Below are 72,089 nucleotides of genomic sequence, written 5' to 3' on the forward strand. Positions count from 1 at the left end.
ATTTTAAAAAAAAAAGAAGAAAAAAGTCGTCGGCCTATGCTACTCTTTTAAGTAATTGAAGTACTATTGCCAAAATTATTTTCGCATGAAAAAATGCCTAAGATATAGGGTGCGTTTGGTACGAAGGAAAATCTTTTTCCATGAAAAATATTTTCCTAAAAAATATTTTTATGGAAAATGAGTGGTTTTATCACTTATTTTCTCTTGTTTGGTTGCTGAGTGGAAAATATTTTTTAGTATTTGGTTAGAGAGTAGAAAATATTTTTTTATGCTACTCTCCTCACCCCCTCACCCCTCTTCTCCTCCCCCCAAGTCTCTAAAAATTCACACAAACTCAAATGAACAAATGTGTTACTTTACATTTTACGCAAAACTAACGTTGAAATTTGTGCTCCATAACTAAAAAGAAATACTTTCTTTTGGTTGAAAAAGAAAGTACTTTTTCTACAATATGAAAATAAAGTACTCATTTTATTGAAATAAAAGAAAATACTTTTTCTACATCATGAAAAGAAAATACTAATTTTATTGAAATGAAAAGAAAATACTTTTTCTGTTAAATTAAAAAAAATACTTTTTCTACATAAAAAGAAAGTATTTTTTTTAAAAAGAAAAAAATATTTTTTTATATCATGAAAAAAATTACTCATATGTTGAAATGAAAAAAAAAATCTATCTATAATATGAAAAGAAAGTACTATTAATAATATTTTTATTTAGGGTAGGAGTGGGGTGGAGGGGGTAGGGTACGTGGGTAGGTGGGGTTAGGGTGGGGGTTGGGGTGGGAGTGGGTTGGTGGGGGTTGGTGGGGATGGGGAATAGGGTGAGAAGGTTGAGAAAGAGTTTTGGAAAATATTTTTCCTCTCTTGATAAGAAAAATATTTTTCTCCAATTTGAGGAAAATGGGTTCATGAGAAAAATATTTTCCAAAACATTTAGGCCAAACAAATATGAAAAAATTAAAAAATATTTTTCTCATACCAAACACACCCTTAATTAGTTTTGGAACTATAATTTATTTTCAAATGACAGTTAAGTAAAAGTGATTATTTGTAAAAGTTTCGGTGGAAACACATTTTAGAAGTCGAACGGTGTTAATGTGTAAACATAAAGAGAAAGGGCATCTTTCTTGATTGCGTAAAAGCGAGAGTTCTGGAGAGCGTGGAAGTATGAGCTGGATGTGGATAGGGTTAGTATGATTGAGTTTCTAAATATGTGATTATTATTCATAGTCTTATGAAGGCTCGACAGACTTGTGGATAGTTATGTGTTATCTAAAGCTGTTAACTTTTAGCAGGGGCGATCAATACTATTGGAAGACTAAAGCCAAACTTCCATAGGAGGCTCTTAACTCTTTTTCTAAAAAAAAGAAGCCTTCATATATGTATTATTTATTTGAAATTTAATTTTCTAGCTTTTTTAAAATGTAAAATTATGAATAATATTTTATAATCAATTTCTTATAATAATTCTTTTTTAATTGATAATATAGTTAATCTATTTAATCTCTCTTACACTATGGTTGATCTTAAATAAGATTTTATCCATTTTAATTTTTAAAAACTTCTTTTAAATTTTTAGTTTGTGATTGAGGGCTAAATTTCTAGTTTGTGATTGAGGGCGGCCAGAGGCAATAGTTACAGGAATTGTTATCATTATTCTATAAGCAATATAAGTATTTGGACAAGAATCAAGTATTTTTATCTGATTGAGTATATCGATTAGAGTACTATTATCTCTTCTTTTTGGGATTGTATCAAAGATACAACTTTTCTTTTTTCATTAAGTTTTAAATAACCGGATTCATACTTTAGACATCTTTAAATTTTAATAAATACTAAAAGGATTATATATATACACACACTTGTAAATATCAAGAAAAACAAAGGTTAGATGAAAACTAATACTAAAAACTTAGAATAGAAGAACCTAATTCATTAACTTGATGTGAAAATAAATATTTGTTGCTTTCAATATACTTCTTGCAGGCTTTAGCTTGATAGTGAAAAATGCAGAACAGTAGGATCTCTTAGAGTCACAATGGAAAACTATAATAGTAGTAACGTTTGGTGAGAACTGAAAAAGATTAAAAAAGAAAATTGAATATTATAAAAACCAAGAAAGGAAGTGGAAAGGTTACATAATATTTAATAAGAAAAAGACTAAAAATAAAAAGAATAATCACTTGATTCCTTCCATAAATTTTGCATTTACAAGATAGGAGCTCATTTTTAAGGAACAGAGATATCTTTCCTTTTCAGTTTTTACCAAAATATGTAATAGGAGCGAAAATACTTTAAAATTTTAATGGGTAAAAAGTGATGCCCCCTAAAGGTGGGGCCTAAAACTTGGGCTTTAGTGGCTTTACCCAAAAATCGGCCCTGACTTTTAAAGTGAGGGGGAACTTGCCATGGTTGGAAGGTATTGTGTGCAGGGGTGTTCATAAACACCCAAAAAATCGAATCAAATCGAAAATTGAACCAAACCGACTAAAAACACAGATACTTTTTAGGTTTGGTTTGGTTTTGGTTTTAAATTTTAAAACCCGATCAAATTTAGTTTAGTTTTGGTTTTAATAAAAAATAACCGAAAAAACCCGAAAAAACCCAACTATAAAAGTAGCTATATAAATTTATTATTACACCTATATATATGTATATTTTTATATAAAGTTTTTGAAATATTATGGTACATATTATTTTTATATAAAGTTTCTAAAATTTTATGATACATATTAGTCATTAGTATTTTTAGTCTAGTTATTTGCTATTATAATAATCTAATTCTTTTCATTTACATTCTAGTTTGATTGGTAGTTTTATTTTGCTAAGTATAAGAATTTATTTCATGCTAAAAATAATCGATTTTTAATTGAGTACTTAAATTATTCATCACTATTTGATTCAATTATCATCAATATCCTGGTAAATGATAGATTTCTCAAAGAGAAATTGGTTTGATAGTGTTACCTTGAAAATGTAGTCGTCGGAATATTTGTTTGGTAGTGTATGCTCATATTTAAGAAAATAACTGATAAATAACCAAAAATCCGACAAAAACCAAATCGATAAAAAATCGACTTTATTGGTTTGGTTTGGTTCCAATATTTGATGAACCGACTTACTTGGTTTGGTTTCTTTTTAAGGAAAAATTTATCCAAACTGAACCATGAACACCCCTAGTTGTGTGTGCTTCATCTCGGGTTATAACTATTTCTTGGTCCAAGCCTCCACGTGGAACCTGAAAATGCAATATTGATGCAGCTATCTTCCTTGCTTCAGAGTGCAATGGAGTAGCGGCTATTGTGCATGATTTTGCATGTCACTTTATAGTTGCAGCTTCTTTGATTTTTTAAGACTGTGTCAGTCCTACCATGCTGAAATTATAGATTTGCGTTTTGCTCTTGGATGGTTGTTTCAATAATTTGATGCCCGGGTATAGTTGAATGAGATGCCCACGAATTTGTGCTTTCTTGCTACTCCTCATATGTAGATTTTATAGAGGTCGGAGTGTTATTAGATGATAGTCATTTTTTGTTAAAAGAGAAATTCTAATGTTTCTTTAGTTTGGGTTTAAGTTTGGGTTAAGAGGCAAGAAAATTTAGTTGCTAATTTAAAAATTATACTAGTCCTTTCTATTGGTAGCATATTACTAATTTTATTGTAAACTTGTAGGTGTCTGATTAAGTTTAATAAAGTTGTTCGCTTGAGTTAAAAAAAGTATATTATTAGTCACTCCTAAAATTAATAGCCGATAATATATATAAAAAATTATAAAAGTTTTATAAATTTTTGGCTAGTGAATGAGACTAGCTTCGATCGACAGCCAATTTTGTATTTTGCCCTTAAAAAGAAGAAAAAATCTCACTTTATACCCATTAAGCCCAAACTATTTACTCTTTAATACCCAAACCAAAAGGATTTACTTTTTCTACCTATACGGCCTAAAGTATTTACCCGTCTACCCAATCCCCTTTCCCTTTTCAATTTCTCTAAACAAGCAGAGTCCTACATCCCAAACGTTCTTTTCCCCTTTCAAAAAAATCCCCATAACTTAGTCTTTTTAGTGGATGATGAAAATCCAGTACAAACCCATGCATATACCCAATATTATTTTAGAATTTTCTATATAAATTTTAAAAGATAAATTTTCATATTATTTTACATGAGTTTCACTCCAAAATCCTCTTTCTATATTAGTATATTCTTTTTTGTGTATTTATTTTTATTTCTGAGCCCATGTTGTTGTGGTTGTATATTAAGCTTCACAGATCAAAAAAATTGTGTGTTTGAAGACCCACCATTGTTAAGTTTGAAGCTCCTAAATTTGAAATTTTATTTTTTAGATCTGATATTTATTTCAAAGTGGATGCTGTAAAATATTACTTATAGTACTTTCAGGAAGTTTATAGTAAAATTTATTCGCATTTGGAGTTGATTTGAGATCGAATTGTTTAGCTGAAAATCGAAGAACATAGTTACCCAGCAGTATACCACTATAGTATACAATATGCTGTAGGAGTATATAGCTATATTGTGATAGTATACCGTTATAGTATATAATATATTGTAATGGTATACTGTAATAATGGAAGAAGAACACAGTTACCTAACAGTATACCGCTACGGTATATAATATACTGTAGGAGTATATAGCTATACTGCAACAGTATACTATTATAATATATAATATACTGTAATGGTATACTATAATAATATGCAATATACTACAACAATATGCTGTAATAGTATATAATATACCATAATAATATACTTCGACTGCTATTTGTTGAGTTATCTAGGTGTTATTATCCAAAGCTAAAGTCATGGTTATAGTAACATTATATTGTCACAGTATACAATATAATTTCATAGTATATTGTAATAAATAAGTTATTTTTTAATTCTTTTAATTTTTCCAACTATGTCTTTGCAAATATTTTCTTAAATGATTTTTTTATGGAGTTCCATGAAAATAATATTCATTGTATAAGTAGATGTCGGAAGACATAAAATAGTAATATAGCTATTTGGTATATTTATATGCAGTTTTGGTATATTATTGTGACAAGTATTTTACAATAACATTAAATACTAATATGTGATTTTATTATACTAATATACCATTTTATTATAATGATATATAATTTTGAATCCTATGTGCTAGAAATATTTACTGTAATACATATATTTTAAAAAAATAAAATAGAAAATAGAGAGAAGAGAAAACAAGTATAATGTATAAGTTGTTTTAATAATTGATTTAAAGAAGAAAAAAATAAAGATAAATAATATATTATACTATCAGTTATATTAAAGAAGGTGAATAAATATTAAATATATTACTTATCTTTTATTATTATATAAAAAAAGAATAAAGAAAAGGAGAAAAAAAGTGAATGTAATTAAATTATGTAGAAAAAAAGTAAAATAAAAAAAATGAGCTAAATTAATTTAGAAAAGGAAGAAGAAATAAAGAAAATAAACAAAAGGAAAGAAAAAAGTGAAAAAATAAAATAAAATAAAATAAAGGAGGCAAAATTGCGTATGGAATCAGATTATTTAAAAATAATAAAATAAAGAACAATATGATTTAAAAAAGGAACAGAAAAGGAGTAAAAAGAAAAAAATAAATAAAAAGGAGAAAAAAGTAAAGGATAAAAAATAGCCAATTACCCACAAAAGCTACAATGGGTAGGAAAAGTAACTAGTTTAATGGGTAGAAAAATAAATGGGTAAACAAAGGTAATTAGTTTGGGTTTTATGGGTAAATCTATAAAACTCGGGTGAAATTCAAAATAGCCAGATTTACAAGTGATAATTGAAAAATAATCACATTTTCAAAAGTAATCAAAAATTAGCCACTTTTCATGTAAAGATAAATCTGAATGAAAACACTGTTCAAAATTCGAAAAAATATTCCAGCATAATATACTGGAGTTCGAATTTTTTACATGTGAACTTCCAGCATAATATACTGGTCTAGCATAATATGCTGGAAGTTCATACACAGGTGCTCCAATCTCCAGTATATTATGTTTGAACTTTTCGTGTGCTGGAAGTTCATACACAGGTGCACCAATCTCCAGTATATTATACTGGAGTTTTCCGTGTTGCAGCAAAATAATGGCTATTTTTTAATGACTTTGTAAACGATGACTATTTTTCAATTACCAGTCCGAAAACTTAGTAGTCCGTGCTATTTTTACATAAAACTCGCTAAAAAGAAAGGGCATGTTAACTTGGAAGCCCAAATGTCCAATTGAGTTAGAGAAGGTCTAATGCAGGCCAAGGCCCACTCAACAGTTTATAAGAAGTAGAAGAAAGGGGCCTAGCCCAGTATTTATTTTATTTCATTCTATTTATGTTTATTTTCCAAAAGTATATATACAGACTTGATGTACACGATTTTCAGACTTCCGGATACTCTTCGATTCCCTCCCTTTTTTCCTTAAAGTTTTCTTCTTCGATTTCTTTTGATCTTGAAGGCTAAGCGTGCGTTGGTTGGTAAACTTGAAAGGAACATCACGAGCAAAGAGATATGGCTTCCTACAAACGTGTGAAGAAGTCTCAAAAAACTGCTACAGTTGAACATCAAATTGTGTATTCTCATAGTGCTGAAGTGATTGAAGGCACTAATAACCTTGGCCTTTGACATTGACAGTTCAATATCATGTCATTACAAAGTTGTTTGTGTTCGTCGTTACCTTATTGAGATATACTCTTCAGAGACAAAATCCTGGAAGATTTCACGAGCTCTGTTCCCAGAACCATATCATTGCTCATTGGTTTGTGGTAAGGGAGTTTTCTTCAATGGAGCAATCTTTTGGACATTAAGTCAGTTAGGTAGATCTTACTATTTTGATATTGATCGGGAAATTATCCACTCTTATCCTATGCCAAAAATGGATGTAAGATACTATTTTGGATGTCGATGGGCATTTGTAGATGGTTGGCTCTCCATACGAGAGACGACCTGAATTAATTGACATATTTGAACTCGGAAATACAGGATTATCAAGGTCTTTTCTTAGGGACTCAACTCATCTTCTCCATACAAGCTTGTAATCACCACTAGTAATAAGGCATAATTATGTACAGTCGACTAATCAAGGTTTGCTAATAGAAATTGGAAAGCAGATTTACTATAGAATAAGAATAGAACAATAGTTTCTTAACTTACAAGAATCAATATGAGTTTGAGGTTAGCAAATTAGCTCCAGATCTTGGAATCACTCGAAGATGATTACAACCCAAAAAGACAATTTTTTTAAAAAAAATCTAGATCTTCTGACTATGAATTTTCTTGTTATATCCTGGCACCTCCTTGAACGTTATATATCTTACAAATACAAACACGGGATGAACTATCTTGAAAACGAGCAGCTTTGCATAAATTACAAGTCAGCTACAAGAGGTCACACCGGAGACTGTAACATAAAACTTAATCGCCTGAAACATACTGTTTCTCTGCATAATATTTTTTCTCGTTTGCTTCTTTTTTGGTATTTCTTTTCTGCGCAAGTCAAGGAGCCATCCGTTATTCGCCAAAACACATTACCATTTTCACGTGATTATGCAAAACTAAATACATAACCAAGCAGAAAGATGTATCTAGCATGACTAAACTACAGTTCATTGTCACAAGTAATATTCTTTTCTAATTTGATTAGGTATCACAAGTAACAAACCTTCGTTTTAGTTGGAAAAAAATTTAAAAAGAAAGGGAATTCATAGGCTCATTTTTCAGTATTGTCATTTCTGTTCAATCAAAGGGTAGATCTGTGAATAGGTGAGAAACACCAGCTATAATGTTCTATTTTTCTGCAGTAATGGTTTATCTAAACTAGCAAAAAGAAAGGGCAGCCCGGTGCACTAAGCTCCCGCTATGTGCGGGATCCGGGGAAGGGCCGGACTACAAGGTCTATTGTACGCAGCCTTACACTGCATTTCTTCAAGAGGCTGTTTCCACGGCTCGAACCTGTGACCTCCTAGTCACATGACAGCAACTTTACCAGTTATACCAAGGCTCCCCTTCTAAACTAGCAAACTGATCACTAAATAAATAAAGATAGGTGCATATGCCCTGATAACCACAGAAAACTTAAAAGACAAATACACATGGAGTTAGTTGAACTTAAAGACGAATCTACTACTGAGGCCACCTTTTAATTAAGTTGATAGTAGAACAGTTAGTTGACTCCCTTCCGTCTTTTTCTCTCTCTGAGTGTATGTAATCATTAGGTGCATATTACTGACTAACTAACAAAATGGGTAATGCCACTTACCACATATATCTCGTGGTTGGCAATGATCCTTTGAGCAACCGAAGTGGTTGTAATATCTTTAGGACTATCAATTACTCGGAAGATTCCCATGTTTTTAGGTACTGCATAGGGATCATGTCTCTCCTGCATCAGCCAAAACATTTCCTCAAGAACATGCTTCTATATTTAATGCCTTAGCAGTTTGGAAAATATTCGTTCTATTTTTTTATCGATAGATGGAAAATGTTATTCATTGTGCAACTATCAAAATGTGCAGAGACTTACTCCTGTAGAAGTGTTCCTATCAGAAACTGTTCCATGTACAACCACAGAAATGTTGAAAGTTGTTACCTGCCCATGCCAAAAAAAAAGGGGAGAATAAATTAGTGACCAATAAGAAATGTAAAGTACTTTGTTCCTCCTTGCCGGTTAAAGAGCAGGGATGAGGGAAAAATGAACAATTTAATTTTAACAAAAGGACATGACTTGTTAAAACAGAAAGCTCATGTGCAAGAACGGCAAAGAGCTTCACCTCCTGAGGTTCTTATTTTATCTTGTTGCATTTTAAAGTGTTTTTGTTGAATGTTTCGAGCAGTATTAATAACCTACAAACTGTAGAGAAATCCGCGTTCAGCTATAGCAGAAATATGGTGATGAACCATATCTGCTGTGGTATGGTGAATCAAGGACTGAGCATTACACAGTTCTACAGGATTAATATGATTCTACAAAAATTGGAGAATTCACAACTAGTATACAGGTAAAGGGAGAGTATGAACTCCCAAGTCATATTGGGTCCACCAATATAACAGGCCACCACCCTTGCCTACATGAGAATGTAGGGATTTTTAACAACTACCCAAAGTTTCAATTGTTAAGCCTTGAACTATCAGTTTACGAAACCTTTTTCTCTTTTCTGACAATTTCTGACAAAATCTGAAGTGTGTAACAGTTCATACCATGGTGCAAAGACTTATCTGCCAAATGTATGGTTTGCCTTCCTAATAAATGCTTTTCTCCAGAGAGAACCGGATAACTTTTATCACCGAGCAAAGGGTCAAGTACACATAGCCAGGTGAGTCATAAGCAAAATTTCCCCATTTCCTTCTTTTTCATCAATACGAAATCAACAAAAACAGAAGAAACTTCCCTTTTTTAAAAAGCAGCAGTTTTGCTTATCTTTTGTATAAACAATAAATGCAATTAAGTAGATAAATCTAAAAGAAATAGAAATAAGAGAGAAAGAACACATCTAGGAGGTTGAAGCAAGCAATACCATATCCTGGGTCACTTCCCAAGGGGAACCAATAATGACCTCATCAACATAGCGGCAGGCAAGTACACTAAGACTTCGCTCGTGCAGATTCATCAGTGGATACTGATGTCCACGAAGTTCACTGCAAGAAATAAAAATTGTTAATTCTCTATAATTCCTACTCATAAAAATGTTGGTTAAATGAGATAACCACAGGTTCTGAAGGAGTGCTGTGAGAAATTTCGGAAGTCCTAACTAATAAGAAACCATGGTATCTAAACATGCAAGTATTAATACAGAGACAATCACACACTCAAAGTATCTTGAAAATAAGAATTTTCTTGTACTTCTAAATGTTAACCAAATAAGGTTTCATTAAAAATATAACCTCAGAGCCGTTCAATTGACAGTGCAGTTTGCCCATTGACAAATAAAATTAGGGTTGCCACTTTGAAGGAAGTTATTGGAAAGTATTAGAGTCAAACCAAGAACAGGCAAGTAGTAGAAACATGAACATACCTTACGGTCTGGTCAGTATAAACTCCAACTAAAAGAAAATCTCCAAGCTGTCTGGCACTTCTAAGAATCTGAGTGGGAGAAAAAGTAACTTATTCAAAAAACTGTATACTAATGCTGAACGAGAAGACACTCTTTTAATGAACTATGGAGCACAATAAAAAAGTGAATGACACTAAAGTCAGGTTACAGACGAGAATTTGAAGCTTAAGTATATCATCTATAAGAGGCAAAAGAAAAAGATCAATAGTTAAGTATACCAGTAAACATCTTCTACTATTATATAATGAGCTTTGACAGTTCAAAAGAGTTTATTGCAATTAATATAAAATGCTACTTGTAATTCTCAACATCATCAAGGATCCTGACTTATACAGCATCTTAACGCATGAACCTTAGCATTAGCATCCAAGTAGAAGAAAGAAACTTAACAGACAGTTCATAAATCATTCAGAGTAACAATATCTCAGACATATTTATAAAGGTGAAAGCCACACATATGATTGCACAATGTATACATAATAAAGCTTGACAATATCAAAAATCCAAAATTAGAGATTTACCTCAACATGGCCAGCATGAAAAAGATCGAATGCACCATCAATATACACAACTCTAGCATTTGGCCCAGGCCCCTAAGAATAAAAAAGTAGGAGAATATTTAATTGTAAAGCTCCAAAAAAAAGGAGAAACTCAAACAGAAATAATTGCAATGAGACAGAAAAGTGAGACTTAGTGTTTTCTGTAAATCACCATGAGCTAACAGGAAGTAACTTTATCACCACTTTTTGTTGTTTCAACGTCAAAAGTGAATTCATTTACTCAAGCATCGCCAGATCCGTATGATATCCCATATGAATGCGATTGAGGGTACATGGTTGGCTGTTACAATTATTAATACATGTTAATGGAACAAAATTTTCTTTTGCCCGAAGCATAAAGGAACTATTATCTCCCAGAAAACACCCTAGTCAATAGTACCCAAGTTAACCTTATGTTTTCTGATTAATCAACCCTATGAGCGAGGCCTTCATTCAACATAAAATTATGCTAGTGTATGTCTATTCAGATATCATCTGAGCCGACATTTACAGAAGCTTTATCCTTGATCACTGTGAAGTATAGATTCAGACGTAAAGGCTCCAACAAAATTCTAATTCTACAACTAGTCTTAAATTGACACTCATAATGTTCAAATTGGAATCAAATGGAAAAAGGAATAATAAACTTAATTTAGCATGATGCATAAATAATAAGTAGAGAGTACAGCTTGTGGTACCTTTCCATTTGAAAATTGCACAATTCGTCTAGATGTGGGCAGAAAATGAGATATCTGATCAATGTTCGCCATTTTTTCCTCGGCATATACACCATTCATATTATCATCTCCAGGGAGAGATGCTTTAGTGCTATCTTGAGAAATACTTTTAGCAGATGAAAGAATCCTTCCTACAAAACATGATCGGAAAATGTATGAGAAAAACAAAAACATTCTCATTCTCAACGCTCCTACGACATGGTTCCAGGAAACATTTCCTTTTCTTCATTTTTCTAGGATGTTTCCTGAACAGTCTTTGATTTATTTTCATTTGCTAGTCTTGGGAAAATCATTTGATTCTAAAAAGTATTCTGAAAAACCACTATACACAAGTCTTCTGATATTATCAGCTAGGCCTCTGTACATTGTATACATATGTAAGCACAAAGTAAAAAACTATGGGTGGGAGAGGAAAGAGTTTGCAATTAAACTATCTGAGGTGGGGGAGGGTCCATTGTATACAGAACACAATCTTGTAAAGGATCAATATGGCATATATCTGGAAAATTTTAGCTATATTAGCTTAATAGATTGGATGATGTGATTACGCATCAATACTTAAACTGAACTAGAATAGGAGAGATATAGTACCTACAATGTCTGTGCTGGAGACACCTTCAGTGCGTTTAATCTGCTTGTACCGACCAGCTTGTTTTGCTAGGGCATAAGCATCAGTTCCATCTGGAAGTAGACAGGGATCATCGCCGTGTATAATGTAATCAATCTTATGCTCATTAAACAAACGGTTCATAAAATCCTCAGTAATTGCATAAGGAGCATTGGCAATTACTTCATCCACCCACTTCAGCCCACTAACAAGGGCAAGTCTGCAAAAGATCTTAAAATTAGACGACATTTTAAGGTTGGGGAAAACTGAAACAGTTGAATTGATGAAATAAAATAGCATTACATAAGGAACACATAAATAAGTGGCACTAAATTCTTTGTCAAGTAATTGAAGTGAATGGTAAATTATACTTGAACTTCTATGAATTAAAAGACATTTACATCTTTACACACGGAGCCAATAGGCATAAATTGAAGGAAGAAACTTCTCTCCATAATCCACTTTATGTCAAAAAACCTGTTTAGGCTCATCAAGAATAGCAAGGTCAAGACTTCGATGGACAGTGCTGGTAACAGGTCATCCATCAACTTACGTCCTGAACTGGGCCACAGACCTCCAGCCTAGATATGGTGCTGGGATAAAATGCATAAGGGATGGGATCTCAAAGGGTATTTGCTACTCATTGAAGAGATTGTCTCAGTTTCTGCCTTTGCCAAAGGACCAATAGACAAGGCAAATTAGCCACCGAATCAATGCAGGAAACGACGATAGGGGGTGTTATTATGACATTATTTCACAATGTTTAGCTATCATTTTACTCAAGTGGAATCTTGAAAAATATTACGTATTTATAGTCAAGATCATTTATATGGATAGTTAATGAGGACTTGAATCAGTGCGTCTAGTTAATACATCTTAATCATGATAACAAATTGTTATCAGCAAGGCCATAGTATGTCATCCTACACTAAATGTGAGATTGCCCCCAACTCAGTACCAACTTTACTATGATTTCTCTTAAAAACTGCCATTGGCTCGTGTATTCTATAATTCTCAGTCTTGGTTCAGTCCATTGCCGCCAATCATATTGCATTTTATCAAAACAATTTCAGCAACTAAATTCGACCTTTCTGTAGAGTGGATTTGTTCTTCAGCTATCCTATTCAGGCAGGGTGGAGAAGAAAGAGGGAGACTAAAGCGCATGTTCTCTAGTCCACAGTGGATTAGACTTTAAACCTTCATGTTATATAAAGGTGAAGCTAACATTCCTAAGGTAGATACTGAAAGTACAGCTCTCTACGGCACCATTTGAACAAATAAGGCATCAGACAGAAATTTTATGCATTAAACTATTTTTTTGCTGTACAAGATAATTTGCAGATAAGAGAAACAAATATAAAAATCTAATCAATGAAAGATGCAGCAACTAATCAATACCTTTCTTCCATGCATAAAACAGGTGGACCCTTATTAGCTACAATTTCTTCATCACTAACAACTCCAACTACTAACTCGTCCCCCAACGCTTTAGCTTGTCTTATCGCATTTGCATGACCATAATGCATTAGGTCAAAACACCCATCCATATAAACACGAATACGTTTCTTCCCACGCTTCTTTTTACGGAGGATATTCAGGTTGGGTAAAAGGTGGGGTAGAGTAGGAACACTGATCCCTGTAAAATAGCTAGTAGACACCCCGAGCAAGGCTGCAGTTAGCATGACTCCACCAAAAAGCCTGGTGTAGTAACACAGCCTTTCCCCGATCCAGCTATTGCTTTCAAAATCCATTGGCCTCCTCCCTCTAACTTCTTTCCCAGGGTCCTCTGTGGACCTCTTCTGCAAAAGAGGAAGAGAGGCCCTGCAATAAAGAGCAACAACCATTTAATCAAAAAACGAAAAGTAAGTCGTAGAAATAATCTGCTCATAGTAATCCCTATCCAAAATCAGAAACATAACATTTCACAATAGTAGGTTATGCTGGTTAAAGGATCAAATTTGATGGAATGGTCAATTAAATAAGCATGTGAAAAAGGACCAAATATCAAATGTTGGGGGTTAAAGTACCCAAAAGATGCAAACTATATTGCTAAAACATCCAATTTGAACAGAAACAAGAAAATTGAATAAACAGACACTGCAAGCATGGGTGGAGCCAAGGGGGCAGAAGCGGGTTTATCTGAACCCCCTAAGCCGAAAAATAACACTATATATAGAGTCAAAATTATTTTGTTTGTATATATAGTAGATGTTGAATCTCCTTGACTTCTTCGTATGTTTAATTCTTTATATTTTAAACCCCTTACTGAAACTAGCTCCGAGCAAGCACCAAGCAAAGCATGAAACAAAACTAAGCTACATGAATTGCATTTGCTCAATATAATCCCTATTTCAATCTTTTTTCCCTATTTCAATCTGATTTCAGAAAACAATTTCTTAGCTACAATAGGTTATGCAGTAAAAAGGATCAAATTAGATGGAATGGCCAATTAATAAACATGTTTCGAAAGGACCAAATTACACAAGTAGGGTGAAGTATGCAAAAGATGTGAACTTTATTGGTAAAACAACCCAAAATTAAACAGAAACCAACAACATTGAATAAACAGACATAGCAACCAGAGGTGGATCTAGCCTTTTTAGCAGGTTCAACCGAATCCACTGCCTTTAAGATCGAATTTAAGTAATGTATATGAATAATAGACAGTATCTACACCTAATTCACTGCCTTTATATCTTAATTCTGCCTATGCAGCGAACACTAGCAAAAACATTCAATATGAGGCTCATAGCCTCATACAGAAATATCAACCAAGACCAAAAAAAAAAAAAGGTAATAAGATCTGGGTATTGCATGATAATCAAAATATGTCCTGAACAACAACTTATATTCCATTCAAAACAACATAATGCATCACACACAAATCACAGACACATGAAATCAAGATAATGAACCAAATTGTTGTAGCACAAACCATGCAAATTACAGAGCTAAATCCAGCTCAAGATTCATAGACTAATTCAAGAAAAACGACAAAGTTTGCAAAATAACAAGAAAAAAATTAATCTTTTAATAAAAAAATGGTGGGTCGAAATAAAGAAAGAACCTGAAGCTGGGAAAATAAGGGGAATTGAGAAATTCAAGAAAAGTGAGGAATTATATTACTCTTGCAATATGCGTGTAAAGGGGTTTGTTGGTATGGTGTAGTTTACGTTGAGGTTAACGCCACAGCAGAACAGAAATCTAAAATTCTGCAGAAGAAAAAGGGGGGAATTTGTCAGATAGAATCTTCACCTTTTCTATTTCTCCCTTTATTCTCCTTTAGATAGATGTTAATGGTAAAGGTGATTCACAAATATCAGCAATTTTTTAATCTTTTTTCTCCTTATATAGAGGGTGTTTGGCAAAGCTTATAAGCTGGTCAAACTGGCTTATAAATACTTTTTGGCTTATATACGCATTTGGTAAAATTAAAAATGCTTATAAGTTAAGTGCTTATAAGCCAAAAATAAGCCATAAGCCATAAGTTGGTCTCCCCCAACTTATCAAATTTTAGCTTATAAGCACTTTAGGTTTGACCAAAATATTTACTATTCTATCCCTAAAATACTTCTTTATAAAACAAAACTCTTCGTATAATTTTACTCTATCCCGATTCTTCATAAAACCTAAACAGTTGTTGCCTCTCCAGTCGTGCCATTGCTTCCTTTACGTGCTTCTTTCGTTCTTCTCTGCAACTATCAGACAAATTACAGGTAATTTTTTTATGTTTTAAACACTCTATCAAGATATGTTTACAAATCCTCCTACGTGTTTCTATCAAGACAAGATGTGACTATAAGATGAAAAGAATTGAAAGCTTAATGAATCCAGTTTTTGGTTTTGGGGTCTAAATCATAAGTTATTTTTGTCCCTTTCATCCCATATGTTTTAAACTTTACTAAGTATTTGTTGTTTGTCAAATTTATATTTCTCGGGCAGTATTTTTCTGCGTGTAATCAAAGTGACGGTACAAAACAGGCCAGCCTTTCGCTTTTACGCACGAGTTTTCTTGTCTTGTATATTTTTTTTTCTCATGACTTCTTATTTAGAGTTGAGTATATTATTAATGTTATAAGGAGGTAGGCTACACGTATCCCTTTCTTCATGCATTGATGAATACCAGCAAACACATTTTGGATGTAATACGAAAGATACCTAGTTATACATAAAGTTTCTTGTTTGTGAAATTTATTCACGGTCACAACTCATGAGGAGAAAGAAGGAGTCGAGTAGGAACATAAATTTATTGGAAGCTACAACCCTCTGTAGCTCAAATATAACAACACATGCTTTCTTTTGTTTTGTTAGTCACTAGAAGTTTAAGACAGTTGGTCTCATTATAATATTGAATATTATTTATACTTCAAAAGTATGTGACATACAAAAATAAGAAGGCGTTCTTTTGAACTTTGTTTATTTTGAGTTGTGCATAAATATTATTATATGTGTACGTTTATAGCTAAATCTTGTAATCTCTTCAGATTGTTAACATTCAATTATGGGAGAACGACATAATACTAAGTGGGACGAATATGCACATATTAAATTCATTGAATTGTGTGAGCAAGAAGTTAGAAAAGGAAATAGGCCAAATACTTACTTGTCTAAAGATGGATGGAAGAATATGGTAAATGAGTTCAATAAGAAGACGGGACTAGAATATACTAGAAAACAAATAAAAAATTATTGGGATCACATGAAAGCAGAGTGGACTTTTTTTAAGCAGTTGATGAGAGGTGAGACAGGTTTAGGATGGGATCCCACAAGAAAAATAATTATTGCAGATGATGATTGGTGGGAGCAAAAAATTAAGGTACATTGCTTGCCCTTTTCTATAATTATTTCATAACTCTATTAATTTTTAGTTTCATTTGTTTGCTTAGAGTAATTTTAAATTTTTTTTTACAGGAGAATTCTAAATACAAAAAATTTAGGAACAAAGATCTTTTCGCTGATATGGTTTCGTTACGATGCTTTATTTACTGATATCATTGCCACCGGAGAGAGAGCACGTGCAGCAAATCAAGAACAAGAGTCGAAAGTTGGGTTAGATCAAGATGATGATGGAACAAATGATGTTTATGATAATGACATAGAACAATGGAATGATGAAAGAAGCGATGAAAGTCATGACTTGCAGAATATGGATTCAATTACGTTTTCTGAGCCATCGCTTAGAAAGCGAAAGTCAATAGATGGCAGTGGCAATAGCAGTCAAGTGAAAAAGCGCAAGACAAAAAATAATTCATTATCACTAAAAGAGGAGATACACTCCCTTATTGAGTTCATATATAACAACAGTACATCTAGGTCTTCAGAGCCCACCATTGAGAAGTGCATGGATATTTTAGAAAATATTCCTGGTATTCTTGAAGGGAGTGATATTTTTAATTGTGCTGTGAACTTGTTGACACAGAAAGAGATGCGACATGCATTTTTGAAGTTGTCTACCGATGAAGCTAGGAAATCTTGATTGGAGTACAACCACCGACGATCCTTCGTGCCGAATAATCCATCTAATCCAATCTGAGAAGTTGTTGATGATGCCTTACCCATATTACATTAGCATTAGATGTTTTAACTTGTCCTTTAAAGTATGTACAGAAGGTTACATTTTCTTAATGTTTTATTTCCTGTTTATACATAATGGTGGTTTAATCATTTCTTGTTTAGACATTACGTGTTTTATTTTAATAGATGACTATACTATCTACTTTGAAGTTATCATTTGTCATTTTTAATTCGTAATAGTTTGTATGTCTGTTTCATTTCAGTTTAATGGAATGCTGGAACAATGACTTGTTAAATGACGAAAATGAAGAAGAGGAAACTCAAGAAAATAAGGAACGGATGGTACTATGTCGAATAACATGTAAGAGTATATTGATATATTATGAGAAATACATTTGTAAGGAACCGTATCGTATATCTAAACGCACTGGGAATATATTTATCCAAGAGATATTACATGAAAATGAGACTCGGTGTTATGAAAATTTTAGATTGAGGAAGTCAGTGTTTCTTGATTTAAGCAAAGATCTAACTGATAAATATGGTCTTAAACCCACGCGTGGGATGTCTGTCTATGAAGAGTTAGGGATGTTCTTGATGATTTGTGCACATGGTGCCGGAAATCGATTGGTACAAGAGATTTTTCAACATTCAGGAGAAACAATTCATAGGCATTTTCATAGTGTTCTAAAGGCCATTGGTAAGCTTGCAAGAGACATAATTCAACCACATCCAAGTTATAATGATGGTGCAGGAGATCACAAGCCATGTAATCAACGATATCTCCCTTTCTTTAAAGTAAGTGACATACTTAATAATTATATTATTATATTTTTACATTTTAACTCAAAAAATTACCTAGTGTAAACTTATATTTAGTTTTTGCATGTATATATTTTTAGGATTATATTGGAGCACTTGATGGCACACATGTGAAAGCAAGATTGCCTCAAGGTCAAGAGATACCATATATTGGGCGTAAAGGTTATCCTACTCAAAATATTCTTGTTGTTGTCGACTTTAATATGTGTTTTACATTTGCATGGGCTGGGTGGGAAGGAGCAGCTCATGATAACCGTATATTTGGTGAGGCACTTCGTAGACCTGAACTGAATTTTTCACATCCATCCCGGGACAAATATTATCTTGTTGATGCAGGATATTCACACATAAAGGGATATATGGCTCCATATAAAGGGGATAATGTGAGATACCATCTTGCAGAATTTCGTCGAGGTGCGACACGACAATTGCGAGCACCAAATGGACATAAAAAAATGTTCAATTATTTGCATTCTTCTTGCAGAAATATTGTAGAGCGAACATTTGGGGTATGGAAAGCAAGGTGGTCTATTTTGTGAGATATGCCTTTTTATCATATTGACACTCAAAGAGATATCGTATTGGCTACAATGGCGATTCACAATTATATTAGAAAGAAATGTAAGGTGGACAATGCATTCCAAGAAGCTGAGAATGAGAGATATGTGCCATGTGTTGATCCTGATATTGGAAGATCCACAAGAGTCAATGTTGCAGATGAAGAAAATATAGAAAATCAAGGAGATAATAATATTTGGATGGCAATTCGTGATCTGATTGCTCAAGATATTTATGATAGTTGAATGTTTTATTCTTATTTATTACAAACAATACATATTAAGTGCTTGTTTCTTCTCTACAAACACTGTGTGCATTATTTAAGGTTTTTTTCTTAATTTTTGTTAATTTATAATCCACCCCTTCTAATTTACGATTGTATACTTATCATAACATAAATTATATTTATAAAAAAGATATTATCTAATCATTTTTATAATTAAAATAATATGATAAATAGGTAGAATCTAAAATTTTGAAGAAAATAACGTTTTTAGTAGTGTAAATTGTTATAAGGTCATTTAAGTCATTTTAACATAAAAAGAGCTTATCAGCACTTTTTAATCAAACAGTTTCAGCTGCTTATTATTAGTTTAAGCACTTTTATCCAAACACGTAACTGCTTATTTTTTAAATCAGTTTCAGCACTTAAAAGTATTTTTCAACACCTAATGCTTATCAGCTACTCTAAATCAGCTAAGCCAAACGGGCTCTTAATATGTCTCAAATCTTTTTAATAGAAGTTTAATTTGGTGCTTTGGTTTGGCAAGGAAACAAAAAGAAAGGGTTTAGGAGTTAGGACTATAGCCAGATGTTAAGTGTATGAGTATGATTTGTCATTTGTCAACTGAAAATTTTGTTGCTCCTACTTGACAAGTCATACGTTAAATGTGAGGCAACAAAAAGGGAAAGAGAGTCATTTACTTAACCTGTTAAACAATTGCATGAAGTAGTTCATCGAAGAGAAAGAGTCGAGCCAGCTTTTTTTTAACGTTTTGAGTTATTGAATCTACTCCCTTTTGGTTGTTTGGTGTATAAAGTGCCAAATGTAAACGGCAATATCAAATACATTTAATTCTAAGCAAGTTAGGATTGATTATATACATATTTTTAATTTCATCTCATATTAATATTATACAAAAAATAAAATAAAGAGTACTAGTGTTAAATGTAAAATTTAAGGAAAAAATTCGGTATAAGTATTTTCGGAAATGGATTTCTATTCTTAGTTTTAATTTGTCACAGAAAACTTTCCCGCAAATGATTTATGTACCAAACTAATAAGAAATGACGTGCACTAGCATTTACATGAATGTGTATCATTTAATCAAGAATTAATTTAAATAAGAATATAAGAGAAGTTCATATAATAATTTTTTTAAGATTTATAGCAATGACTCGTGATCAAGGAAAGAAAATTAAAATAAATTTGAATTTATGATAACATTGTATACGGTCGAAATAGATTTCGGCCTTCGTACGATTGATCAAGGTCGAAAAATAATGGATCGAAGAAAGACTTCGTAATATCGAAATGGATCTCGAAGATGGTACAAACAAGCTTCGGATTCCAGGTATAGGTCAAACACCGAGTTTGAAGTCATCATCGAGCTCGGGTCTGGCTCGAACTATGAGAGATGATTTCGAGCTTAAAAGGCAGAGGCCAACCGGGACCGAGTCCGAATCATCACTTGATCCCGAGTTCGTATCGAGCTCTAGAAGCACTACCGACCGGCACTGAAGCCGATCGAGCTCGAGCCCACAGACAAGAGCCCTTGCAAACACACTAAAAGAGAATCTCGGCGGGAATAAGGAAAAACTGATTTATCATGGAGTTTTCACTATGTATTTTTAATTATATCTAAAGTAGGATCCTCCACTATAAAGAGGATGACTACATTTCTGTATAGGGCAGTTTTTTGCCTACATTGTATTTCAAGCACCATATTCTCCTATATTCAAGAATTTTTCTTTTAAGCTTCATTAATTGATCCATTGTGCTTAGTCCTAAAAATCATCTTCTTTCCTACCTTGTTTATTTCGCATTCTTTACAATTCATATTTGATATTTCTATTTATCCATACGGTTTGTATCAAGTTATATCATATATCCTTAGAACTACGTATAAATTCAACTCTATCTATTTTTCGGGTAAACAGTTTGGTGCCCAGCGTGGGGCTAAGGATTACATTGGTTATTTGATACGAATCTGCAAAAACACACCGTTGTGTTTTGCGCTTGTTTCCGAAAATATCTTGAATTTCGGATTAGCAACGACTAACTACCAATCAAATGGCCTCACCTATCGACAACGAAGCCGGTCTTCAAGATGAGAACAATAACTTGACACCCAGTACCGAAAGACTACTTGTCAACGTCGTTGGAGCTTGAATCGAAGTGCCGATAGATATCAATTCGCATGTGGCCATTGAGGCGAACCTACATTCTGAACCCGAAAATAGCATTCATGGTGGCACTCGGTCTGCAGCTCGAGATAGAGGAAAACGACGTCAGCTTGCGTATGATTTTCGAAATGTTGCAAGCTTAATAGGCAGCAATAGCTCAGTTGCAGAGCCAAACCCAGCTACAGAGCAGGCCGGAGCCCAATCCACCTCAAGAAATTGCCCACATAACGGAGCCAGCCATAGTGAGGTCAAATGAGCAAGAATCGGGGACTACTCCCGAAATTGCTAAATTACTCTAGGAGCTCACAAAGCGAGTCGAAGCCAACGATAAAAAAGTAGAAACATATAACTCCAGGGTCGATCAGATCCCGGGAGCTCCACCAATGATAAAAGGGTTGGATTCCAAAAAATTCGTGCAAAAACTTTTTCACTCGAGCGCAGCCCCAAAACCAATCCCCAAAAATATTCGTATGCCCAAAATTCCCAAATATAACGGAACGACCGACCCCAACGAGCACGTCACTTCTTACACGTGTGCCATCAAGGGCAATGATTTAGAAGATGATGAAATCGAATCTGTCTTGTTAAAAAAATTCAGAGAGACCCTCTCGAAGGGAGCAATGATTTGGTATCACAACCTACCACCAAATTCTATCTACTCGCTCCCCATGTTAGCAGATTCTTTTGTGAAAGCACACGCCGACACCATAAAAGTCACAACAAGGAAATCAGACCTCTTCAAGGTAAGACAAAAGGATAACGAGATGCTGAGGGAGTTCGTATCTTGTTTTCAAATGGAACGAATGGATCTGCCACCAGTCACAGACGATTGGGTTGTTCAGGCTTTCACTCAAGGTTTGAATGAACGAAGTTCGACGGCTTCACAGAGGTTGAAGCAAAACCTGATCATATACCCAGCCATCACGTAGGCCGACGTACACAATCAGTACCAATCAAAAATTAGGGTCGAATATGATCATTTGGGGTCGGAACCCGCTTCTCGAAAGGATATTAATCAAGAACAAGGTCTGATCAGGGATCGATACCGATCGTATAATGAAAACCACATAATCGGTGAATCGAGACATAGCACCATATGAAATAACAAAAGAAGTGATCGAGGTCAAGGATCCTGGGGGCTAATGAACAGAGGTAGGATCGAACGGCCTATCGGGCTAATGAACAGAGGTAGGTTCGAAAGGCCTGTCGGAGTACAACTTCAGCATCGATGCATCCGTCATCGTGTCGACTATCGAATGCATCAAAGACACTAAATGGCCTCGACCCATGCAGACTGATCCTCCCTAGAGGAATCCCAATCAAATGTGCAAATATCATGGCACCCATGGCCACGGAACGGAAGATTGCAGGCAACTAAGAGAGGAGGTAGCCCGGTTATTCAACAAAGGACACCTTCGAGAATTTATAAGCGATAGGGCGAAGAACCATTTTAAAAATAGGGAATTCGGCAAGAAAAATGAACAAGAAGAACCACAGCACGTCATTCACATGATCATTGGCGGCATCGATACCCCTCAGGGACCAGTGCTTAAACGCACTAAGACATCGATTGTGAGAGAAAATTGTTCTCGAACTCAAAATTACACACCCATAGGAACTTTGTCCTCCAATGATGAAGATGCAGAAGGAGTCATACAACCTCATAACGATGCACTGGTAATATCCGTACTTATAAATAAAATTAAAGTTAAGCGTGTGTTAATTGATCCAGGTAGCTCGGCCAACATCATTAGATTGAAGGTCGTAGAACAGCTCGGTTTACAGGACCAAGTCGTACCTATAACCCTGGTTCTAAACGGATTCAATATGGCATGTGAAACCACCAAAGGCGAGATAGTTCTACCGACAAACGTGGTCGGGACCATCTAGGAAACGAAGTTCCACGTAATCGAAGGTGACATGAGGTACAACGCCCTTTTTGGAAGGCCATAGATCCACAACATGAGAGTTGTACCTTCGACCCTACAGCAGGTTCTTAAATTCCCAACATCGAGAGGAGTCAAAAATAGTGTACGTAGAACAACCGGCCGCAAGAGAAATGTTTGCCGTCAAGGAAGCGAATCCAATATCCTCGCCTTCGCCAGTAAAGGGATCAGGATCAAAAGGGGAACGAGATACCAAATAGCAATCACAAACATCGTCTTTAACCCGACCAGATAATCAGAAGATCGAAGAAGATGATGATCAAAGGATCCCTCGATCCTTCATGATTCCTGATGATTCTGACGCTACCAAATCAACGATTGAGGAATTGGCGCAAGTCACACTAATCGAGCATTGGCCCAAACGGAAGGTATACCTGGGAACGGGGTTGACCCCCGAACTCAGGAAAAAACTTATTCAATTTCTTATCGATAACATTGATTGCTTTGCCTGGTCCCATTTAGATATAACAGGGATCCCATCGGACATAACGATGCATCGGCTAAGCTTGGACCCTAGGTTCAGATCGGTGAAGCAAAAGAGAAGACCCCAGTCCGAGGTAAAGCACACATTCATAAAGGACGAGGTAACCAAACTTCTTAAGATAGGGTCCATTCGGGAGGTGAAATATCCCGAATGGTTAGCCAATGTAGTTGTAGTGCCTAAAAAAGGGAACAAACTTAGAATGTATGTGGATTATAAGGATTTGAACAAAGCGTGCCCCAAAGATTCCTTTCCGCTGCCCAACATCGATCGCGATGCCATGACCAGCCACGAAATCCTTACTTTTCTCGATGCCTATTCTAGATATAATCAAATCCGGATGAACCTAGTAATCACAAACATCGTCTTTAACCCGACCATATAATGAAAAGATTGAAGAAGACGATGATCAAATGATCCCTCGATCCTTCATGATTCCCGATGATTCCGACGCTACCAAATCAACGATTGAGGAATTGGAGCAAGTCACACTAATCGAGCACTGGCCCAAACGGAAGGTATACCTAGGAACGGGGTTGACCCCCGAACTCGGAAAAAAACTTATTCAATTTCTTATCGATAACATTGATTGCTTTGCCCGGTCCTATTTAGATATAACAGGGATCCCACCGGACATAACGACGCATCGGCTAAGCTTGGACCCTAGGTTCAGATCAGTGAAGCAAAAGAGAAGACCCAAGTCCGAGGTAAAGCACGCATTCATAAAGGACGAGGTAACCAAACTTCTCAAGATAGAGTCCATTCGGGAGGTGAAATATCCCGAATGGTTAGCCAATATAGTTGTAGTGCCTAAAAAAGGGAACAAACTTAGAATGTGTGTGGATTATAAGGATTTGAACAAAGCATGCCCCAAAGATTCCTTTCCGCTGCCCAACATCGATCGCATGATCGATGCCACGAGATCCTTACTTTTCTCGATGCCTATTCCGGATATAATCAAATCCAGATTACCATGAAAAGACTTCATTTGTCACAAAATATGGAACATATTGTTATAATGTGATGCCCTTCGGGCTAAAAAATACAGGAACTACTTACCAACGCCTAGTAAATAAAATGTTCGAGGAACAAATAGGTAAATCAATGGAAGTTTATATTGACGACATGCTAGTTAAGTCCCTGCGTGCAGAGGACCATTTGACCCATTTGTAGGAAACATTCGAGATATTAAGAAAATACTACATGAAGCTCAACCCCGAGAAATGTGCTTTCGGGGTCGGTTCGGGCAAGTTCCTCGGTTTCATGGTGTCAAATCAGGGGATCGAGATTAACCCCGATAAAATCAAGACCATCGAAGACATCACCATAATGGACAACGTGAAATCCATACAGAGGCTAACAAGACGGATTGCAGCCTTAGACCGATTCATTTCGAGATCGTCAGGTCGAAGTCACAAATTTTTCTCTCTACTCAAAAAGAAGAACAATTTCGCTTGGACCCCGGAATGCCAACATGCATTAGAGGAATTAAAACGATATCTATCGAGTCCACCACTACTTCATACTCCAAAAATAGATGAAAAACATTGCTTATACTTGGCAGTATTGGAAATCACGGTAAGCGGTGTCCTAGTTCGAGAAGAGCAAGGTATGCAATTTCCCGTTTATTATATAAATCGAACCTTAGGAGAAGCAGAATCTAGATATCCACACCTAGAAAAATTGGCACTTGCACTGATAAGCGTCTCTATAAAGTTAAGACTGTACTTTCAATGTCACCCCATATGCGTATTAACCACTTACCCGCTTCGTAATATTTTGCATAAGCCCGAACTATCAGGCCGATTAGCCAAATGGGCAGTCGAACTCAGTAGGTACGATATCGAATATCAACCCCGTACGGCCATCAAGTCTCAAAATTTAGCAGACTTCGTGGCCAATTTCATGCCGACCCTCGTACCCGAAGTCGAAAAAGAACTCTTATTGAAATCGGGTACGTCATTGGGGGTATGGACCCTTTTTACGAACGGGGCTTCGAACGTGAAGGGATCCGGGTTAGGCATCATTTTAAAGCCACCCACGGGTAACACTATTAGGCAATCTATCAAAACTACCAGGTTGACTAAAAAGGAGGCCGAGTATGAGGCCATGATTGCAGGTCTCGAGCTAGCTAAAAGCTTGGGAGCAGAAGTCATTAAAGCCAAGTGTGACTCTTTGCTGGTGGTAAATCAAGTAAACAAAACCTTCGAAGTTCGAGAAAATAGAATGAAAAGGTACTTGGACAAACTGCGGGTCACTTTGCACCATTTCAAAGAATGGACTTTACAACATATTCTATGAGAGCAAAACAGTGAGGCTGATGCACTCGCAAATTTGGGATCATCGATCGAGGAAAGCGAGATAAGCTCGGGGACTGTCGTTCAACTCTCGAGATCCATAATCGAAGAAGGTCATGCCGAGATAAATTCTACGAGCTTAACATGGGATTGGAGGAATAAGTATATTGAATACATAAAGAATGGAAAGCTCCCATCGGACCCTAAAAATTCGAGGGCCCTACGGACCAAAGCTGCTCGATTCACATTAGCTACAGATGGAACGCTATACCGGAGGACATTCGATGGACCATTGGCAGTATGCTTAGGTCCAGGAGACACCGATTACATCCTACGTGAGGTGCACGAGGGCACCTATGGAAATCACTCTGGAGCCGATTCATTAGTCTAAAAAATAATCAGGACAGGATATTATTGGATCGATATGGGCAAAGATGCAAAGGAGTTTGTTCGAAAATGTGACAAATGTCAAAGATTTGCACCAATAATCCATCAGCCCGGAGAGCAACTTCACTCAGTCCTATCCCCATGGCCATTCATGAAATGAGGAATGGATATCGCCGGCCCTCTGCCATTGGCCCCAGGTAAAGCTAAGTTCATTTTATTTATGACTAACTATTTCTCTAAATGGGTTGAAGCACATGCGTTCGTGAAAGTAAGAGAGAAAGAGGTTATAGACTTTATCTGGGATCATATCGTATGTCGATTCGGGATACCCACTGAAATAGTCTGTGACAATGGGAAACAGTTTGTCAGCAGCAAAGTGACGAAATTCTTCGAAGACCACAAAATAAAAAGGATATTATCAACACCGTATCACCCTAGTGGGAACGGACAGGCCGAATCAACGAACAAAACTATCATTCAAAACCTAAAGAAGAGGCTGAACGACGCTAAAGGAAAATGGAGAGAAATCCTACCTGAAGTCCTTTGGGCATATCGAACAACATCAAAATCTAGTACATGGGCAACCCCGTTCTCCTTAGTATATGGCTTTGAAGCCTTGATACCAGTCGAAGTCGGGGAACCTAGTGCCAACTTTCGATATACAACAGAAGAGTCAAATAATGAGGCTATAAACACTAGCCTCGAATTATCGGATGAAAAACGAGAAGCTGCTCTCGTCCAATTGGCCTCCCAAAAGCAACGAATCGAAAGATACTATAATCGAATAACCAAGCTTCACCATTTTAAACCCGGGGACTTAGTGCTAAGGAAAGTCACCATTAGTACCCAAAATCCAAACAAAGGAAAACTAGGACCGAATTGGGAAGGACAGTATCAGATTCTCGAAAATATCGGAAAGGGGTCATACAAGCTCGGTATTATAAACGGCAAATAACTATCAAGCAATTGGAATGTGTCACACCTAAAACGATACTACTGTTAAGGTACGACCCTCCCATATTCATTTACATTTCGAAACTAACCCCTGCAGGAGTCCCGATCAGGAGCTAGGATGGAACCTTCAATACGAGGCCCTAGGTCTGAAAGCACGTGTTGCACTCTTTGTCCCTTAGACCAGTTTTATCCCAAATGGGTTTTTTGAAAAGGTTTTTAATGAGGCAACCAATGATCGTGTTGTACTTGGAAACAATTCGACAGTATCCGAGGCCTCTTTACAATTGACCTCGAATACTGGGGGGGCATTAGCTCTCAAATATATCAAGTTTTCATGCAAACAAGTTATTTCGTAACAACAGGGTTCCAATAGGAAAAGTTGTAAGAGCCAAAGTGTAAAAACGAACCATGCTCATGTAGTTGGCCCGAGCCCTGATGCAAAACATGAACACATGTGTAATGACTTGCAAAGAAAGTTCTCCTCTTTACCGATATCGTATATCCAAGAAAAATTCCTCTATTTCGAGATTTATTATGCAAACATGATTAAGATAAATCTCCACCTACGGGCTACATTACTTCGAGTTCGAAACATTCACTCGACTAATAAGCCTACATGCTATCCCTATTTCGAGTTCGAGCAAGCACTCACTTGACCATTACGCATACGGGCTACATTATTTTGAGTTCGAAACATTCACTTGACTAATAAGCCTACGGGCTATCCTTATTTCGTGTTCGAGAAAGCACTCACTCGACCATTATGCCTACGGGCTACATTACTTCGAGTTCGAAACATTCACTAGACTAATAAGCCTACGGGCTATTCTTACTTCGAGTTTGAATCACTCACTCGACTACTAAGCCTAAGGGCTACATCATACTGCAAGTTCGAACAATCACTCACTCAAGTACTAAGCCTATGGGATACCTTATTCCAAGCTTGAGTAAACGCACACTCACGAGGTCCAAATTCAATCAAATTGCCTAAATCCTTATGAAAACATTCATAAGGCATGAATAAAATCTTCACAAGGTAGGAAACAAAACAGAAGCAAGTCGGTAAAACAAAAAGATATTGTATATACAAGATTGTTTACATGATTGATTACAACATAGAAACTAAGGGCTAAGTTTTTTGGCTAACTCCGGAAGCGGTCTTCTCCACTGGGCTCCCCCATTCTCGGACCCACTCTTACTCCCATCATCATCATTATTATCATCATCATCGTCATCGGAAACCAAAGCTTCAGCATCAACTTCGAGTTCTTTGGCCCTTTTTATCTCTTTAGCGAGGTCAAAACCTCAAGCATGGATCTCCTCGAGGGTCTCCCTCCGAGATCGGCACTTAGCAAGTTCAGCAACCCAATGTGCTCGAGTATCGGCGGTCTCGGCTGCCTCTCTTGCTTGGACCTGGGCAGCTTCAGCATCAGCCCGATAGACGGCCACGAGGGCATCCGCATCGGCTTTTGCTTCTTTTGCGTCAGATTCGGCCTTGGCAAGTTCGGAGGCCAACCGAGCCTCGAGCTCCTTTATTCTTCTTGCTTGAACCAAGCCTTTCTCCTTCATACTTTGAAGTTGGTTTTCGGCCGATGATAATTGAGTTCGAGCAGCTTCTTTCTCTGCAACAAAGTGGTCCATACCTTCTTTCCACTTTAAGGACTCCGCTTTTATCACATCGACCTCCTCACGGAGTTTCCCGATCATCTCAATTTTTTGTTGCAGCCGTGAGACCGAAAAATTAGCCATCGTTCCGGTATCGAGCCCATAGGCTTTTAAAAGTATCATTACCTGCTCGGACAGACCGGTCTAATCTTGGTGAGCCTTGGCCAACTCAACTCGGAGGTCTTTTATTTCCTCTTCCCTTTGCCCTAAGAGGATTTTAAGGGAGTTCCTCTCCTCAGTAACCCATTGAAGATCGGCCTCATATCGACGTAGCTCGGCTCGGGACCGAGAACATGCTTCTCGATAAACTGATGCGGTCTGCAAAGAAAGAAGAAACGAAGTTAGAAAAGAAAATCAAACATTAGAGTAATACTAACAAAATAATTTAAGGCTTACCTGATTCAAAGCCTGTTGCACCCCGTGAAAAAGGTCCGATGCATCACTAGTACCGGTAACGTCCTCGACACCGGTAAACAGGTCATAAAAAGGATCCTCTCCATCATGAGGCCTATCTAGTTTGAGGACCCCCAAAGCTTGGGCTTCCCGAATCGCCCCTGCGGAAAAAGCAGGGAAGGTGGGCGAGTCTTCGATTGCTACTGCCCTAAGTGAATCACTTGGAGCATTTCCTTCAGTTCGAAGAGATTCGAGGAGAGCCCATTCATACATATCCCCCATCTGTTGGATTCGATGGGAAGCATCTTCGATCTCCAACAACTCTGGGACTCTGCCCGAATCCTTCTCCGATATATCCTCAGTTCAAGGTGGAACCTTATGAACCACCATCGATCCAGCTGCATGTGGAACGTCGGTGGTCTTCTTCGTTCGGGCCGTCAGCGCAAACCCATCATTTTCTTCTTCTTCTTTGTCTTCCTCCCTTAGACGCATAACTAATTCTACGGTCAAATGAATGGTATTCTTGTTCTGCTTACGAGCCGTCCTTTTCTTCGATTTTGGATCTTCGGGAATGGAGGCTCTTTTCCTCTTATTATCTTTCACCAGCTTTGGGACAGAGGCCGAAGCCTCTTCCTCGATGGACGAGGGCCTCAAAACCGCATCTTTGCCCACACCTACATATGGAAAATTTTATTAAAGTATACGGAAAGCGTCTCATTCGTACTACCAAAAGGTGCGAGAAAGGGCCTTACCGTGATTTTTTGCTTCCCATCGGCCCTTTGAAAATCACGCCATGAGTGCTCGGAGTATGTGGAGGTCGAAGCCAAAGCTCGTACCAAGTTCTTGAGATTGGGAACTGCTCCGGGCATCCAGGGAATCGCTGCATTACAGAAAGATGAGTATCGGTGAGAAAAGAAATGAAAGGGCAAAATAGAAGGAAGTAACAGTAGAATCACACTTACGTTTCATATCCACTCCTCGAAAAAAGGCATCTTTTCAGTCGGAATCAAGTCTGAAGTCCTTACTTGAACGAACCTGCCCATCCAGCCTCGATCCCTGTCCTCGTCAATGCTCGAGAACAGAGCCTTGGTAGCCCGATGCTGAAGTTTTATTAACCCTCCTCGAAAAGGGCGAGGACGGTACAATCGGATGAGATGGTCGAGGGTAAACGACATCCCCTCGATTTTGTTCACACAGTATCGAATCAAAATAACGATCTGCCAAAAAGAAGGATGGACCTGACCTAAGGTTATTTGGTAGTGACGGTAAAAGTCAATAATAACAGAATTGAGGGGACCTAACGTGAAAGGGTAAGTATACACACTTAAAAACCCTTTCACGTAAGTGGTGATATCTTCGTCAGAAGAAGGGATTATTATTTCTTTACCCTCCCAATTGCAATCTTTTTTCAGCTGTTTGAGGTGCCTTTCGGTTATCGAACACGTGTACATCGATACTGGCTCACATCGGCCGGGAACCAACGAGCCTTTATCAACCTTAAAATCAGAGGTAAGAACCCACGCCCCAGGAACGCACTCCTCAGGCCGTGGCTCTACCAGTGTTTAGTCGGCGGCAAACTGTGAAGATGAAGCTTTCTCTTTCTGAGGAATGGTTTGTGTTGTTTTTGCTATTTTCGAATTTAAAGGTCAAGAATAGAAGAAAGTGACAAAGATTTGGTAATTTTGAGGAAGGGCTTTTGCAAAGAGGAATCATAGATTTGCAAATAAACTCAGAGGGTACGAAAAAGAACTTGAAAAATTTAGAAGATTGAAGATATAAAAGTGATAAATGGTAAAAGAAAGGGTTATTTATAGATTAAAGCAATGGCGTTTCAATGTCAGCGGTGACCGACCACCGTCTGACATACATTAAATGCCTTAAAAAACTAAATCGACGGGACATCTATCATGTGCGTTATGATTGAGACCAATGTGAACGTTAGCTTATAATCCAATCGAGCCGTGGAGGAATCATATTGTTTCTCACCACATTCTTCCCGAGAAACGAGGGGACTATCTGTATACAATCAAAATAGATTTCGGCCTTCGTACGATTGATCAAGGTCGAAATATAATGGATCGAAGAAAGACTTCGTAATATCGAGATGGGTCCCGAAGATGATACAAACAAGCTTCGGATTCCAGGTATAGGTCAAACACCGAGTTCGAAGTCATTGTCGAGCTCGGGTCCGAATCGAACTGAGATGAGAAGACTTCAAGCTTAAGGGGCAGAGGCCAACCGGGACCGAGTCCGAATCATCACCTGATCCCGAGTCCATATCGAGCTCTAGAAGCACTACCGACCAACACCGAGGCCGATCGAGTTCGAGTTCACAGACAAGAGTCGTTGCAAACACACTAAAGGAGAGAATCTCGGCGGAAATTAGGAAAAAGCTTATTTATCACGGAGTCTTCACTATGTATTTTTAATTATATCTAAAGTAGGATCCTCCACTATAAAGAGGATGACTACATTTCTGTACATGGCAGTTTTTTGCTTACATTGTAATTCAAGCACCATAATCTCCTATATTCAAGAATTTTTCTTTTAAGCTTCATTAATTGATCTATTGTGCTGAGTCCTAAAAATCATCTTCTTTCCTACCTTGTTTATTTCGCATTATTTACAATTCATATTTGATATTTCTATTTATCCCTATGGTTTGTATCAAGTTATATCATATATCCTTAGAACTACGTACAAATTCAACTAAATCCGTTTTTCAGGTAAACAAACATCCTACATATAATTCTTTTTCTTAAAAAATATTATGCATAAAAACACCACTTTTAATTGTTAATATTAACTTCGATAGTTAAATTAAGTGTTGCATATATAGATGTGAGGTCCTTTACAATTTGTTGTGCTTATATTATATAAATATTCTCTTACGAAAAAGAATGTTATCGAGAAAAACTGTTGAGAAAATATCAAAAATTTCTATTCATGACATTTATATTCTTTAGTGGATCATATCAAAGCTCAAACAGTTGCTTGAAAAACTACTGGAGTTGTTTAAATAATTCAATAATTTTAGTTTAAATATTTTTTGACATACTCTTCTCAAAGTGTATAAGGATCAAAAACCTTCTTTCTCAATGTTTTTGGGACAACATTTCTCGACTAAGTAACCGCACTCATTTTCTTACATGTATCTTACCCAACTTCCTATTTTATCGTAAGATATTGTCAATGGGAATAATGATGTATTCTCCTTTTCTGGAAGGGTGAGGAGAGGGGACGGGTCAATGTTAACCAGATACCAAAGTACAGCAACAACAATTCAGTATAATATTATTAGTGGGTCTGAGAAGGGTAGTGTGTATGCAGACCTTATCCCTATCATGGGATAGAGAGGCTGTTTTCGATAAATCATCGGCTCCCTCCCTCCAAGAACTTTCTGCCTTGCTCTTGGAGTAACTCGAACTCACAACCTATTGATTGAAGAAAAATAACCGAATACCAAAGTGAGAGAAATAATTCCAGTAGACTTTTCTTCTTTATTCTTCCAATCTTCTAGAGGTTTTTTACATCATCTAGATTGCATGTGAGATAAATCATTTAACTTATATATTTTTCTCTCACACCCATGACCCAACAAACAAGAAGAAAATATGGATTCAGCGAAAGCAAAAAATATTAAATGATTTTTTCCCCTTATGTCCAAACTTTAATGAATAAAACTATACAACATTTATATTGGTGAAAGCTAGCAAGTATGATGTGATATTAGTCAACTTGTAAGTGCGATTATATTGACCCGAACACCAAAATCATATCTATATTATATTAAAAGCACGAGGGCTCTTAGCGAAATATCGTTCGTCTTTTTTATCCTCTAAATATAAAGTTCACACTAGAAAAAACAGTCATTTAATTATTTTTCTAATAATTAAAAATATTTATTTAATAGATTTCTTCATATTTAGGAATACTCATTTAATTATTCTCCTACTATTTAGGACTTTAATTTTTCTATTCCTTTTAGATCTACAAGTCGTGCCTTTTCAAATCCATGTAGATTTAGTAGTATTAAATTTTATGAACTTTCAATTACCACTAGGCAAATTTCCGAAACTTTGTACTCCTTATATGTTTAAGATGATCTTTTAATAAAATTGCCGTCACTTTCAAACTCCATTTAGTTTTAAATTTAGGATGGTTTTTTCACTTTCTACCTCCACTTAAATTTAGCGGTATTAAACTTCAAATACTATTTATCCTAAGAAAGTAACCACTTTGTAACTCCTTTTAGTTTTAGGAGGTCTTTTAAATAAAATTTTGACTCAATTAAATTTCAAGCACTTTCATTTTATACTAGGAAATATTCGATCACTTTGTACTCATTTTAGGTTTAGATTAATTTTTTATAAGTTATTAGGTAAAAAAATAAGCACTTTGAACTCCTTTTTGTTTTAGGAATTTTTATTTTTATTTTAAAATTCTTTATTTATTTTAACTATATATAATTTTACCTTACATAAATCTTTTCCTGTTTCAATTATATATATGTAATGCTTATATAAAAGAAACTTTATTATTCTACTATTTTTATCATCAAAACTTACACAGTTTTACTTTAGAAAGTGTCAAAAATTTTGCACTGAATAGTCATTTAATTATTTTTTGAATATTTAGGACCTTAATTGTTTCTTAAATATTTAGGACGTCAAAATTAATTAAATTTATGTATTAATTTTTTTCCTATACTGATTATGTACTATACCTTATTTGTAAAAGAAAATCACGTTTTTAGATTTAGAAGCTTAAAACCCATATATTACAAATTCAAATTAGGACTTCTAATGCACGTAGGCCATATGCCTTGAAATCATACTTTTAGCTTCGAACATCATTTTTAGGTTCAAAGGTCTTAATTATTATAGTTTTAAAATTTTCAAAGCGGCACAAAATATATTTTCACCTTTCAATCAAATGTTATTCCTCTGATATTTTTGTATAATAAAACAAGTATTTGAACAAACTAAAGGAAAAACTACTAGAATAGATCAAATTCCTAAACATGATTAACACAATTATCATCTAAAACTTATAATTTTTTGTTAATTCTTATATTATAATGTAAACACATCTTTTGAATAATATTTATGTTATTTAAAAAAAATTATTCTCATTAATACAAGGTAATGTCCAGCGAACGTACAATAAGATGCAACACACGTACTTTCTATCTATTGATACCATATTAAAAGCAAGAAGCTCCTTAGCAAAATTTTATTCGCATTTTTATCCTTTAAAATAGCTTTCATATTAGTCAAAGCTATAATTTAATTAATTCTATTATCTAAAATTTTAAAATTAAATAAAATTTGAAGTATTAAATTTTTTTCTTCTTATTATTTTAACTATATAGAAACTCCTAATATTTAGAACTATACATCGCCAATAAATTTTCTTTCGCATATTTGACATAAAACTTTACTCTCCAGAATATTGTTACTACATATTTTTAACATTAAATGTACGTACAATATTTTACTCCTATGATTAATATTTTTTTAGTAATTTACATGTATTTTTTCCCACAATAATATACATGCATATTTACTTTTAATATTCTTTGCTAAAATATGTGACATTTTAGTAAATGCATCATAGCAAACTTAACCAAATTATTCATCGTTGTAAGTCCAATTATTGCAACTCTAACTATCGCATTAACTTAATAAATAAATGTTTGCATCTACTTTAATATCCATTATAATTTTACATAACTTGTTCTTTTACATAAATTTTAATTGATCGACGCGATAAACACGTGCAACACACGTACCCAAAAGCTAGTATATATAAAATACAGATACAAGTGATAGAAAGAAAACAAATTAACGAATGCACAAGTCCACGAGCATGAGACATGTCATGGGCTGCTTTCCATCATCGACCCATGATCCCTTGGACGCACCCCGTGGCGTCCTGGCAAGCCTCCCAACGCCTAGTGCCATGGTCGGCCCCGTGGTCTCGACAGCTCCAAGTGACAAGCGCGCATGCGCCTCTGTCGCCCCACCGATAATCATTGTCAGCACTCAGCGGCTGGCGAATTTTAGCAGTGCCGCACGCACAGACCATCATGTTGCCAATAACGCCACGCGCACAAATCCAATGCCAAGCGCCTGCGCCCAGCCGCATGCAGATCCAAATAGTACCGCGCGCGCCAGCAGCCCAACGCGCGCAGACCTTAATGCTCAAGACAAAGTTGCTGCCATCAGACTTGCTTCTATCGTGTAGAATACTAAGTCCTTTTCGTTGTAATTATAGAGTAGTTTTACATCATTTTCTTTCAGTGTGCTTTTACAACTTTCATAGGCCAACTCATGTAACTTTGGTTTATTTCTTTTAAGCATTATTAAGGGGGACCAAAGCATTCAAACATTCAAGCAAGCAATCATTTCTCTGTACTGGTGTCTCTCCCTCCTGACACCGCATAGCATTTTGTAATAACTTTCATCATCATCAATACAATCATCAGCTTTCATCATTAATTGCTCATTTCTGCTGCTCAATTGCTCACGACATTGGTTTTTCCGTACGACACTAACAACCTAGTCTTGCGTGCGGAGGGGACCTCAGTTGGCGGACATCAACTGCACTGACATCGATTCCTTAGCCTTACGTCGCCCTTCCAAGGAACTTCAGGAAGGCGCCGCGTAACAGTTTGTATCAGATCCTAGACTCGACATCGGACGAGGGAACTCATTGCTATCACTACCATTTTTCTGACCATGGTGAATTATGGATATCGCATCGCGACCATTCAAGAGACGGTTGACGTATTACGTCCCATCGTGGATACAGTGCTTGATCTAAAGACCAGCCTAGTTCAAAGGTTGGATGACCTGGACTGCAGAATGCGGTAGGCCAAAATTGATATTGCAAACATCATTCGCGACTTTGAGGAAGACCGTCAAATGGCAGCCGTCGAGGCAGCCAAAATTCATGGCAAATTCGAGGACCTTCAACAGGAGCGTGCCGAGGATTTAGCCCATCGGGATCTAGAGGCAGACAGTCTGACTGCCATGCAGCAAACCATAGACAACTTGATAGGCCAACTCAATGTTGTCAATGCTTCCCTTCAAAGCTTGCTCAAAGGAGGTGAATACCAAATCAGGGGTGCCATGAACATTGCCACAAAAGCTGAAAATTTCGGAGCCAAAGCCATACAACGGAGCTCGGGACGCTAAAGAAGTGGAAAATTTCATCTTCAACAATCAACAATACTTCGATACCGTAAGACAGTTGGAAGAAGCCAAAAAGATAGCAACTGCTGCCATGTATCTTCAGGGTGATGCAAAACTCTGGTGGCAAGTGAAATACGAAGCTATCAGGGCGGGTGAAAATACTCTCCAGATATGGGCAGAACTGAAGGCAGCCATACGCCTGCAGTTCTTCCCCGAAAACGTGGAATACAATGCACGAAGAAAGTTGCGTGAACTCTGTCACACCAGGTCAGTGCGGGATTACGTGCGAGAATTCTCCGCACTCATGCTAAACATACGGGATATGGTGGAAAAAGATAAACTATTCGCATTCATAGAAGGTTTGAAACCTCATACTCGCATGGAGCTGCAAAGACAAAGGGTAGATACCCTGCCCAAGGCTATTCAAGCTGCAGAGTGCCTTGGGGATTATCATTTGGAAACTCAGAAGGATAGGCCCCAACCGTCTGTCTGAGGGGGATATAACGGGAGCCATCCTAGCAACGGTGGCCCTAACAGAAACAGAGGAGATCGAGGTGCATCCAAATCTAAGACTCCTTCCTCAAGTAGCAACAGTGACGCACCAGTCAACAACAATCAGGGGAGAAAGCCCCCTTCAGAATGTCGTCATTGCGGCGGGGAATATTGGAACAATCAATGCCCAAATACACAGATCAATGCTCAACAAACTGTTGAAGATGAGTCAGATCCTGACGACTCAGACGGCGCAGAGCAAGTAGGTGCCTTCAATGCATTTGTTGGCTTCATTTGTAATACCTTAGCGGGAACCAGTGTTGGTAACACTAAGAAGAACGCATGCCCAATCACCAAGAAAGAGAAAGAAAAGGCGGATGAAAGGCCTCCCACCACACAAAAGAGGACCTTAATATTCGTCGACATGAAAGTAAACGACAAACCTATTCGGGCATTGATAGACATGGGTGCTACCCACAACTACTTGGCCTCAACTCAGGTGCAGCGCCTCGGTCTAGCGGTGAAAAAGAGTAGGGGTTGTGTCAAGGCTATCAACTCTATATCTCAGCCACTGAGTGGAATAGCCAAAGAAGTTCTAATGAAGCGTGGCCCATACAAGGGAATGTTCAACCTACGCATAACTATCATCGATGACTTCGAACTGATAATGGGATTGGAATTCCTCAGGAAAACCAACACCATCCTGGTTCCATATGCTAACATGCTCCTAATGATGGGAGATAACGAGGCCAAACCAAGCACCATACCGTGCATACCCATAAAGATGGCCGCTAAAAATATCTCGGCCATGCAGTCAAAGAAGGAAATCAAAAGACCTGAACCTACGGTTCAGGCTGCCCCCAGCATCATCAATCAAACATCATATCATCGGCGTCCAACAACTCACGGCGCCCCTCAGTGTGTGAAGACTTGTCAAGTATGCCAAAAGGACAAGTCGAATCGCTCAGCACAAGTGGGACTCTTGGAGCCGCTACCTATCCCACAGAGACCTTGGGAAAGCATTTCCCTGAATTTCCTAATAGGATTACCCACGGTCGGTGATCTTGCAACCATCTTGGTGGTAGTAGACCGATTTTCCAAGTATGCTACATTCAGAGTAGCCCCACAGAACATATCGGCAGAAGATACATCTAGACTCTTCTTCTCTCATATTGTCAAATAATGGGGAATGCCCAAAGACATCATTAGTGACTGTGACTCATGCTTCACTAGCAAATTTTGGACCCATCTCTTCAGTTTCCTCAGATCCAAATTGAGTCATAACTCAAACTTCCATCAACAAGCAAATGGCCAGATAGACCGGTTCAACAACATGCTGGAGGAATATCTCCGCCAATTTGTAACCGGGTCACAAACAAATTGGGTGAAGCTTCTGGATGCTGCTCAACTGTGTTTCAATTCACAAAAGTGCTTCAGCACAAACAAACGCGCTTTTGAAATTGTTACCGGACAACAACCGCTAGTCCCACAAACAGCTAATGCACCAAACATGCCATCATCGCCTCGTGCTGCTAGTTTCTCGAAAGAATGGGAGCAAACTTTGGAGATACTGCGGAGCTATCTTGTCCAAGCCAAAGACAGGGCAACGAGGTATGCCGAACAAAACCTTCGCTTTGCCCAACATCAAGCAGGGGACAAAGTGATGGTAAGACCCCCGAGGTAGAACTTGTTTTCAAAGAGGACCCATGACCCTCGCCTATTGCAACGATACATTAGACTCTTTTCCAATGAAAGGCGCATAGAGAAATCCACATACCAGTTGAACACACCAGCCTGGTGGAAAATCCATCCAGTATTCCATGTCAGCTGCCTCAGACCGATGAGAACAGACCTCCCAGCCAACAAGAGCCTGACCAATCATCATTCTGCAGGTAAGGCTCCGAGGACGTCGCTAACTCAAGTGAGGGAGATGTCATGGCATGCTTTCCATCATCGACCCATGACCCATTGGATGCACCCCGTGGCGTCCTGGCAAGCCTCCTAATGCCTAGCACCACGGTCGGCCCCGTGGTCCCGGAAGCGCCAAGTGACAAGCGTGCATGCGCCTCTGTCTCCCCACCGATAATCATTGCCAGCTCCCAGCGGCAGGCGAATTTTAACAATGCCGCGCGCACATACAATGTCGCGCACACAGACCATCATGTTGCCAACAGCGCTGCAGGCATAGATCCAATGCCAAGCGTCTACGCCCAGCCGCAGGCAGATCCAAATAGTGTCGCGCGCACCAGCAGCACAACGCGCGTAGACCCTGATGCTCAAGACAAAGTTGCTGCCATCAGACTTGCTTCTATCGTGTAGAAGACTAAGTCCTTTTCATTGTAATTATAGAATAGTTTTACATAATTTTCTTTCAGTGTTCTCTTACAGCTTTCATATGTCAACTCATGTAACTTTAGTTATAATTTTTTAAGCATTATTAAGGGGGACCAAAGTATTTAAACATTCAAGCAAGCAATCATTTCTCTGTACTGGTGTCTCTCCCCCCGATACCGCATAGCATTTTATAATAGCTTTCATCATCATCAATAAAATCATCAACTTTCATCATCAATTGCTCATTTCCGCTGCTCAATTGCTCACGACATTGGTTATCCCGTATGACACTGACAATCTAGTCTCGCTTACGGAGGGGACCTCAGTTGGAGGACAACAAACACACTGACATCGATTAGTTAGCCTTACGTCACTCTTCCAAGGAACATCAAGAAGGCGTCGCGTAACAGACATAGTGCAGAAACGACAACCACGTTGGAGTCCCTTGCATTGTGTTATTTTGTAATTTGTTAATCGTCGTGGGGTACAGACAAACTAATGAAGTACAGGGTGGCCTGCACACAAAAAAGAACTGAGCACTAAATGTATGTGCGAATGTCATCATATTCAAACTCTCTTGGACCAGGGACAAAATTAATTGATGTTCACAAATAAAGTATCATTCGTGTAATTATCATATTCATTTCCATTTTGTCGACATGGTATCACTAATAATAATAAGGAAAAATATATAAGATACCCGTGAATTATGTCCGATAATTATCTTACACACTCAACCATTTCAGAGTGTACCTAAGACATATTATTTTTTTTTACAGCTGGCACGCGCGTGTTTTACACTTAAAAGAGGCGATTGAATGTAAATTTTTTGGCTCTGAACTATTATTATTATTATTTTAAAATTCACTACGCAAGGTGCCTAGGGCTAGTTTTTATATATAATAACAAAAAAAAGAAACAATTTATCATGGTGTCTTACTACGAGCAAGACAATAATTCATGTCAATTACATAGCACCTATAAGTTTTGGGTACGTGATACCCAAAACTATCATTACATTTTGATCTAAAAAATATATAAAAGTGCAAACTACCGTATAAACCATGTATAAAAATTAGCCTTTTGGATGTAGACTGTCTCGTTATCTCACATTTTGAAGTGTCAAAAAGTAGCTTAGCGTGCATTGGTTCCTGTCCTTTCCTCGTTCCCAGTCCAGCCAGTGCCATAAAATTGTCCTCCAACGCGCATTCCATTACTTGTGCATATTGATTACTCCAGCATTCTTCCCATTATTCCATAAAGTGTTCCATGATATGTGTGTTCGTCCATATATATAATATTCTTTCATATAAATCTGATGGAGGGGATTTTTTGTTCCTTTGCATTCTCCTTGAAATGAAGAGTTGATATTCCTTTTAATTCAAAGATCTCATAACACTTGGGAATTGAATACATACCTGCCTTTTCCTTTGCATGAGTTGAACGAGCAGTTTTATCACTAATGACCACTGTCTCGTATATGGTGATATGAAACACCCTCTCTTGAGATTGTAATATTCTTTGTAGTGTGTTTCCATTCCAGTTCCCCAGTATTTCATTCCAATAGCTCCTGCATTTTTATCCCATTTTGTATCCAATGTGCCCGAACTGTATCGCCAAAAGAGCCATAGTGAGTGTACTATTCAGCAGTGTTCAACTACACTGTATTTGCATCCAATTTTGTGTGATGTCCCTTTGAATCTTGTTGAGACCTTTGCATGATGTGGCTTATGAGATGTTATACTAGAGTGATGCACTGAGATTTTATTCCATAATGCATCCATTTTGCCAAGAATTCTTCGCCAAAACTAGTACCTTGAATGGCCTATCCTTAGCCTTTTTCAGTTGTCTTTCCTTCCCATGCTTGTGCTTTCCATCACTCCTCCTTCAAGGGAATGAGCACTTAGTGCTAATACCACCCATAGAATAGAATTCGTAGTAACCGGCAAGGCATGAGTACAATAACATTTCCTGCAAAAAAGAAAACAAGGTTAGTATAAAATATGATCACCATATTCTCTTCCCTAAGGATTTGAATATGATGATCCAGTGATGGCCCCAACACCCTACTAGCACTTTCCTCCTTCCTCCTCAATTCTTTGCCACCTTCACCCTCAGGTAAGGACATTGTGTTTTATCTACATTAACAATCCTTCTTCTTTGTATATCCAACTCCCAAAATCCATGGCACTCAAAACTGCCCACATCAAAAGCATAGTTAGCAAGATGATCAACCAGTTTGTTCCCCTCACTATTAATGCGTGACACCTTATTACTACACCCATCCAATAGCCTCTTAATCTCCTCCACATGATCCACAATACACCAAGGTGGCTTCCATGTACCCTCTACTATATTTTTAAGCAACATTGAATCAGTTTGGAGCCAAACCTGATGATGTTGATGCAAACTACTATACCTCAATGCTTCCAGGATTGCCAAAGTTTCTGCCTCTATATTTGAAGCCTCATCAATCTCCCTTCCTGCAGGATATATGACATCTCTCCATACTCATCCCTTCGACAAAATCCTATAGCACTCTTTCCAGGATTTCCTCTAGATGCTCCATCAGTATTAATTTTGATCCACCCTTCCATAGGAAACTCCCAAATCACTTTTTCGTATTTCAAGCGTAGAGTATAGTTTTCCATCATTGTGATCAAATCCTGCCACTTATGAGGTATATTATGTAACCCTGGCTTTCTTACATATACAAGAGCTTGTACAGTGGATGAAATTTGGTCAATTACTCTACTAATTGTAACTGTCTCCCTAATTAAACTATTGCTTCTCTTCCATAATTCCCAAACAATACATGAAGGCAAAGCTTGCATAATAGGTTTCAGTCCATGACAAACCTGGGCAGTCCAACATTTAGTGATTTCTTGGTGCATTTTCACTCCTTCCATAGCTATCCCTTCCCTCGATAGGAAGTACTTCCACACACATTTAGCAATATCAGACTTAAAGAACAAATGTTGCAAAGTTTCTTCCTTAGATTGAGCACGTCACCAACATTTTAAGGGCATGAAGTATCCCAGTCTTCTCATGAAATCATCCAGATGTAATTTTGCTTTCCAAACCTTCCATATGAAGAAAGAGATTTTAAAAGGTAAGCCTTTCACCCATATCATCTTATATGCCATTCTTGGTTCATCTCTCCTTTTCAAATAGTCCCAGGCAGTTTTAACACTAAACTGTCCTTGAGTTTCCAGCATCCAATATGGCACATCTAAGGCTTCTTGCATAGCAGAAGGCTTCAACTTATCCACAATATGAACTGCATATTCCTCAGGCAGAATTTCCAGCAATCTATCAACATTCTATGCACCTTCCTCCACCACATCATATACATTATGGATTGTTTCATCTATCCCAAGGTCTTGAGGAACAAGGAAGTATAAAGCTCCTAATCCGTCCAGTTATCAAACCAAAAGAGAGAAGATCCCATCTTTGGATGCCAAGTAATTTGATGTTCAATTAAATCTCTGCATTCCAACATTTTCCTCCATATATGTGATACTTTCCTTCATGGAACAATCACTGCATTAAGCCTCTTGCAATATTTCTGGCTCATAAATGAACTCCAAAGAGTTGGCTTTGTTCGAAAATTCTACTACAATTTGCAAAATGGAGCTTTAGATACATCATGTAGGGATCTAAATCCAATTCCACCCTCCTCACATGGCATGCATAAGGTATTCCAAGATGCCCAATGCCGACTACTACCGCCAATAGAACTGCTCCAAAAGAATTGTGCAAACATCTTATGCAACTTGCTTATAACATAGTTAGAAAGATTAACAACTTAAATAAGATGTATGGGCATGCTTTGAAGGACGTGTGAGATCAACACTATTTTGCCACCTATAGATAACAATTTACCCTTCCATGCTTGTAATTTATCCAATATCTTAGTCATCAATCTTTGATAGTAATCCATCTTTCTCCTAGCATAAAAGATGGGGAATCCTAAGTAAGTGAATAGAAACTCCAGCATTCTCATTCCAGTAATTCTTTCCATCTTTGTGATCACCTCCAAACTTGTAGAATGGTGCATGTAGATAGCTGATTTACTCTTGTTTACCAACTAGCCTGATACAACTTCATATGCTCCCAATACCTCCATCACTAAATGCAAAGAAGTAGCATATGAGGAGGAAAATATAATGCTGTCATTCGCATATGCTAAGTGATTGATTGATCTTAGGACTCCACTTAGGCAATCCAAACCCACAAAAATATAGGTTCAAATGCAAAGAATTTAAGCCTCTTGACAAAGCCTCCGCAACTAGAATGAATATAGTAGGTGACACTGGATCCCCTTGCTCTACTCCTCTAGTAGATTTGAAAAAACCATGAGGTTGTCCATTGATGAGCATTGAATACCAATTGTTAGACACAATTCCATACACCAACCCTATGAATCTCTCACAAAATCCCATCTTCTTTAACACCTTAGTCAAAAATAACCAAGAAAGCCTATCATAAGCTTTAGTCATGTCAAGCTTCGTTACTACATTAGGTCCATCTTTTGTCCATAACCTTATGTCAGTAATAATTTCCTGTGTGAGAAGCACATTCTCAACTATGCTCCTCCCTTTCACAAACTCTGCCTGTTCCTCAGAAATAATATTAGGAAGCAACCCTACTAACCTCTCATGAATCACCCTTGAGATGATTTTGTTGGTGAAGTTGCTAAGGCTTATGGGCCTCATGTCTGATAATGTTGTCACCTTCTTCTTCTTTGGTAGTAGAACCAGGTTAGTATGGGTAACACATTTGGGCAGCTCCTGACCATTAAGAAAAGATCTCACCATATCAACTATGTCATCTCCAATTATGTCCCAACAATAATGACAAAATCAGCTTGTAAAACCATCTGGCCCCACTGCAGTCTCTCCATTTAGTCCAAACACAACTTGTTTGACCTCTTCTTTTGTGGGCTGTCTGATCAAATCTAAGTTTTGCTCCATATTCACCACCGTAGGCACATGATCAATTATTCCAAATGCAGTAGGAACAACTGTTTCACTGAACTGATTTGAAAAAATGAACAGCTTCCTCAGCCATCTCCTCCTCATCTTCTATCCAACTACCAAGCCTGTTTTGAATCCTCTTGAGCTGCAATCTCTTCATTCTACCATTGACTTATGCGTGAAAGAACTTGGTGTTCCTATCACTATCCTTAAACCATTGCATTCCTGATTTTTGTTTCCAAAATTCCTCCTCCAAAGCAAGGTATCTAATCAATTCTGCATGTACTTTTCTTAGCCTTTCTCGATTCAGTTGTGTAGGGTGTTCTTCAAATTGGGCTTTATGTACCATAACAACTTTCTCAAGACTTGCTATCTTTTGAAATATATCTCCATAGGTAGCTTTACTCCAAGTTGGCAATTTCTTCTTCAACTTCTTCAGCTTGTAATTGAAGAGGATAAAAGGATTGGCACTAAAATCAGCATGCCAATTTTCACGCACCACATCTTTAAATGATTCATGTTTAACCCAAAAATTAAGAAATCTGAATGATTTCTTCACTGGAGCAGCATCAATATTACATTTTAACAACATTGGACTATGATCAGAACCAATCTTAGATAAGTGAGTAACCTCCAATCCTGGGAATGTTTGTTGGTATTCCATGTTAGCAACACAACGATCAAGTCTTTTAAAGATACAGTCTTCTTCTGCACGTCCATTCCACCATGTGTAAATGCTACCCTTGAAGCCAAGATCAGTTAAATTGCAAGTGTTAATACAATGCCTGAAGTCATCAACCTCATCTAAGGACACTGGTAAGCCACCAAATGTTTCCTCCTCATCCCATATTACGTTAAAATCACCACCAACAAGACATGGGACAGTCATATCTCTAGCCATCGCATACAATGAATCCCACAATTCTATCCTCTCAATGGCATCACACTTTGCATACACCATTGTAAGAATGAGCTCCACATGAGTTTCAGTGTGAAATAACCTCAAAGTTAGCTGTTGCACCATATCATATAATATAGTGACTTCAAAAACTTCATCGATGAATGCCCATATCTTATTTGATACATTTGCAATTGCTTGTGCAAAACCTATCTTCATTCTATATCTTTCCAACTTTCGAGCTTGTTGCATTGGTTCCATAAAACCTATAAACTCAAAATGATATTGTCTATGCATTGTAACAGGTCTCTCAAAGGCTTGTTTAGTATTCACTGACCTAGCATTCCACATAATTTCATCCATTATAAATTATTTGATTTAGTTAGGGTTCTTCTCGTTTGCACCCTCGTTGATGGAACACTGGAGGTATCCTTAACTGGTTTCTTTCTTCCTTTAGCTACAAATTTGACCTTATCAATATGTCTTGGAGACAGATCACCTTGTCGAGCTATATGCAAAAAATTCTAGGCAATAGATTCCTCATCAAGATCCTTTCATGCTCCATCAATTCTATCTTCTTCACCCCTGTTCCCCACTGCAGGCAACATACTATTTTTTATAGGTTTAGGTATCATTGAGATGATCATTTGTCCCTCCTTAACCTTCTGCTGCTTTAACTGAATGTTTGCCAATGTAATAGTGTTACCTATTTTGTATGGCATATCTTCTCTAGCTTTTGGTTGTTGAAGGCTGTAAATTAGAGCAGCTTCTAATCTAGCATCATTAACATCTTCTATGTGCTCAGCAACTTCCCTTATTCCTCCTGGATCAATCTCCTGAACCTCAGCTCCTTTAGGGTTTACTGATGCTTCATTAGGGCTTACTGTAGCTGCATGTTTAGGGCTTGAATTTTACTGCCCCTTGGCTTCACCTTCTCCTTTGTTTTCCAGATTTTTTTCATTGTTCTTAGTAGCATTAGTGTTTGATATTAATGCCTTCCCATTAACACTTTGATCTGCATCCTCTTGCTCCTCACATGTTGATTCTTCCTCTCCTTGTGCACTATTAGGTATTTCTCCTTCCTCAAAATCTTCCTCTATTTGATCAGCCCATAATCTTCCACCACTCCACTGAACCTTCTCATTTATCATTGGAAATTCAGCTGTATTATTTGTCTCAATAGATTGAGAGGGAACCTATTGGCATAATTTTTTGGTAGCAACTAGGTTACCCCCAAAAGCTCTATTGACCCATTATGCTGTGGATTCCTTTTGTACATTATATGCACTCCTACTCCTTTGTTCACTAGGATTAAATACATGTGCAATAGGGTTTAGTTTTCTAGCTGACTTAGGAGTTTGATTCCCACCCTTAGTAACAAAAATTTTATCCACCTGAATTACTTCCTGAACTTTATCAATCACTGCCAGTTGTTTATTCTGTACCTCCCCAGTATCAACACCTTCCAGAGCTTCAAATTTGTTTGATCTTTGTACCTGCTTATCACCAACATTATCAACTGGAACCAACTCCTTTCCAGGTTTGGACTTATTGTCTTACTTAGCATCGGTTGTCCCTAACTTCCTTCCATTGCTCACTAACATTACCCATAAACCTTCCACTTGTAAGAATCATCAATGTACCTTTCTCCTTGCCTTTTTCTTGCTCTCTTATCATTACCAGCCTGCTTGTCATCTCCCTTGTTCTTCATTAATTTTAAATGCAGTTGCCAATAATCTATCTCATCATGGCCTTGTAATTTAAACTCATTTCAATACTTAGGTAGCTAATAATAGTTAACCTCCACCCATTCTGTCCGTACTTTCCCAGTGACTTCATTCTCAATATCCATACGAATTTTCTTAGGCAAATCAGCTAAGAGAACAATGAGCACTTTAACTCACGCACAACTATGTCTAGTTTTATTAATAGTCACCGTGTCCAGATGCAAAGGCTTTCCAACAACTAAAAATAGACACTCCTTGACAAAGAATGTAGGCAACAAATTTGAAAAAGAAATCCACGCGATTACCTTAGGAGTTTCTTCTCCAGCTTTGAACTTTGCGTCATAGATTAATGTCCTCAACTAATATTCATATCCATCTTTAGCTTTGACATAATACACACTTTTGGATGTACAATCTATAAAATCTTGCCATAAAATCAATCTAACCAAGACATGCATGTCTCTAAAAAATACCACGTTACATTCACCTTTAATCCCACATTGAGCAGGGATATTTCGACGTAATTCCTGGAGTTCAGGCCATCCATATGAGACCATACATATAACAGCGTACTGGAAGCCTTCTATTACGTTCATCCTCTCCACCTAAGCTTCTGAAAACTTCACCAATGGCTGACCATTCACAACTGTTGCACATCGACGTGGTATAGGATCCACCATACTGCTCGAATTCGCACGTACTGGAGAGTTCATCACGACTGGCTTCAGGATATTTGAGTAATCTAAGGGCTTGGGCTGGTGCGTATTGGTGTTAGGATTAGTATGGGAGACCTAGGGAGGCAGATCAACTGATGGAAGGGGCTGGCCGCCAGCCGGAGAGGCCATGGCAGTGCTCGCGATAGAGGAACACTTAAGTCGTCTCCTTTTCGCTTGTCGCTTGGAGCTAGGGTTCTTTTTTTGAACTGAACAGAACTATTATCTTAATGCCACATGTCCAACCTTTTTTATTTTCTTATTTTTCATTGTTTTCTTCTTACCTTTTTACTAGACCTGCTAAATGGGTCAACCCGATTTGAACCCAAACCCGTTGACTCTTGGCCCGTGGGTCCTTTACTAGATCGACCCGGTTCACTTTCTTATAAGGTCTGGTCTGGATTTGACCCATTAATTTCTACATGTACTTGAAGCAAGTTAGAATAAATGTCATGACCTAAAAATACAAACCGTCATGATGGCACCTAACCTAACCCGCTAGGTAAGCCAATTAACAAAATAACATAATAAAATAACACTGATGTGAATCAAAGATGAGATAACTGAATTTTATACAACTTCCCAAGGATTGGTGGTACAAATCATGAGTTTTGAAGATTTAGAATTTACAAAGATGGTATGAATTAAGTACATCATCTGTTTGGACTATACAGGAACAGAATAAAACTCTAAAGTTACCAAGATCAAGAGGCGGCTATGACCGGAACACAAGTACATCTTCAGATCCAGCTTCTGTCGTGCACAATAATATCTACACGCAACTTGCAGAAGTGTAGTATGAGTACAACCGACCCCATGTACTTAATAAGTAACAAACCTAACCTTAAGTTGAAAGTAGTGACGAGCTGGGACAAGGGTCAGAGTCCAACTCTAATAACCAGCAACAGTTATAACAATAATAATAAAATGTTACATGAAAATAACTCAGAGGTAAGATGCTCAACTGGTTCACAGTTACGAAAAGATAGGCATGATTTTCAAGTATAACAGTAAATCCCAAATCTTCCATCGAAAGCACCAAAAGCATATGAATAAGTTTGAAAAATCATGATTTTTCCCAAAAACCTTTCAACAATAAATAAGATGTTTCATTTTCAGATAGCATGAGGAAAATACATCTTTATGCCTACATTGACATATACACGTGAAATCATGAATGTCACCAAAGCCTGGTAGCAGAAGGAAATGCATCTATATGCATGTATCTCAAGTACGCATGTCAAATGCAATGCATCTCAATGATTAACTCATGTACTCACCCTCTCAGAGTACTCCATCTCACCATCTCATATTCTCACTCATCATGATCTCAGCACACTCAGTCACTCAGTACTGTACAGGGCAGATCCAACCCACATTTAAATAAACCAAGGCAGATCCAGCCCAAAGATTCAAATAAACCATGGCAGATCCAGCCCAATGCAAATGAACCAGGGCAGATCTAGCCCAATGCAAATGATTTCTAGCAATTGCGCCTACTATGTGTGGGCAGACTCTAGAGGGGCCCATCCAGCCCAAGCGCTATAATAAGCTAAATCCTGGCATGAATCAATAAAGCCTGCTGCGGCTTGTAGCCCGATCCCATAAATATCAATCATAACATGCCCTCAGCCTCACTCAGTCATCAATATCTCCAATTTCTTGGGCTCACAACACTCATGCTAAGCAGTCCAAATCAATGATATGAGATGTGACAATATAAAATAATATAAACTGAGATATGATATGTAATGATGAATACGACTGAGTACATAACTACAATTAAGCAAATAACTTATCAGCAAAGAATGACCATTGTGGGTCCCAGTGGTATCAACATATAGCCTAAACATGATTTCTAACATGAATCACAGCTCAAGTGCCCTAACACATAGAGTACAGTAAAATGTTCAGATAAAATAGATACACAGTTCCATGGAATCGACTAAATCACAATTTACATGGTACACGCCCACACGCCCGTCACCTAGAATGTGCGTCACCTTAATATCAATCACATAACACTTAATTTGGGGTTTCATACCCTCAACACCAAGTTTAGAAGTGTTACTTACCTCGAACAAGCCAAATTCAATACCGAGCAAGCCGGACGATGCTCCAAAAATGACATACCGTGCATACCGACCTCCGAACTAGCCCAAATCAACTCAAATACAACAATTAATGCCTAAGGAAACAATTCCAAATGACAATGGTCGAATCCTTAATCAAAAGATCAAAATCGGCTGAAAAGTCAAACTCGGGCCCGCGCCTCGGAATTCAATGAAACTTATAAAATCCGATAACCCATTCAATTACGAATCCAACCATACTAGCTTCACTCAAATTTGACTCTGAATCGATGTTCAAAACTCAAAAATCTTTTTGAAGTTTTAGGCAAAACCCCCAATTTCCTTTTTTAAAGTCATCAACCAATTGCTAAAAATGAAGATGGATTCATAAAATAAAATCAAAACCAAGTATAAAACACTTACCCCAATCCTTATGTTACTTAAAAAATTGTCCTAATCCGAGCCGCCCAATCTCAAAATATGATGAAAGAACCAAAACCTCGAAATATATAGAATTTGTCCAGGTTCCGTCACATCTGCGACACAGTTAGCCGCTTTTGCGACAAACGTTCTGCTTATGCAGAGAGGCACTGGAGAAATGTCCCTCGCACCTACGGAAAAACATCCGCTCCTACGACATCGTAGGTGCGACAAAAGGACCAGCATCTGCACCAACTCCTGCATATGCGCCAATTTTTACTCCTGCGCTCAAAATCTCGTGTCTGAACCCACGCATGTGCGCTACAAAAATCCTCTTTTGCGGTCTTCCTCATCCAGCTCTCACCTCGCTTCTATGATGGACAACCCGCATTAGTGAAGTCGCTTCTGCGGCCAAGACTCCGCAGATGCGGCTACACTAGTACCAACAACTCTTCAACAAGGCAACAAGAGGAAAAATGATCTGAACCACGTCCGTAGCTCACCCGAGCCACTCAGGACCCCGACCAATTATACCAACAAGTCCCATAACATAATACATCTACTCGAGGCCTCAAATCTCACATAACAACATCGAAACGATGAATCGCACCTAATTCGAACTTGAATGAGCTTTGAACTTTTAACTTCCAAAACTCGCGCCGAAACATACCAAATCAACCCGGAATGAACTTAACTTTTGCATACAAGTCCCAAATGACTTAAAGGTATGTAAATACCCGGAACCACATTCCAAACCCGATATCATCAAAGTCAACTTCCGGGCAAACTTATGAACTTTTCAAACCTTCAATTTTTCAACTTTCGCCAATTAGCACTGAATACTTCTAGAATTATCCACATGCAAATCCGGTTATATGCCCGAGTCCAAAATAATCATCCGGACCTAACAGAACCATCAAAACTCTGCTCCGGGGTCAAATTTGCAAATTCAAACTTAATCAACCTTTCCGCTCAAAGCTTCAAAAATAAAATTCATTCTTCCAAATCACTTTTCGGATCACCTAAAAAACCAAGACTGACGATTCACGCAAGTCATAATACATCATACGAAACTACTCAAGTCTTCAAATAACAGGAAGGAATGCCAATGTTCAAAATGACCGGTCGGGTCGTTATATTATCCCCCACTTAAACATACATTGTCCTCGAACGTGCCAAAAGTTGTTCCAAAAGCCATCAAACCACCGTGTATCCTTACCATGCACATACCCGGGGGTGATTCCACGTCACCCTATTCCATACAGGCCCGACAACACAACATAACTGAAGATCATTACTTCAACCTCAGCCCGTAAACCACAGAATCTAATTTCCAACATCTGTAATTTCCCACAAGACCCGAACCTCGCATCTACACACTGTATAAGTCTAAACAAGCTGTATCAAGCCATAACCATAACCCAAGATGTGATCACATAACATACCACACGACTCGCATACTCGTATCAAAATTTCTAATCACAGTGGTTTCTCAAAACAACCAAATACCGGTAATAAACCTTATATCAAACAAAACCTCATTCTAAAATCTTCGTACATTGCCGATGATGAAAGAAACACGCAGAAACTCACAATCATTCATTAGACCAACAAGCCACACAGCTCACTCTCCTTCGACAAGAACTATAGCAAATTTGTAAGTCGATCAACGACATTATCCTTCTATATTAATCGCAAACAAATTCGATAACATCCATTCTAGGTCCGATGACTTCATCTCATCACACAACCACTCTAGTGACATGCCACATCAATACAACCTAAATCTGCAACCCACACAATCCGCGCACCAATAACCAACAACCAAATGTACTCAATCATGGAAAATGACTCAAACGAGAGAACCATCCCGCAAGTTCAACAAGTACCATCACAACCGCAATGCTACAAACCCATATTACATAGTAGAACCAAGATACACAAAGGATCATATCCCGACATAACCCAATTGCAATGCGTGACGCCATCCAAACACGGGTCCATATGGAATACCTCAAGCCACCATGCTCAAAATCAACAACTACACGCAATTCGACATCAAATACCCAAAGTGTATGACCATAACCATGGAGAAGCAAATAGCACAATATACCACATTCCGGAGAGAAGATAACAAAGGCGCAATCAACCATTCAACACCCCAATAACCATCTCGCTCAAATCTCGCTACAAGACCCAAAGAGAACTGCACCATGTGTGCTTATAATGAACAAATCAAAATCCCTCGTAACATAGAGTAGTAACACATAGATCATATCAGAACAAGAATAATCTCAACTCCAATCGAATGGCACATCCCCTAACAACAGCAGTACAGACTCGGCCAACCAACCCGATGTACAATACACATCCTCGTTGGGCCTACCAATGGGCCCCAAATCAACTCTGGTCATCCACAAATAGAAAATAATCCTCCGAAAGTCCACAATGACCTAAACAAAACATATACTATCATCGGGCTAGCTTTGGCCATATTTTCACAGTCCACAACCACGAAACAATCTGCTTCTGAGAACTCCTGGTCTCCAAATCCGTAGAACACACGAATCACCATATCTGATCACAACTCCACCGCCCGAATGTCTAACACATCTCTCATACATGATCACCCTAAAAGGAATACTTTTATAATTCTTTCGTGACATATAGCAAAATGTGAATATCAGCAGTCGATCAACCAGGCGAGTATCACAATACCAATGATGCATCCGTAAGTCAACACTCAGTGCACCCAGCTTCTGAAATATACGCTCTCCGAAGGCAATACCAAGTAGTAATATCATTCATCTAGCCATCTGAAATCGCCTATGTTGTCTAAGAATTCATGCCCTTCCTTTCAAAACTAAACTGTGACCTTGCACATGTAAATCTTAATCCCACACAACATACTTCATCTATCATGAATATGAAAAATACGAGAATCTCATAATCTACTCTGATTCACAAGCAAACTACATACTCAATTAGCCATGAACCTTCCATTTGATCTCATCTAGGAGAAAATCACACCATGCAACACGCTCCTCACGCCAGCAGGAAATATACACCTCGAACCATGGTAGAAACTATTTAGAACACTTTGAAATCCAGTTGAACATAACCCAACTATCAGAACCGAATCCCTCTAACTCAACCAAGTCACGCAGGTCTCCAAAATCCAAGAGCATTTCCACGAAACACCTGTAGAGGCTCACAACATCATAAGTACCCAAAGAGCCGATGATATCCATTATCGTGCTGATCCAAGCTATTACCAAGTTGTCCTATTTCTCTGAGTTCCTTTCAAATTACCCTCAAATGGACACTTCCCTTACCAGAACACCACGATCCTTAACCAAAACTCACCCTACGAGATCCTATAATAAAATCACACCGCCCTAAGGCCCATAAGCCGTTGTATTCCCTTTAAGCACCCCAAAAGTACCACAACCGAGACACCCACTTTGAAAAGATCTTCTGTGAATCTAAAGCCATTTATTTCACCTTCCTGATACTGAAATGTAAAACCCATAATGACATAGAAATACCATAAGTACTGACACCATACGATACAAATCTCATATTCTAGCCATATACAAGCCCAAAAAATTCTCAATTGCCACATATAAATCTTGAATCTATTAGAACCTTCTCGAGAGTCATCCACTCTGCTCAAATCTCAATTGCACCGCCCAAACGGGCCGAACGACCTATGACCCACTAGCAAAAAAACACCTAAAAAAGTAATCCTGCCTTAACGCAAGCGAGCAAATTCATACACCGTGCATACTACATTCGTCATGAATAACAACTCAACTCATCCCATGATTTCCATATACCCATAAAGTGTAATATAACCCGTATCTAGAAATTCCTTTACTCGAGTCATCCTCGATCTCAACCTCTGCAAGTCATAACCGATTCACACGTATGCCTCATACCGAAACCAGTATAACACATAAACACACAATCAAATCGTCGATAACAGACTCCCCCACTTGGCTCAAAGCCATAGAACAAAACACTCGATAACTTATAATACATATACTCTATTACTGCCATAATCCCGCACTGAAGTTCAACTCAATCCTTCATAAGCTCATGTAACACAAACCATCTAATACCTCAAATCATCTGCAAATCTAGCATTCATCCTCGTGATGGTCAGGTCAACTTTCTCAACCAACCCGAACTCAAATCGCACAAATATAATCCACTGGTAGAAAGAAAGTCTCCACACAGCATCATAAAGGCCACACATTCGTAGATTACACCGCAGATTATAACCCACCTGCTTAGCCTCAAACTGATATCTCTCTACACTATTTCATAACCGCACTACTACGCAATCACTTAATCTTCCTGAGTCTAAACTCATCAATAAGACATGAGAATCTAATTCGCTCCACAATTAAGCAACATAAAAGATCATTTAATACACTCATAATTCGAGACTATGTGTCTCATAAAGATTGAAATCAAGCACCCGATAGTCCTTTTTACATCTTAAGCAAACTCTTCTCGTTACAATCAAACTATATGAACACATTCCGCAGTCACATGATACACATCATATAGCCATCCAACCACTCATCGAGCTACAAATTCCACTCATGGGGACATTATCAGACATATAAGTCCAAAAGCATATGATCACGCAGCCGAAATCCCCATGATTAAGCTACAGTCAAAACCCGGACTCAAGTCCTCCACAGTTGTATATCACCAACACACAGAAACTATATCTCGCACCTCATCCATGGGATCCACAAGCCGTCGATGTACAACTAATACCGAGTGCTCACATGCGCATACAAATGCGTGGAAGGAATTCAAAGAGTTACGCTTCAAGCTAAATAAATTACGCACGATAAGGAAAAAAAGATGGAAAATTTATCCTAAATGCCATGTAGCCTCTCGAAGATAGGTATGGACGGCATCATACCGATCCGTAAGACTATGCTAGACACTTGCTCATGACTTGCAGAACCTATGAACCTAGAGCTCTGATACCAACCTGTCACCACCCAAAAATTCAAACTGTCGTGATGGCACCTAACCCAACCCGCTAGGTTAGCCAATTAATAAAATAACATAATATAATAACATTGATGTGAATCAAAGATGAGATAACTGAATTTTATACAACTTCCAAAGGATTGGTAGTACAAATCATGAGCTTCTAAGATTTAGAATTTACAAAGCTGGTATGAATTAAAGTACATCATCTATTTGAACTATACAGGAATAGATTAAAACTCTAAAGCTACCGATATCAAGAGGCAGCTATGACTTAAACGCAGGTACATCTTCAGATCTAGCTCCCGCCGTGCACAGCAATATCAACATCAAACATCTACACGCAAGGTGAAGAAGTATAGTATGAGTACAACCGACACCATGTACTCAATAAGTTACAAACGTTGAAAGTAGTGACGAGCTGCGACAAGGGTCAGAGTTCAACTCCAATAACCAACAACAGTCGTAACAATAATAATAAAATGGTACATGAAAATAACTCAGAGGTAATATGCTCAACTCGTTCACAGTTACGGAAAGATAGACATGCTTTTCAAGTATAAAAGTAAATCCCAAATCTTCCACCGAAAGCACCAAAAGCATATGAATAAGTTTGAAAAACCGTTATTTTTCCAAAAAACCTTTCAACAATAAATAAGATGTTTCATTTTCAGATAGCATGAGGAAAATACATCTCTATGCCTACATGTCAATATACAAGTGAAATCATGAATGTCATCAAATCCGGGTAGCAGAAGGAAATGCATCTTTATGCATGTATCTCAAGTATGCATGTCAAATGCAATGCATCTCAATGATGAACTCATGTACTCACCATCTCACTGTCTCATATTCTCACTCATCATACTCAATACTCAGCACACTCAGTCACTCAGTACCGTACAGGGCAGATCCATCCCACATGCAAATGATTGCTAGCAATTGCGCCCACTGTGGGTGTGTAGACTCCAGAGGGGCCGATCCAGCCCAAGCACTATAATAAGACATATCCTGGCATGAATCAATAAAGCCTGCTGCGGCGTGCAGCCCGATCCCATAAATATCACTCATAATAGGCCCTCGGCCTCACTCCGTCATCAATCTCTCTAGTCTTTCAGGCTCACAACACTCATGCTAAGAAACCCAAATCAATGATATGAGATATGACAATATACAATAACAGAGTTTGAGATATGATATGTAATAATGAATACGACTGAGTAGATAACTGCAATTAAGCAAATAACTTATCAATAAAGAAATACCACGGTGGATCCCAGTGGTACCATCATATAGCCTAAACATGATTTCAAATATGAATCACAACTCAAGTTCCTTAACACATAGAGTACAGTAAAATGTTAAGATAAAATAGCTACACAGTTCTATGGAATCGACTAAATCATAATTTACACAGTGCATGCCCACACGCCCATCACCTAGCATGCGAGTCACCTCAACATCAATCACAACACACTTAATCCGAGGTTTCATACCATCAGCACCAAGTTTAGAAGTGTTACTTACCTTGAACAAGCCAAATCCAATACCGAGCAAGCCAAACGATGCTCCAAAAATGCCATCCCGCGTGTAACGATCTCAGAACGACTCAAAACTAACCAAAATCAACTCAAATACATCAATTAATACCTAAGGAAACAATTCCAAATGATAATGGTCAAATCCTTAATCAAAAGCCCAAAATCGCCCGAAAGGTCAAACCTGGGCCCATACCTTAGAACCCGATAAAACATATAAAATCCGACAACCTATTTAATTATGAGTCCAACCATATTAGTGTCACTCAAATCCGACTCCGAATCAATTTTCAAAACTCAACAATTCGCTTTATGAAGTTTTAGGCAAAACCTCCAATTTCCTTTTTATAATTCATCAACTAATTGCCAAAAATGAAGATGGATTCATAAATTAAAATCAAAACCAAGTTTAAAATACTTACCCCAATCCTTATGATGAAATTTGCTTCAAACATCATCCCAATCCGAGCCCCCAATCTCAAAATATGATGAAAGAACCAAAACCTCGAAATATATAGAATCTGCCATGGCCTCATCGCATCTGCGACACACTTAGCCTCTTCTGTGGCGTAGCTTTTGCGACAAATGTTCCGCTTCAGAGGAGAGGCACTGGAGAAATGTCCCTCGCATGTACGAAAAAATATCCGCTCCTGCGATATCACAGGTGCGACACAAGGACCCGCATCTGCGCCAACTCCCGCTCATGCGCTCAAAATTTCTCGTCTGCGCGCACGCAAGTGCACTACAAAAATCTGCTTCTGCGGTCTTCCTCAACCAGCTCTCACCTCGCTTCTGCGATGGACAACCCACTTATACGAAGTCGTTTCTGCGTCTAAGACTCCACGGATGCGTCTACACCAGTACCAACAACTCTTCAACAAGGCAACAAGAGGAAAAATGCAACAAGAGGAAAAATGATCTGAACCACGTCTGTAGCTCACCCGAGCCACTCGGTACCCCGACCAAATATACCAACAAGTCCCATAACATAATACGGACCTATTCGAGGCCTCAAATCACACATAACAACATTGAAATGACGAATCACACCTCAATTCGAACTTGAATGAACTTTGAACTTTCAACTACCAAAACTCGCGCCGAAACATACCAAATCAACCCGGAATGAACCCAACGTTTGCACACAAGTACCAAATGAATAACGAAGCTATTCAAATTCCCGGAACTACAATTTGAACCCGATATCATAAAAGTCAACTTCCAATCAAGCTTATAAACTTTCCAAACCTTCAAATTTCTAACTTTTACCAATTAGTGCCGAATACTTCTAGAATTATCCACATGCAAATCCGGGCATACGCACCGAGTCCAAAATCATCATCCGGACCTAACAAAACCATCAAAACTCTGCTCTGGGGTCAAATTCGCAAAAGTCAAACTTAATCAATTCTTTCACTTAAAGCTTCAAACATGAAATTCATTCTTCCAAATCACTTCCGGATCACCTGAAAAACCAAGACCGGTGATTCACACAAGTTATAATACATCATACAAAGCTACTGAAGACTTCAAATAGAAGGTTGGAACGCCAATGCTCAAAACGACCGGTCGGGTCATTGCAATAAATATGAAAAAAAATCATACTTTATTAACATTAAAACTTGAGAAACATATGGAATTTGACTATTTCGACAAGACGCCTCATAGTGTTTGGTACTATATTCTTTCTTCAATATTTACCAATTATATACAAATTAGTTTTAACTGAGTATCACTTTATATTAGGAATTGAATGAGGAATCGGTTATTTTCCATACTTGTTCTCTATCCCTCATGCTCTCTCTCTCTCTCTCTCTCTCTCTCTCTCTCTCTCTCTCTCTCTCTCTCTCTCTCTCTCTCTCACTCTCCGTCTCTCTTTGTCTCTCAATCTCTCACTCTGATGTTCTCTATTTTTTTCCGTTTCATGTTGTATATATTTTTAATGGAATTCATCAATGGATTTCAATCGTTTTACTATAGAGTTTTAACTTAACAATTTCCTTTCATGTTGCACAATTGGTGTTCAAATTAAAATTGTCAATCAATAAATTTCGAAGGTGTTTGACTCTCCACCATTGATAGCCATTAAAAAGCTTTGAAGCATTGAATTCGAATTTGGATTTTCTAAAATTATTATTTGTTTGGATTGGGTGTTGTTGCAAATAATTGGGAATATTGTTTGGAGTTTGAGGGTGTTTGGTGAAGATTAGACTTGATTTTGGCTGAATTTAAGATCGAAACTCGAAGAAGAAGAATAACACATGACATACAATATACTTACGAAATTATTGAAACTCGACATGACATACCATCTACTTACGAAATTGTAGAAAAGTTGTAGTATAATTGTATGTAAATTATATTTTATTGTAGTTATATATATTTTTTATTTGAATATTGTATGAAAGTTGAAAAATAGTTGTATAATGTATGAATCGTTGTATAAAATTTGTATTTAAGTTATCAATACTATCTTTTTACATAAAGTTGTTGATATGTATCAAAATTGTATTAAGAGAGAAAGTTTTGATTGGAATTTTAGAGAGGAAGAAGCACACACCACATATAAAATATATACAAATCAAATACAAAATATATAAAATATACAAAATATATATTGTATAAAATTTATATGAAAATTGTATTTAAGTTGTATGATATTATAGATGTATTTTAACTGGGTAAAAATAACGTATGAAAGTTATAGATAATTTGTAAATAAGTGTATACTATATAATTAGTTGTATGAAATTTATTTTTAGTATGTATGTTGTTGTAGATATATCAATTTGTATTAAATATGTACGAAATTTGTTTTTAAATTTGTATGTTGTTGTAACGACCCAACCGGTCGTTTTGAGCATTTGCACTTCGCTCGGTAGTTTGTGGGCATGATTAGCTCCGTATGATGTATTTTGATTTGTGTGAATAGTCGGTTTTGGTTTTCTGTTTATTCAGGACTGATTTAGAAGAATGATTCTCAACGAGGGAGCTTTAAATTTGAAAGAGTTGAACAAGTTTGACTTTTTAGCATTTGAACTCAGATTGGAATTTTGATGGTTCTATTAGCTCTATTGGGTGATTTTGGACTTAGGAGCGCATTCGGATTTTGATTTGGAGGTCCGTGGTTGAATTTGGCTCGAAATGGTGAAAGTGGAAATTTTGGAAAGTTTGACCGGAAGTTGAATTTTTGATATTGGGGTCGGATTCTGATTCCGGAAGTTGGAGCAGGTCCGTAATGTCGAATGTGACTTGTGTGAAAAATTTGAGGTCAATTGGATGATTTGATAGGTTTCAGCATCGGTTGTGGAAGTTTGAAGTTTCAAAGTTTATTGATTTCTTGTTGAGGTGTGATTCATCGTTTTGATGTTGTTATGTGTGATTTGAGGCCTCGAGTAGGTCAGTGTTATGTTATTGGACTTGTTGATATATTCGGACGGGGTCCCGAGTGGCTCAGATGAGTTTCAGACGAGGTTCGGATCACTTTCGTTGCATAGTGCATTGCTGAAGGCTGTTGGTTCTGGTGTGATCGCATCTACGGCTAGTTTTGACCAGGTGCGATAGTTGCAGAAGCGACAAAGGAGTCACAGGAGCGCAGGTGTTGCTGGGATCAGGAGTCCGTAAAAGCAGAGGATTTATTTGCACCTGCGAAGGCGCAGATGCTTTGCGAGAGGCACATGAGCGAACTTAAGCGCACGAGCGCAAATTGGACTCGCACCTGCGTGTGCGCAACAACGGAGTTTTTACCGTAGGTGCAAAGGCAGACCTCCAGTGCTTCTCCACTGAAGCGTGTTTTCGTCGCAAATGCGATACCGCAGAAGCGACCAATGTGCCGCAGGTGCGAAAGTGCTGGGCAGAATGATAAATACAAGGGTTCGCGATTTTGGCTTCATTTTAACACTTCTAAGCTCGGATTGAGGCGATTCTTGGAGCAATTTTCATCTTGTGGACTCAGTTTTGGTTATATTTCCTTAATCTATATTCATTTTTGGTAATTGGATTGTGAATTTTAAAGAGGAAATTGGGGGTTTGAACTAAAGTTTCATAATATGAATTTTTGAGTTTTGAACATCGAATTGGAGTCGGATTTGAGTGAAACTAGTATGGTTGGACTCGTAATTGAATGGGTTGTTTGATTTTATAAATTTTTCGGGTTCCGAGGTGTGGGCCGGGGCTGGGCTTTTGGCCGGTTTTGGGCTTTTGATTCAAGATTTGATCTTTTTCGATCGGGATTGGTTCCTTTAGCATTGTTTGATGTACTTGAGTTATTTTTGGTTAGTTTCGGGTCGGGACGTTCGGAGGCCGAAACGCGCAGGATGGCATCTTTGGAGCATCGTTTGGCTTGCTCGAGGTAAGTAACTCTTCTTATCTTGTAGCTGAGGGTATGAACCTTGAATATACATGTTATGTGATGGATTTTGAGGTGACGCACATGCTAGGTGACGGGCGTGTGGGTGTGCACTGTTTGAACTGTGATTTCCGTTATTTCTGTGGTACTGTGTAGTTACTTGAACTTGTCTGAAATCATGAAATCTCTACGTACTAGAGTTATCGAGCTGTGATTATGTTAGAAATCATGTCTAGGCTACATGCTTATCCTGTTGGGACCCACTGAGGTCATTTCTGTTGTTGAGTAATCTGCTTTCATTGCATTACATACTCAGTCATACGCATTCACATGCATATAATATCTTAGTCTTTGTTGTTATTTATTGATACATCATATCATTGTTTTCAGGCTGGTATCATGACATTGTGAGCCCGAGAGACTGGAGAGATTGATGACTTAGTAAGGTCGAGGGCCTGATTGTGAGGATGATTATGGGATCGGGATGCACGCAGCAGTGGGTCAGATTGGCTTACTATAGCAAGTGAGTTGTCCGTGGGATTCCAAATATTGATATTATGGCATATGAGTTGTCCGTGTAGCAAGTGAGTTGTCCGTACGGATTATGGCGCTTGGGCTGTAGGAGCCCCTCCGGAGTCTGCACACCCCAGTGAGCGCAGGCACCTACTGAGTGCGAGTGCCGAGTGGTGAGTGACTGGGAGGACGGTGTGAATTGATATTCTGAGAGTATGCATATGATCTTTATCACTGATTTGCATCGCATTTGGCATGCGCACTTGACATACAGGCATAGAGATGCATTTTTTCTCATGTTGTATAGTATCACGTCATTTATGACCCCTCATAAATTTTGACATATGGGCATAGAGAGACATCTTACACTTGCTATCTAAAAGGAAAATGAAACATCTTACTTATTATTGAAAGGATTTTTGGGAAAACCCATAGTTTTCAAACTTACACGTATTTTGGCATTTTCGGTAAAAGATTTGGGTTTTCACTGAGATACTTGAAAAGAAATGCCTATTTTTTTTGAATTGTGAATGAACTGAGCATTTTATTTCTGAGATACCTCTTTTGTTACTTGTACTATGTTGTTATGAACTGTTGTGGAATATTGGTGTTGGACCCGAACTTTGTGTTAGCTCGTCACTACTTTCAACCTAAGGTTAGGTTTGTTACTTATTGAGTACATGGGGTCAATTGTACTCATACTACACTTCTGTACCTTGCGTGCAAATACTGACTGTTGATGTTGTTGTGTTCGATGGGAGATGGATTTGAAGATATACATGTGTCCTGGTTATAGCTACCTCTTGTTCAAGGTAGCCTTAGATCTATAAAACTCTGCTAATGTATTTTTCAAGCAGATGATGTATTTACTTCATTTTCTCTTTGTAAACTCTATTCTTAGAAGCTCATGATTTGTACTACCAGACCTTGGGAAATGTATAAGATTCAGATAATTTCTTTACTTAACTGTCTTATTAAATATCATTGGAATTGGATCGTTGTTAATTGGATTACCTAGCGGGTTGGGTTAGGTGCCATCACGACTAGTTGGATTTTGGTTCATGACAGTTATTGTACCATCAAATTTTATAATATTAATGTTAAGTACGATGTATCCACTTTAGTGCCGATTTAAATAGGTTTCTTTAATTTGTGATAGATTAATGTATTGGGTAAGTTAACCAATCAAGTGAAGCATAATATACTTTACTGGCCCTGCACGATAGTTATTAACCTCGTAAAATCTTTGGACAAATTTTGATACATTACAACAACTTTATGTAAAAAGATAGTATTGATAACTTAAATAAAAATCTTATACAACGATTCATACATTATACAACTATTTTTCAACTTTCATACAACATTCAAATAAAAAACTATATATAACTACAATAGAATACAATTTACATATAATTATAATACAACTTTACGATAATTTCGTAAGTATATAGTATGTCATGTGTTTCTTCTTATTCTTATTCTTCTTCTTCTTCTTCTTCTTCTTCTTCTTCTTCTTCTTCTTCTTCTTCTTCTTCTTCTTCTTCTTCTTCTTTCTCCAATTCAGCCAAAATCAAGTCTAATCTTTACCAAACACCCTCAAAATTGAGATAATAACTCCAAACGATATTCCCAATTGTTTGCAACAATACCCAATCCAAACGAATAATGATTTTTGAAAATCCAAATTCGAATTAAAATCTTTATGATAGATTAATGTTTGAATCTTCAATTCCTATAACCTTCTTACTAGGTGCTGGATTCATCTCTTGAAAAAGACTATTAAACTGCAGGATAATCCGATTTTCAAGAGAGCATATTACAAACCGAAGTGTCACAAGTTTGAATTCAATAACATTCTTGCACTGTTAAAGTTCCATACTTAGTGGGTAGCAATGTAAAAAATAAAAGGGAAAACCAATGACAAACTGGAGGTTACTTCAATAGGTTGATTGGCAGAAGACAACTTTTAGGCTTACCTTATTGAGAGATAGAGAGACGGTGAGAGATAGTGATGAAGAAAGAAAGAAAAAATGATGAGAGGGGCGACAATGAGGAAAGAGGAGAGGAGAGGAGAGAAAAAAGGAAAAAAAGATGTTACTAAATCCCCTAATTTAGGCATAATGGATTGTATATAATTTGTAAGTAATCTGTAATGATCCGATCGGCCGTTTAGAGCTCTAGTACATCGTTCGGCTGTTTGAGGCCTCGAGTAGCTACACTTCAGGTATTATGACTTGTACATGTGGCTAGAATTAAATTTTGGGAAATTCGGAGTTGATTTGGAAAGAAAATTCTAAATTCGGAAGCTTTAAGTTGGAAGAGTAGACCAGGATTTAAATTTTAAATAAACAAAGTCGGATTCTGGATTTGAAGGTTCCACTAGGTTCGTATGATGATTTCAGACTTGGGCGTATGTTCGGGTTGAGTATCAGGTAATCCGGGGGCATTTTAGCGCTTAATATGGAAAGTTGGCATTTTGAAAGTTTTAGAAATTTTTTAAGTTTGATTTGAAGTGGACTTTGGTGTTATCAATGTCCGTTTGACATTTCGAGCCTTCGCATAGGTTCGTATCATGATTTGTGACTTGTGCGCAAAGTTTGGCGTCATACTAGAATGTTTAAGTATGAATCGGACATGTTCGTCGAAGTTTGAATGTTTGAAAGTTTAAAGAAAGGTTTTGATCGTCGATTCATAGTTTTGATGTGTGATTTGAGGTCCGCAGGTTCGTAATATATTTTGGGACTGGTTTGTGTTATTGGATGGGGTCCCGGGGGCTTCGGGTGTGCTTCAGATGTGTTTGGCTTGTGTCGCGCTCTTATTTGATGTTTCAGCGTCATTGTCTTGGGTATAAAGGATACTATATTGAGAAAACGGCCTATTATTTTTGATTGGATTGAACCATTAGTTCAGTATCATAATTACGGAGCTATATCAACAAGAATTGTCGAATTGCGATGTCATATGAGAGAGTTATGCCCATTTATGTGTCAGACAAATTGCTGGTTTCTGGTGCGAAGCTTTGTTCTTCGCGACCACGAGAGAGGTTCCGCGAACGCGAAGAAGGAAGAACCGGGGGCGGCAGGAAGATAGGCTAGGTGGAGTAGTCGCACTGGAGCAGGTTCTTCGACTGGATCAATGCGTGTATGAACCCTAAAAGGGCTGACCAGTCAATGCAAAAAATTGCTCTTCGCGGACGCGATGGTCTCCCGCGAAGGCAATGAAGAAAAATCATCTAGGCAGTGTTTTAAACCGAGAATTTTAGTATTTTGGGCATATCATGAGTTTTAGAGCTTTGTTTGAGGTGAATTTCTCGACATTGTTCTCGTCTCAACAAGGGGGTAAATATCTGACGTTTATTTTGATGTTTCTACATGATTATTTCCGTTGTTTATTATTTTTATCCGTGTTTGGATTTTAAAAATTGGGATTTTTAGCCCAAAAGTTGAGAAATGATAAATCCTTGATTCGAGGGTCGATTCATTTACGAAATTGGATGATTTTCTGGATATAGACCATGTGATATATGGGTAATAATTATTTTTAATAATTTTCGAAATTCGGGCAGGTGGCCCTAAGGGTTGACTTTGTTGACTTTTCGAGCGAAGATGGAAATTGTTATGAATTGATTAATTATGAGTATTAGAGTGTATTTTTATTGGTTTGCACATTGTTTTACTACTTTCGGAACATTTGGCTTGAAGTTGAGGTGTTAGAGAGGCATTGGAGCCGGTTATAGAGCTTCAGAGCAAGGTAAGTCTCCTGTCTAACCTTGTGAGGGGGGAAACTACCCCTAGGTGATGTAATTGTTATGTGCTACTAGTTGTGGGTGCTACGTACGCACGAGGTGACGAGATTCCGTACGTGGCTAAAGCATATTTTTGTACGAGTAGACTTAGGACTTTACCATGTAATATTTGAATTATTTGAACTCATTCTACTGGCTTAACTAATTGAAATTATAATTGCATCTGATTTAGAAATTACCTATATAGTAGGCCAAGCCTTATCACCTTGAGTTGTTGGCAAGTCATTTGAGAATCGGTAAAGGTTATACTCACTTGGTGTTCATATACTGTATCATAAGCACGAGCCTCGTAATTCAAAAATTTCTTTTCTTTCTTGTGGAGCGAGCCGAATACCTCGGTAGGATCATGTACCACACTCTTATGGGAGCAGGCCGTTCGCCTCGGCAGTATAATAGATGCATCTATGGTTCGTGCCGCTTGACCGTCGGTTGTGTATACGTTATGATGGGATCGGGTTGCTCGCCTCGGCAGTATCATATTCCTTCTAGGATCGGGTCGTACAACCTCGGCATAATCATGCGTTATATCGCTAGCAGTATGATTATTCATGAGGTTCTTCCTTCCACTGAAGCCTTGCACCTTATATGGTACTTCCTTATCCGTTTGATATTGGCACTTGATATTTCTGAGTTGTTGAGATAGAATACGAGATTGAGAATTGATATCGTTAAAAGCAATTTTGGAAGATTGTGCTAGTTACACTTTTGCCTCACTACTACTATTGTGCTTCTTATTTGTTTATGATTTACCCTGTTGATTTATTGGACCACTAGTACGAGTCGATGTCGACCCATCGTCATTACTTCTTTGGGGTTAGGCTAGATAGTGGCGTACGCAGGATTGTTTGTAAGCCATGTCACAATTTAAATAGTGAACGACCAACAATTCACTTTAATAGTATCATACTTAAAAAGACACCGTTTAAATCATAATAATAAACCACAATTCAGGTATATTAAGACAACTCTTATCGATGAATTTTTATTTATAAAAATGTATCAAAATAACCTCATTAGGAATAATATTAAATACCTTTTTTTATATAAAGAACCAAGAAATCATAAAAAAACTTTATCATTTATTTGATTCCACAAATCTTTCTTAATCAATTTTATGTGAGGAGAAAAGATGAAAGGACAAAAAGAAGATTAATAAAAATTTGAAATATCAGCCAAATAATTTATTATCGCTATATTAACCAAATTTGACTCTTGGCATATTGGTCGAGAGTCTCTCACATAACACTAATAGGTCAGTCGTTCAAACTCCACTGAACACAGTTTCTATTTCGTACATGACGCAAAACACAATTTAAAATAGAAAATGAAGCTGTCTGGTTTCGAACCTCTGACATCTCCCAAACATCTGTGGCGCTTGACCAAATCTGGCTACACAACCAATGTGTGAAGTGGTGTCACGTTTACTCTATTTAACCTATTTTTATTTCTGCATTTAATTATATATACATGTTTTTCCGGCGAAGTGGTGTCACGTGACATTGCTTCGCCTAAGGTAGATTCGCCCCTGAGGTTAGATACTTACTGGGTACGCATTGATTTACGTACTCATGCTGCACTTCTGCAATAAATGTGCAGGATCTGACAGGTTCATTTGGTGATCATCTTGGCGCGTACGCGCAGCTGTTGAGGAGACTTTATGTGAGCTGCATTCCTGGCTATGCATCGCAGTCCACAGATTCTCCATCGTACTATTTATTTTATCCCGTCACATTTACATTCTAGACAGATGTTGTATTATTATTGTACTCCTTAGTAAATACTCATGCACTTGTGACACTGGATTTTGGGATATACTAGTTGATGCTTAAGGTTCTGTATATTATCATCGCATTTCATTTCTCTTATAAACTATAAATTTTATATGTTCCCGTGGATTTAAAAGTGTAAATTTCCTTCCTTATTAAAATTTATGATTTTGAAAGTAATAAAATGGTAATTAAATTGATCAATCACCGTTCGCTTTCCTGACGCCGGTGTTGGGTGCCATCACGACCTATAATGGATTTTGGGTCGTGACATAATCCTTTTTTAGGGTGGTTAATATACAAAACTAGGATAAATTTGGTAAATAAGTTTTGGATATTTTATAGGAAGGAAAAAATCTCAAATATTATAGCTCGGCCCCTTAAATTAATGGGTTGGTCCGATTAGGGTTTCGCGGGTCATGGGCCGGTTAAAGGATCAATTTTAATGGGTTATGTGGGCTGGTTCGTGGGTCGACCCGACCCATTTGACATGTCTACCTTTTTACCCACCCCTTCCACATTTTATTCTACTCGTCGAAAAGAGCAAATAGGAAAGAAATAATCCACTACCATTCTCCGGCCTTCATTAACGCCACCATACAAGCACCGCTTCAGATCTTTAAAATCCAGCTCTTTCATCTTTCAACTCTATTTTTCTCTCACCACTAAACCATTATCACGCAATCTCCCACCCTAGAATCCTTTACCCCCAATCCCCAAATCAAATCCCTAGTCGTGACAAGCTGAAATGGGAGTCTAGTAGAGGTTGTGTTTTCATTTGTGGCTCCGAAACTCCGATTTTGATTGTTTTCCGACCAAAATCCATCGCTAATTCGCAATATTTACTTTGCAAATCCGAACAAACCTTTTAGTCTCTACAGTATACATTCACAAGATCTCAAGCTGGAGTAATTATAAAAATTCAATTAAAATCTGAAAAACTGTTTAATGATAAGGCGAAGTGAAGGTTCGGCAAACCTCCAATTAAAACTTTTTGGTGTTCTCTCTAGTTCAGGCAAAACTTTTTCAGGTAGTTGTTTTCTCCATTTTTCGGTGGCCGAATTTTTGTCTGGTCTATGATAATTATCTTTATATGGAAGAACAACATGGGATTTTAATGGTGGCTATGGAGGTTTAACTTGGTAGAAATTTTAGTCTGGTCTACGATAGAGAAAGATAGGGTCATATGGAGACGAAAGAGAATAGAGTGGAGAGGGAAAAAATTTAGAAATAAAAAGTAAATGAGAATAGCCACATGTCACCTTTTAATTCATTGTTTATGCTATGTTAGTAGCAAGTGGCATTTTTTAATTAAGTATTTTTTTAGTTATGACACGTGTCACGGCCTTATTAGTATGTGATATCACACATATATTGAAAAATTGGTCTACAAAAAAGTAGTGTATCTTAGACACACTTTGGAAAGATTGAGTGTGTAAGATGATTTTAGTTCACAAAAAGCGTGTAACGGAGATTTGGTCCGTTCGGGGGTAACTTATGTATTTTGCCTAATAATAATAATTTTATTATTATTACTATTATTATCCATACTCTGCTGATATTCATTTTAAAATCATCGCCGAAGCCAATCTAATTTCTTATTCTCTGATGATAAAATTTCGTTTACTGTATGAACTTTCTCTTCCTTGCTATGTCTACTTTAAGCAAATCATTGCCATCTTTGACATGACCCTCCCTCCATTCCACTTTGTTGAATAATATTTTCTTATTAATTCGTTCTAAAATGCATGATATATTTTTATATTTTTTTATCATCTCTCGAACGCGAAGGCCTAAGCCTCCTGAGTAAGATACTTCTATGCGAACATGGCTGCCCCCTCTACGAACGCGAAGAGCAACAACCCCAACCTTAGATCCTTCATTGCGAACACGACAGCCCCATCGCGAATGCAATAACAAATCTTCCTCAGCTCCAACTAACTCTCTGCGATTGCGACACCTGCTAGGCGATCGCAAAGCAAAACAGATATCAACAAAATCACCAGCAGCTACACATAGAAAAATGGTCCAAAAATAATCTGAAACACACTCGAGCCTTCGGGACCCCGTCTAATCATACCAACAAGTATATATACCTAATTCAAACTTATCCAAGGTATCGAAACACAATAAATAATATCAAAACCAAGAATTGAAGATCAAATTCCTTCTCTTAAGTTTCAATTCTAACTTTGCCGAACGCATCCGAAGCTCACTTAGACATTCGGGATCGCAACCAAACTTTGCATACAAGTTTCAATCAACTAAATGAACCTATCAAAAGTCTCAGAATAACAATCAGAGACCGATAATATTAAGGTCAACCCCCGGTCAAACCTATGAACTCTCCAAACCTTCAAATTGCCAATTTTCGACAAATAGATCCAAAAACCTTCTACGAACCTCCAAATTCAAATTCGTACATTTTTCCAAGTCTAAAATCACCATACAAACCTATTGGAACCATCAAATCACCAATATGAAGGTGTTTACTCAAAAGTCAAACCTTGGTCAACTCTAGCAACTTAAACTTCCAAAATGAGACTAAGTGTCGTAAATCTCTCTCAAACCTTTATGAAGCCAAACCAACAATATCCGTAAGTCACCAAAAAATAAAAAATATACAGGAAGCATAATATAGGGTAACATGGCTCAAATACACAAAATAACCAGCTAGATCATTATAATTACAAAGCCCTCGGGCTGCTCCATGTAAATATCCTTATCTAAATCACTATGAAGAAAATTAGTCTTGATATCCATCTGCTCAACCTCCAAATCTAGACTTGCCAGTAAGCCTAGAACCACACGAATAAAAGATATTTTTATTACAGGGGAGAAAATTTTATCAAAGTCAACTCACTTCTTCTGGCCAAAACCTTTAACAACTAATATCGCCTTGTACCTACGTGTAGAGGTATGTTGATCTTACTTTTATCTGAAAATACATTTGTTTGATAAAGCTCTCTTATCTTTCAGCAGTTTCACTAACTCATATGTGCCATTCTCATAGAGTGACTTCATCTCATATTCTATGGCTTCTACCTACTGATCTTTGTGAGTATCTTGCATGACGTCGTCATAACTCTCAGGTTCTCCCATGTCAGTAAAAAGTACATACTCATCAGGAGGATAGTGCATTGGATTTTTTCTTCTCTCTTGTAGATCTTATAAGAGAGGTTTCAGGAGCATTCAAAGTAGTTACCTAAGCAAGAATTGGCTGCTGATTAACTATAACTTCATCAATTTGATCATCCATAACATCTGCACCCCGATAATCATTTTGATCTTGATCACTATCTTTATTATTGTCTTCAATTCCTTTATGTACAATAAGTGCCTTAGTAATAGAAACTAGATCAATATCAACTAAGCTCTCTTTACTTTGAGAATCTATCTTCTCATCTTTGTTAATATCTTCAATAGTCTAATCATCAAAGAGTACTGTATCATGACTTCTAATGAGTTTATTACTAACCAGATCATAAAAATGATACCCAAACTCATCTTACCCATAACCAATAAAGATGCACTGCTTAATTTTTACATCCAACTTCTAATTATCATCTTTAGGAAAATGCACACAAGTTGTACACCCCAAAACTCTCAAGTGATCATAAGAAACATCTTGGCAAACCAAATTCTGTCTGGGACATCACCATATCAACAGTAGGAGACAAATTGATAACATAAGAAACAATATTAAGTACTTCCACCCAAAACGTATTTGGAATTGTATCCTCTGAAAGCAAGCATCTAACTTTCTCAACTAGAGTTCTATTCATTTTCTCCACCAAACCATTCAATTGAGGCTTCTTAGGCAGAGTTTTCTGATGACGAATTCCTTGTTCTCTACAACAGTTATCAAATAGACCACAATATTCACCACCATTGTAAGTCTAAATATATTTTGATTTCCTCCCAATTTGTCTCTCAGCTAAGGCCTAAAATTCCTTAAACACTTTAAGTGCTTGATCTTTAGATTTTAAAGGATATGCCTAGAGCTTGCGAGAATGATCATCAATGAAGGTCACAAAGTAAAGTGCACCACCTTTTGACTTTACTTTAAAAGTACCATACAAATCAAAGTGTACTAGCTCCAATAATTCAGGCTTTCTTGAAGGATGATGGCTATAAAATAAAATATTTTTTCTGTTTTCCAGCTAAATATTGGACACACCTTTTCATCTTTTCTTGTTTCATTCTAGAGAGCAAACTTTTCTTAGCCAACTATGTGATCCCCCTCTCGCTCATATGACCCAGTCTTTTGTGCCATAACTATGATAAATGTTGCTTTCCACCAGAATTATGGAGTCATTAAAAATAGAGCACATGTCGCATATAAATGAGAATACTAGACTCCTTGAGCCACTACTAAAGAGCCCTTAGTGATCTTCCATTGGCTATTAAAGGGGGCATTATAGTAACTTTTATTGTCTAATCTTCCTGTGGAGATCGAATTGAAAGGAAAGTTTGGAGTATGATTGACATTCTAAAGAACTAACGTTGAACTATTATTAGTCTTCAAACAAACTGTTATAGCACAAAACACCTTAACTTCACTGGCATTGCCTATCTTTAACACTCTAGAGTCAATAGAAGTATAAGATAAGAAAAAGTTTTTTCTTGGTGTGACATGTGATGTAGCTCCAGAATCTACTCCAGCTCATCTCATGAGATATCAAATTGATGATGTTTTCATCATAAGCAAAGAGAAGGTCATCTCGAATAATAGCAATAACATTGTTCTCGTTATTTTCAACTTTCTTTCCTTCACTAGTGTCTTGCTTTAACTTGTATCAAAACCTTTTGATATGTCCTTTCTTGCCACAATAATTGCATGAATAGTTTTGGTATTTGGACCTTGACTTGTTCTTT

The 72,089-nt window shown here is 37.4% G+C and overlaps 3 protein-coding genes across 5 annotated transcripts; 1 reads left to right on the top strand and 2 right to left on the bottom strand.

Annotated features, from left to right (window-relative positions):
• Positions 1-7,114: 7,114 nt before the first annotated feature.
• LOC107828254 (ethanolamine-phosphate cytidylyltransferase) lies at positions 7,115-15,305 on the bottom strand. Of its 3 annotated transcripts, none has more exons than XM_016655540.2 (10): positions 15,218-15,305; positions 13,361-13,783; positions 11,947-12,182; positions 11,317-11,486; positions 10,601-10,672; positions 10,041-10,108; positions 9,543-9,663; positions 8,552-8,617; positions 8,288-8,410; positions 7,115-7,515 (listed from the first exon to the last, which is right to left on the bottom strand). In XM_016655540.2, the coding sequence occupies exons 2-10, from the start codon at positions 13,711-13,713 to the stop codon at positions 7,444-7,446; spliced, it is 1,281 nt and encodes a 426-aa protein (XP_016511026.1). In that variant the 5' UTR covers positions 13,714-13,783; positions 15,218-15,305; the 3' UTR covers positions 7,115-7,443. The 3 variants fall into 3 exon arrangements, with proteins under 3 accessions (XP_016511026.1, XP_016511024.1, XP_016511027.1); XM_016655538.2 differs by having other exon boundaries at positions 15,030-15,233; XM_016655541.2 differs by having other exon boundaries at positions 15,089-15,227.
• A 1,158-nt stretch (positions 15,306-16,463) lies between these two features.
• Positions 16,464-17,438, top strand: LOC142168054 (uncharacterized). The gene is made up of 2 exons (XM_075228711.1): positions 16,464-16,759; positions 16,874-17,438. Exons 1-2 carry the CDS (start codon positions 16,464-16,466, stop codon positions 17,436-17,438), a joined length of 861 nt encoding a protein of 286 aa, XP_075084812.1.
• Positions 17,439-44,561: 27,123 nt separating this feature from the next.
• Positions 44,562-45,650, bottom strand: LOC142168055 (uncharacterized). Its single transcript, XM_075228712.1, has one exon. It carries the CDS (start codon positions 45,648-45,650, stop codon positions 44,562-44,564), a length of 1,089 nt encoding a protein of 362 aa, XP_075084813.1.
• Between the last annotated feature and the right edge of the window lie 26,439 nt (positions 45,651-72,089).

The sequence above is a fragment of the Nicotiana tabacum genome, chromosome 13 (assembly GCF_000715075.1).
Source record: "Nicotiana tabacum cultivar K326 chromosome 13, ASM71507v2, whole genome shotgun sequence".
Classification (NCBI taxonomy): domain Eukaryota; kingdom Viridiplantae; phylum Streptophyta; class Magnoliopsida; order Solanales; family Solanaceae; genus Nicotiana; species Nicotiana tabacum.

What these genes read in the sequence shown, in the direction of transcription:
- LOC142168054 (XM_075228711.1), top strand. Translation starts at nt 16,464, where the DNA reads ATGGGAGAACGACATAATACTAAGTGGGACGAATATGCACATATTAAA. An exon ending in ATTATTGCAGATGATGATTG is followed by an intron (nt 16,760 to 16,873) that starts GTGGGAGCAAAA and finishes TTTTTTTTACAG; the next exon opens with GAGAATTCTAAATACAAAAA.
- LOC107828254 (XM_016655540.2), bottom strand. Translation starts at nt 13,713, where the DNA reads ATGGATTTTGAAAGCAATAGCTGGATCGGGGAAAGGCTGTGTTACTAC. An exon ending in CTCCAGCACAGACATTGTAG is followed by an intron (nt 11,487 to 11,946) that starts GTACTATATCTC and finishes CATGTTTTGTAG; the next exon opens with GAAGGATTCTTTCATCTGCT. An exon ending in CCAACCACGAGATATATGTG is followed by an intron (nt 7,516 to 8,287) that starts GTAAGTGGCATT and finishes TGACTTGCGCAG; the next exon opens with AAAAGAAATACCAAAAAAGA.
- LOC142168055 (XM_075228712.1), bottom strand. Translation starts at nt 45,650, where the DNA reads ATGGATGAAATTATGTGGAATGCTAGGTCAGTGAATACTAAACAAGCC.